Here is a 72,089-nt window from a genome sequence, read left to right on the forward strand (position 1 = left end):
TGACCTGGATGTTGGGGTAGAAGGGTGGGTTGGCAAATTTGCAGACAACACAAAGGTTGGTGGTGTTGTGGATAGTGTAGAGGATTGTTGAAGATTGCAGAGAGACATTGATAAGATGCAGAAGTGGGCTGAAAAGTGGCAGATGGAGTTCATCACAGAGAAATGTGAGGTGGTACACTTCGGACGGACAAACTCCAAAGCAAAGTAAATGGCGGGATACTTGGAAGTGTGGAGGAGCAGAGGGATCTGGGGGTACATGTCCACAGATCCCTGAAAGTTGCCCCACAGGTAGATAGGGTAGTTAAGAAAGCTTATTGTGTGTTAGCTTTCATAAGTCGAGGGATAGAGTTTAAGAGTCATGGGGTAATGATGCAGCTCTATAAAACTCTGGTTAGGCCACACTTGGAGTACTCTGTCTATTTCTGGTCACCTCACTATAGGATGGATATGGAAGCATTGCAAAGGGCACAGAGGAGATTTACCAGGATGCTGCCTGGGTTTAGACAGTATGCATTATGATCAGAGATTAAGGGATCTAGAGCTTTACTCTCTGGAGAGAAGGAGGATGAGAGGAGACATAATAGAGGTATACAAGATATTAAGAGGAGTAGATAGAGTGCAGCCAGCACCTCTTCCCCAGGGCACCACCGCTCAATACAAGAGGACATAGCTTTAAGTTAAGGGGTGGGAAGTTCAAGGGGGATATTAGAGGAAGGTTTTTTACTCAGAGAGTGGTTGGTGTGTGGAATGCACTGCCTGAGTCAGTGGTGGAGGCAGATACACTAGTGAAATTTAAGAGACTACTGGACAGGTATATGGAGGAATTTAAGGTGGAGGGGTTATATGGGAGGCAGGGTTTATGGGTTGGCACAACATTGTGGGCCAAAGGGCCTGTACTGTGCTGTACTATTCTATGTTCTAAATGGCAGGATTATCTTTTTTTTCACACACCAACCACTCTGAGTAAAAAACCTTCCTCTAATATAAGGCATCCAGTGAGAATACAAACATCATTGGCGGAAAATATTTGGGGTAACCTGGCCCAATGGTCTTATCCATCCTATTATTTTTAAAAAGTTCCAACACTGCCTCTTTCTTTATTCTCAACATGTTCCAGCACATCACCTTGCTCTATGCTGACCTCACATTTATCAAAGTCCCTCTCACTGGTGAGTACTGAAGCAAAGTATTAATTAAAGACCTCCCTTACTTTCTCCAACTCCAGGCATGTTTCCCCTTTTATCATGACTGGTTCTACCATTACACTAGTCATCCTGCTGTTTTTCGCAGATGTGTAGAATGTCTTGAGGTTTTCCAAATCCTACTCTCCAAAGCTGCTGCCTATCCCCTAGCTCTCCTGTCCCTTCTTAAGCTTCTTCCTGGCTACATTATAACTCTCAAGAACCCTGTCTGATCTTTACTTCCTAAACCTTAAATGTGCTTCCTTTTTCCTCTTGACTAAATGTTCCATCTCTCTTCTCAACCATTCTTTCTACCACTCTATCCCTACGTCAACAGGACAAATCTATCCAATGATAGTCAACGCTTTCATTTCTCCTTTTAAATGCATGACCATACACTTCCCAACACTGTATTCTATTTGCCACTTCTTTGACCATTTTCTGAATCTGTCTAAGTCCTTCTGTAGCCTCTCTTCTTTCTCAAACTACTTGCCCTTCCACCTATATTCATATCATCTGAAACTTTTGCAACAAAACCATCAATTCTATCATCCAATTCACTGACATATAACGTAAAAAAAAATCAGTCCCAACTCAGATCATTGTGGTACATTACTTTCATCAGTAGCCAACCAGAAAAGGCTCCCTTATTCCCATTCTTTATCTCCTGCCAATCAGCCACTGCTTTATCCATGCTGGAATCTTTCCTGTAATACCATGGGCTCATAGCTTGTTAAGCAGCCTCATGTGTGGCAACTTGTCAAAGGCCTTTTGAAAATCTAAAAACACAACATCATCAAATTTTTCTTTGTCTGTTCTGCATGTCATTTCTTTAGAGAATCCCAACAGATTTTTCAGGCAAGTACCCCGAAACCTCATTCTTAACAATCAACTCCAACTTCTTCCCAGTTACTGAGGTCAGACTAACCGCCCTATAATTTCCTTCCTTCTGTCTCTCTCTCCTGTTGAAGAGTGGAGAGACATTTGAAATTTTCTAGTCTTCCAGAACAAGTCCAGAATCGAATGATTCTTGAAAGATTGTTACTAATGCCTCCACAATCTCTGCAGCTATCACTTTCAGAACCCTGGCTTGTTCACCATCTGGTCCACGTGACTTATCTACCTTCACACTTTCAGTTTCCCAAAATCCTTCTCCCTAGTAATGGTAACTTCACACACTTCATGAACCTTGACACCTGGAAGTTCCACCATACTTCTAGTATCTTCCACAGTGATGGCAGATCCAAAATACTTAATACAGTTGTCCACCATTCCCTTGCCCTCTCCCCATTAGTACCTCTCCAGCATCATTTTCCAGCGGTCCAATATAAACTCTTGCCTTTCTTTTACACTTTTGGTATCCTCTTTAATATTATTGGCTAGCTTACTTTGTATTCCTTCTTTACCGTCTTAATGATTTTTGTCTTGCCTTCTGTTGGTTTTTAAAAGCTTCCCAATCCGCGAACTTCCCACTAATTTTTGCTCAATTATATGCCTTCTCTTTGGCTTTTATATTGGCTTTGACTTCTCTTGTTAGCCACGGTTGTATAACTTGCCTGTAGAATACCTCTTCTCCTTTGGGGTGTATATATCCTGCGTATTCCAAATTACTTCCAGAAATTCCAGCTATTGCTGCTCTGCCGTCCTCTCTGCCAGTGCTCTTTTCCGATCAATACTGGCCAATGACTCTCTTAAGCCTCTGTAATTCCCTTGATATTACAGTAATATTGATACATCTGACTTTAGCTTTTCCTTCTCGAAATTCAGGGTGAATTCGATCATATCATGATTATTTGCCACTAAGGGTTCTTTTACCTTAAGCTCTGTAATCAGTTCTAGTTCATTGCACAACACCCAATCCAGAATAGCTGATCCCCTAGTGAGCTAAACCATAAACTGCTCTAAAAAAGCCATCGTGTAGGCATTCTAGAAACTATCCCTCTTGGAATCCAACATCAACCTGATTTTCCCAACCTACCTCCGTATTGAAATCCCCCATGACTATTGTAACATTGCCTTTTGTCATGCATTTTCTATCTCCCATTGTAACTTACAGACCACTTCCTCACTAATGTTTTATGGGTGACAACCGCGAAAAGAGTGGTGACGACTGGAGAGTCAGTGACAGCCCGGAGAGACGACAACCAGGGCAGAACAGGCTGGCAACCCAATCTGCGTCCTCTGAGAGGAGGACCCCCACAAAAGCCACACAGAATCTAAGGAAAAGATACCCCCAGGGGTGCCCGAGAGGGGGGGAGGATGAGCACCCCAGTCGGATGGACACAACGACATCAGACCCAGGCAATGAACAAACAACAATGAGGAAGCAGTGTGCATGCGGTAAAATCTGCAAGAACGATCGCGGCTTGAAGATCCACCAAGCGAGGATGAAGTGTCTGGCAGGAGCAGGAGCAGCACAACGCGCAGGTGTCCAACCTGGTGAGACGAAGGAGGGCCCAGGCCCAGAGTCACCCCATAGTGCCCGGAACCTTCAAGTGTTGCAAACTAATACCTCTAACATGAAGTCTAACAGGAGGCGGATCAAATGGCCTGCAGCTAACATGATTTCACTGTGGAAGCAGTTTGATGACGATGTTAACCAAATTCTGGAGGCAACGGCGAAGGGAGGGGTTGATAGGAAGCTGCAAGCCATGACAACAATTATTGTCAGTATCGCAGCTGAACGGTTCGGAGAAGAGGAGAAGGAAGGCTGCAAAACATCTTACTCGAAGAACCGAAGAGCATTGAGGATCCACAACATCAGGCAGGAGATGAAAGCGCTGAAGTCCCAATACAAGGAGGCAGGAGAAGAGGAGCGCATTGGCTTGGCCCAGCTGATGTGCATACTACGAAAGAAGATCAGGGTCCTCCGCCGGGCAGAGTGGCATCGGAGGTGGCGTCGTGAAAGGGCTCGAAAACGTGCTGCTTTTATCGCCAACCCCTTCAAGTTCACCAAGGAGTTGCTGGGGGAGAAGCGCAGTGGGAAACTGGTCTGTTCGCAGGAAGACATAGACCAACATCTGAAGAAGACATATAATGATCCTGAAAGAGAGCAGGAGTTGGGAGAGTGCGACATCCTAATAGACCCACCTGAACCGAATGTGCAGTTCGACATGTCAGAGCTGCAACTAAAGGAAGTCAGAGAGGTCGTCCACAAAGCAAGGGCAAGCTCAGCTCCAGGACCAAGCAACACCTTGTACAAAGTGTACAAGAACTGCCCCAAACTCCTGCTGCGTCTGTGGAAGATCCTGAGAATCTTCTGGAGAAGGGGGAAGATCCCAGAACAGTGGAGAGTGGCTGAAGGGGTGTGGATCCTGAAGGAGGAAAATGCCACCCAGATAGATCAGTTTCGCATCATCTCCCTGCTGTGTGTCGAGGCGAAGATCTTCTTCAGTGCCGTTTCTAACCGGCTGTGTACCTACCTAGCAAAGAACACCTATATTGATACATCAGTCCAGAAGGGTGACATTTCAGGGATGCCAGGCTGTCTGGAGCACATCGGTGTGGTGACACAGCTCATCAGGGAGGCCAGAGAGAACCAGGGCAACCTGTCAGTGTTGTGGCTCGACCTGGCAAATGCATATGGCTCCATTCGGCACAAGCTGGTGCAGCTCACACTGACCAAACATCACGTCCCCAGCAGAGTCAGAGACCTCATCGCTGATTATTACAGCAACTTCAGGATGAGGGTCTCTTCAGGAGCAATTACATCAACCTGGCACAAGGTGGAGATCGGCAGCAACACAGGGTGCGCTATCTCAGTGACACTGTTCTCCCTAGCCATGAACATGCTCACTAAGTCTGCTGAGCCAGAGTGCAGAGGGCCCAGAATGAATTCCACTCAACAGCAACCACCTATCAGGGCATTCATGGATGACCTCACAGTCACCACAGAATCAGTCCCAGGCTGCCGGAGGATTCTGCAAGGGCTCGAAAAGCTGGTGGAGTGGGCCCGGATGCGTTTCAAACCTGCCAAATCAAGATCGATGGTGCTGAGGAAAGGGAAGGTGGAGAACAAGTTCTGGTTCAGCATCACAGGCACAGCCATCCCAACCATCACAGAAAAGCCAGTCAAGAGCTTAGGCAAAGTTTTTGACAGCTCTTTAAGGGACACAACATCCATTCAGGCAACCTGCACCGAGTTGGAGGGCTGGCTGAAATCTGTGGACAAGTCTGGCCTACCTGGGAAGTTTAAAGCCTGGGTGTATCAGCATGGCATTCTTCCCAGAATCCTGTGGCCCCTCCTCGTCTATGCAGTTCCGATCTCGACAGTCGAAACCTTAGAGAGGAGGGTTAGCAACCACCTCAGGAGATGGCTGGGGCTGCCAAAGAGCCTGAGCAGCATCGCACTCTATGGACACCACAACAAACTGCAACTGCCCTTCAAATCCTTGGAGGAAGAATTCAAGGTAACAAGAGCCAGAGAAGTGCTACAGTATAGGGACTCAAGTGACCCGTAGGTGGCTAGAACAGGGATCCAAGTAAGTACTGGCAGGAAGTGGAGGGCAGAGGAAGCTGTTCAGGAGGCAGAGGCGAGGCTGCGTCACAGGAGGCTGGTGGGAGTGGTCACACAAGGCCGAGCTGGGCTAGGATCCTTTCCAACTCCCCAAATGGACACCAGAGGGAAGGAAAGGCGTCGTCTAGTTCAGGAGGAGGTGAGAGCAGTAGTGGAGGAGATGAGAGCCTGCAAGGCAGTGGGAATGAAGCAACAGGGAGCTTGGACAAGATGGGAGAATGCGGTTGCGAGGAAAGTGACCTGGGTTGATCTTTGGAAAGCCGAACCACACCGCATCCAATTTCTCATCCAGGCAGTATACGATGTGCTTCCAAGCCCATCAAACCTGCACACATGGGGCAAGGCAGAGTCATCTGTGTGCCCACTGTGCTCCAAGTGAAGAACCCTGGAGCACATCCTCAGCGGCTGCGCAAGGGCACTTGGTGAGGGACGGTACAGGTGGAGGCATGATCAGGTCCTGAAGACCATCGCTGAAGCCGTCAGCGCAGGAGTTGAGTGGGCGAAGCGGTCCCGACCCTCCAAGCAGACCATTGCCTTTGTCAGAGCTGGGGAGCAGCCAATACCTGCCAAAAGAACATCTGCAGGCATTCTGACCTCTGCAAGGGACTGGCAGCTGTTGGTGGACCTCGAAGGACAGCTGAAGTTCCCCAACCATATCGCAGCCACCACCCTGTGACCAGACATTGTCCTAGTGTCTGAGTCTACTAAGCAAGTGGTGCTGCTGGAGCTGACAGTCCCATGGGAAGATAGCTTGGAGGAGGCCTTTGAAAGGAAGCTCTCCAAGTACGCGGGACTGGTCAGCAACTGTCAGCAGGCTGGATGGAGAGCGAGGTGTCTCCCAGTGGAGGCTGGTTGTAGGGGATTCATAGCCCGTTCTTCAGTTAGAGCCTTCAGCATTTTGGGCTTCAAGGGAGAGAGGAAGAGGAGAGCCATCTGAAGTACCACCGATGCGGCAGAGAGGGCCTCAAGATGGCTGTGGCTCAAAAGAGGGGAGCCATGGAGTCATAAGTAGCTAGCCATCTGGACACAAGCTGGGGTCTGATCAGCCCCGGGTGGGTCACCTGGAGGAGGTTGCATGATGTTGAAAGACCCGAAACACCTGATGATTCCAGAAGATGTGTCCAGAAGCATCAATAGATGTATGTACATAGCTCCCTTCAGGGTTTTTTTTTACCCTTGCAGTTCTTTCACTGTATCCATAATGATTCAACACCTTCCAACCCTATGTCACTTCTCTCTAATGATTTGATTTCATTTTTTACCATCAGAGCAATGATACTCCTTTCTGCCTGTCCTTTCAATACAATATGTATCCTTGGACATTAAGCTCCCTGCTATAATCTTCATTCAGCAATGATTCAGTGATGGCTATAACATCATACATGCCAATCTGTAACTGTGCTGCAAGTTCATCTACCTCATTCCATAAACTGCATGCATTGAAATATAACACCTTCAGTTCTGTCTTCACCCTTTTTGATTTTGTCCACCTTTTATCGTGCAATTCACCCTGTTGACTGCAATGTTGGCCTATTATCAGTCCCTCCTTGCTACGAGTCTCATTGCCTCTGTTTCTAAATCAGCTATCTCATCTTCAACACTATCACTCCGGTTCCCATCCCCCTGTCAAATTAATTTAAACAGACCCGAGCAACTCTAGCCAAGCAGCCTGCAAGGATATCGGATCCACTCTGATTGAAGTGTAACCCGTTCCATTTGTACAGGCTGTACATTCCCTAGAAGAGATCCCAATGATCCATAAATCTGAACCCCTGACTCTGCACCTGTTCCTCAGCTGAGTATTCACCTGTCAAATCACGCTGCTGTTACCCTCACCTGCATGTGGCACAGGCAGAGATTACTACCCTGGAGATCCTGTCTCTCAACTTTCTACCAAGCTCCTCTTCAGGACCTCCTCGCCTTGTCTACCTATGTCATTGAGGCCAATATAGTCATAGTCATAGTCATACTTTATTGATCCCGGGGGAAATTGGTTTTCGTTACAGTTGCACCATAAATAATTAAATAGTAATAAAACCATAAATAATTAAATAGTAATATGTAAATTATGCCAGGAAATAAGTCCAGGGTCAGCCTATTGGCCAAGCTGTACCAATACCTATAGCTTCTTACCCTTGCCCTTGAGAATGCCATGGACCAGCTCCGAGACATCACTGATCCTGGCATCAGGGAGGCAACATACCATCTGAGTGTCTCTATTGCACCCACAAAACCACATATCTGTTCCTCTGACTATGGAATCTCCTATCAATTCTTCACTCCTTTCCACCTCTCTGCTCTTTTGAGCCACAGCACCAGACTTAGTGCCAGTGGCCTCCCCTTGGTAGCTCGCCCCTTCAATAGTATCTAAAATTGTATGATTATTATTGAGCGGAACACCCACAGGTGTACTCTGCACTGGCTGTGTTTTTCCCCTTCTCCTTCTGACTTGCATACTGGCTTGTGTATCATGTAGATAGCTGGGACACAACATCCACTGTCAACCTTGACTGACGGGTTGACTATTTTCTAAATGGAGAGCAAATGCAAAAATCTGAGGTGCAAGGGGACTTGGGAGTCCTTGTGCAGGATTCCATAAAAGTTAATTTACAGATTGAGTCTGTGATGTGGAAGGCAAATGCGATGTTTGCATTCATTTCAAGAGGATAGAAGGTAAATTCAAGGATATAATGTTGTGACTTTACAAAGCACTGGTGAGTCCTCACTATTGTGAGCAGTTATCTTAGATAGGATGTGCTGGAGAGGGTTCAAAGGAGGTCCACAAAAAAGACTCCAGGATTGAATGGCCTGTCATATGAAGGGCGTTTGATTGCTCTGGGCCTATATTCACTAGAATACAGAAGAATGAAACCTGTCAAATGTTAAAGGCCTTGATAGAGTGGATATGGAGGTGATAGGAGAGTCCAAGACCAGAGAGTCTCAGAATAGAGGAGTGTCCATTTAGAATGGAGATGAGGAATTTCTTTTGCCAGAGACTGGTGAATCTGTGGAATTCATTGCCACAGGCAGCTGTGGAGGCCAAGTCCTTATGTATATTTAGTGCAGGGGATAGATTATTGACTGGTTAGGGCATGAAGGGATACAGGGAGAAGTCAGGAGACTGGATCTGAAAGGGAAAATGCATCAACTATGATGAAATGGTGGAGCAGACTCAATGGGCCAAATAGCTTACTTCTGCTCCTGTATCTTATGGTCTTAAATAGCAGGCTCCCCGTCTCCATGCATCTGCTTGACCAGAGTCTGATACAATTTGGCACCAGTGGCATCAAGGAGTTGCCAGACAGCACTGAACTCAATGTAGAGCCCTTGGGATTCTAGTTCTGGAATATTCTTAAGGGTTTATTCCCAAAGTCTAGTCTTTTTACAGTATAGAAATCCTAGTCAATAAGTAGAAAAGTAAAATCACCTACTGTAACAACCTTATGTTTCTTGCAACAGACTGCAATCTCTCTACAAATTTTTTCCTCTGAATTCCTTAGACTGTTGGGTAGTCTGTAATAGAGCCCTATTAATGTTGTCATATCTTTCTTATAATTCAGTTCCACCCAAAAAGCCTCACTGTACGAATTCTCCAGTCTGTCATGACTGAGCACTAATATGACATTCTCCCCGACTAATAATGCCACCCCGCCTCCTTTAATGCCTCCTGTTCTGTCGCATTTGAAACAATAGAACCCCAAAATATTGAGTTGCCTTTCCTGCCTTTCCTGCAAACAAGTCTCATTAATGGCTACAATATCTTAATTCCAGGAGTTGATCCATGCCCTGAGCTCATCCGCCTTTCCAATGACATTTCTTGCATTGAAGTATACGCAGCTCAGACATTAGTTGCTCTGTGCTCGACCTTTCTGATCCCTGACTTTGTCTGAGATGTTAACAATATCTGTCTCCACAACCTTTCCACTATCTGTTCTGGTATTCTGGTTCCCATCCTCCTGCAGTTCTAGTTTAACCCCTTCTCCTTCCCCATCTTGTTTTACGGCAGTTGGCACCCAGCTTAATGGTGCATTATTGCTTACTCCGGAGCAGAAGGTGGCAGTAGAGTTACATTCTAAATCCCTTCACCCAATATCTCACACACACACACACACACACACACACACACACACACACACACACACACACACACTCCTAAATTTTATCCTCCCATCTTTGGCCACCCTAGTACTTTATTCCTGCTTATCCATCATATCCTATAAAAAAAACCCTGTACCCCTTAAGAAAGCTAAAAATACCCTGACCTGTGCTACCTCACCCATGCTCAGCAACCCTTTTAATGTGAATTCCTGCACCCCCAATTCCCTTAGATTAATTCTCATCATCTCTCTCCGTATCCAATACTTCCTGCAATTCAGAACTACATGTTCTACTGACTCCTCTTCCTGACATTCCTCACACAATCATGTCTGGTGTTTCCCTATCATTTTCAATGTTTTGTTTAATGCACAGTGCCCCCAGCCTTAACCTAGTTCACACAGTTTCCTCTCTTCTGTATCCACTACCTACCCTAGTATCTGCAACACTCCTTTGTATTTGATATAAATGCCTCCCTTTCCCCTCCCTGTCCCATCTTTCTTGCCACAGTTGGTTGATTTTTTTTTTCCCCAGATTGCACACTTAACCTCTGCTTTACTGATACTAATGTGCATTTCTATATTTCCTTTCTTTAACACCCTCTTTGCCAACTCATCCACCCTCTCATTCCCCTTCACCCCGACATGTGCTGGAACCCATAGAAATTTTACCTGACCTCCCTGATTTGCAATTCTTGTGACTGACTGAAGCACCTCATAAAGTACTTGCTGACTGTTTGAGTGAAAAGACCTTAAACTTGCTAGAACCGAGGATGAATCTGAACATATCAACACTTTGACTTGTCTGGCTTTCTGCACCCATTGCAACGCAACCAACACCGCCAGCATCTCCACTGTAAACACCCCTAACTTATTAGATGTTCTTCTGCTGATTCCAATTTCTTTTGCTGGTATTACCACCCCAAACCCTGTCACTCCTGTTTCAGGTTCCTTCGCACCATCCGTATAAATGTGAGTATAATCACTATACTTTTCCATCACATGACAGTTAAATGCATTTACCAAATCTGTTTTATATCTTTCTTTCCTTTTTACCTCTAACAAATGCCAGTCTATGTCAGGCCATACAAGCTTCCATGGAGCTACAACTGGATAAACTACTGAAGGACTTATCCTCAGATCAAATACTCCACATTTTTTCACGATATCATTCCCTACCCGACTAAGGGTATCCCTCTGAAACCTCCCATTTTCTCAGCACTCCTGCAACACTCCTTCAGTAGGGTGAGAATCATTGTGCCCCTGCAAGTTAGCCCAGTAGTTTGCCATCAGTTGCATCCTTCTTAATTCCAAAGGCATTATTCCCATTTCTACCTGTAGGGCTGACACTGGTGACGTTTTAAAAGCCCCATTGCACACTCTCAAGGCCTGAGCCTGAATCACATCCAGTTTCTTTATAAGAGATCTAGCTGCTGATCCATATACTATATTTCCATAATCCAATACAGATCTTACTAAAGCCACATACATTCTCTTCAAAGCTGAACAACTTGCTCCCCATTCCCTACCAGTCAAACATCTCATCACATTTATTACTTTTTTACATTTCTCCTCAACTTTCCTGATATGGTCTGCCCATGTTAATCGTGAACCAAATATAACTCCCAGAAATTTAAATGATGCAACCCTTTCTAATTCAACCCCATACATCCTTAACTTCTTCCCTACCTCAACCCTTTTCCTGGTAAAAAATACAGCTTGAGTTTTGTCTACTGAAAATCTACATCCCCAATCATAACCCCACTCCACCACTTCATCAATTGCTTCTTGTAGTTTCCTGATTATATTGTCCATGTTCCTGCCTCTTTTCCACAAGGCCCCATCATCCGCAAACAGTGACCTACCTATATCCACTGGTACCTTTGTGAAGACATCATTGATCATAATGATGAAAAGTAACGGGCTAATCACACTACCTTGAGGTGTGCCATTTTTCACTATGTACTGTTTTGATAATTCTGATCCAATCCGAACTTGAATTTTTCTACCAAACAAAAAATCTTTAATCCAATTAAAAACTCTCCCACCAACCCCCATCTTGTGCAGTTTAATTAATAATCCTTCCTTCCACATCATATCATAGGCTTTTTCAATGTCAAAGAACACTGCCACTACTGACTCTCTATTTGCCTGGGCCTTCCTTATTTCAGTCTCTAACATAATCACTGAGTCCATGGAATTCCTTCCCTTTCTAAAACCACTCTGATAACTTGCCAGCATTCCCCTTTTCTCAAGCTCATATGATAACCTTTCTGTTATCATCCTTTCCATTATCTTACATATACTTGATGTTAATGCAATTGGTCTGTAGCTAGTGGGTTTTGACAGATCCTTGCCAGGCTTCCTTATTGGAATTATTACTGCTTCTTTCCATGCACTTGGTAATCTTCCTTCCTCCCACACTCTGTTATAAAAATGCAGCAACTTCAAGAGCGCTCCTTCTCCTAGATTTTTTAGCATCACAGAGCATATCAGATCTTTCCCTGGGGAGGTTGGTCTCGATCTCTTTATTGCTCTCACCATTTCTGCTAATGTAAATGGATCAACAATTATATCATCTGTTCCTTCCCTCCTGCTTAACACATCTGGGTGTTGGCTCATTATTCTTTCCCTTCTTCTTCTCCCTTCTTCAGACAAATTTTCTGAACTGTGTATCAGTACAAATGACTTGGCCATGACCTCCGCCTTATCCCTACTGGAGACTGCAGTTTCCTCCTCAGATATCATTACTGGATATTCCCATTCCCTTCTATCTCCTCCCATCCTCTTAATCATTCCCCATATCTCTCCCACAGGTGTTGTTCTTCCTACCTTGTCGCAAAAACTCCTCCAACTTGCCCTTTTAGCTTGACGTATAGTTCTTCTCACCACTGCCTGTGCTTTCTTATATTGAACCAAATGCTGCATATTATGGGTTCTTTTAACTAGCCTGAATGCTCTATTTCTGTTTTTTACAGCCTGAGAACATTCCTCTGTCCACCATGGTACCAGTTTTCTATTCATCCTATTTTTACTCCTAGGTATAGATCCTTCTGCTGCCATGATAATTGCTGAAGTCACCTGACTGTTTAATTCATCTACATTTCCAGAAATATCAATCTTTGTCAACCCTTCTTCACTCAACTTCTGGAACTTACCCCAATCAGCTTTTTCAAACACCCACTTTGGGGTTCCGCCACCTGGTCTTACTTCAACTCTTTCACCCACTGAACACAAAACTGGGTAGTGATCACTGCCTACTGTTGAAGCAGTCCAAACTCCCCAGTTACTAACGCCAGCCAAGGTATTAGACACTAACGTAATATCTAACACTGACTCAGTTCCTGTTGTTATATCTATCCTTGTGCCGCTACCATCATTCATACACACCAAATCCCTTTCTTCCATCAAATCTTCAATTACCTTTCCATTTGGATCTGTAATCTGATCCCCCCCCCATATTGTGCTATGAGCATTGAAATCTGCACACCGCACTACTTTATGTCTGTTTTGTCCTTGTATCTTTAGTAGGCTGTCCAAATCCAACCTTTTACATGGATTGTAGTAGTTAATTATAACCACTCCCTCCCCTCTCTCCCACACTTCCACCGCTATGTATTCCTGATCATCTCCTTTTTCCAGTACCCTATATGGTATACCTTGCTTGATTAACATAGCACAACCCCCTCCTCCACCTAGATTTCTATCTTTCCTTATCATTGTATACCCATATACCACAAAGTCTAAAGTTGGTTTTAACCAAGTTTCCTGAATACACACTAAATCTGGTTTTACAACCATTTCTTTAATAAAGTGCTTGAATTCCTGGCTATTGGCCAGTAAGCTCCTCGCATTCCATTGTAAAAGAATCACCATAATTAGTATTAACCAACACATGACACTTCCTGGCTTGACTGATTACTGAGGTTCTCCCTCACTTCCTCCCATGTCAGTCCTACTAACCCTAAATGGTTTACTGCTGCTTTTACCACCAGCTGAATTTTGTCACTTTTTGACTTTACCTCAGCCATACTATTAATCACTCCTGCAATGTTACTAGAGCCTTTTTGTCTACATAAATCCTGTCATTTGTTCTTTGTTGCATCTCTCGTATCCCTATTGCTCCCTGTTCATTAGGAGCATTATTCCGTTCTCTTGATATTCTTACAGCTTCTGCATAAGTGATCTTTCTTTTCACTCTTATTTCTTGAATTTTAGTCTCCCGTCTGACAACCTCACACCCACTATATGCAACATCATGAGCTCCTCCACAATTGCAGCATTTTGGTTGAACTCCTGTTCCGCACTTTCCATATTCATGATCACCCCCACATCTAGCACATCTCCTCTGCCTTTTACAGTTTTTAGCCACGTGTCCAAATCTTTGACAATTATAGCACCTCAGTGGCTTTGGCACATACACCCTTACTGGGTAACTCATGAAACCCAGGAACACCTTCCTTGGCACTCTTTCTTCTTCAAATTCAATCAATACTGATTCACTTTCCTTTTTCACTCCCTCCTTTGTTGTTTTCAGTATTTGAACATTCACTACTTTCCCTCCTTTGATATTCCTCTTTATCTCCTCCATATTTATACTCATTGGTATCCCCGTGATCACTCCTTTACAACCACTGTTTTGTGCTCCCACCCTCCCAGTGTATTCCACCTTGCATTTTCCTATCTCTTTTAGCTTGAGTGCTTTCTCAAGTTGTTCCTCATTCACACATCTTACCAATAAGTTGCCATCATTAAGGACTTTTGCAAATACTATTTCCCCTACCTTATTTGTCAGAGTTGTTGTTAGCACAAATGGGTTAATTTTCTTCATATGTCCCTGAGCCTTCTCATTAAACCTAATTATGACAACACCTCCTCTCTGAGCTTGTTCATCTTCCTCACTTTCAGAGCTTTCTCCACTATCATTTCTTATTCTTTTATTCCCTTTGTCTTGGTTTTTATTCATCCGACCCCTCACTACCTCCTCATTCCCTTTATTTCTCCCTTCACAATAATCCACCTCTCCCCAGCTGCCTACCTCTGGTCCCAAGTCTCTATCCCTCTCCTTCTCCACTTTCTTTCCCTCAACCCCGCCTCTTATCTTGTCCGCCATTACCAAACCCACACAACCCCCTCCAGGCAATTTCCGTTCCTTCCCCACTCTCTTTCCCTCAACAGGTTCCAAACCACATTCACGCATCAAGCAAAACACAGTCAGCTTCCAGTCAAGCCAACTCAGCCGGCCTCCCTAGCCTCGATGTCTTCATCAATTGCTCCTTGCAGTTTCCTGATTATATGCTCCATGTTCCTGGCTTTTTCCCTCAAGGCTAGCTTAACCCCACCCACCCACAGTTGGGAGCATTTAGTAGGTAGTGGGAGGTTATCTCCATGACCTTCCCTGGCGATAACAACCTTAAGGAGCCATCAATGATGCAAGTGCTGCCTAAACAACCTCCACATTTTCATGGTGTATTTCCATGAGAACATCTGTTCCCAATTTACACTCCCTAGTTCCTGCTTAATTGCATTATAATTAGCCACTTCCTCAATTAAAAACTTTGCTATACTATCTGCTTCTATCCTAGTCCAAGGCTGTAGGTCAAGGAGTTGTGATTGCTCTCTCTGAGAACATTGGTGTGTAGCTGAGCACATTAACACTACACCAGGTAAGGATGGCTGATGCCCTACCTGTGGTACAGTAGTGAGCCAAATATATTTATAAAGTAATCCACAAGTGGATTAGCTATAGCTGCTGGCTATAGCTAAAATCAAATCAATCTAAATTTGCAGTTATTATTTTAAAGGTGCTATAATAATTGTGATTAAATGATTTTGAACAGATTGAGAATTTTTACTGAACTAAACTGAATCACTGGTGTGAAGTGGTGTATATCTACACGTCACTGAGTCTGTCTATAATTTTGCTCTGGCATGTATCCCTGGTGTCAAAAGAGTATTATGTTGAATTCCTAATATCAGCTGATCACTTGTGTTTAGAATATCGATCAAACAACACTACATCACAACACTGGCCCTTCATCCACAACGTTTTGCCGATATTTTAATCTACTCCAAGATTATTATAGCCCTTCCCTCCTCCATAGCCCTGCATTTTTCTATCACTTGCTTTTGGATGGTGTCTTTAATGCACAGAAGCATACATTATTAGCAATGGCTCCTTCTCTCTTCATTTGAAGCAAGCTTGTTGGTCTACAGTGAATACTAGTCACTTCAGTAAGCCTGCTGTGATAGTAGCACTGTTCTCCACTCAAAGACACAACTTGAATTCTCTAGTACTCTCTTCCCTTTGTCATGCCCTTCATATATCTTATCTGCTTCTGTCATTTAGATCTTCTATTTAGTATTATCGGTGTTAGCTGCATCCTACCTCAAGCTGACATTCTCTTTTTTTTCCATCAATTTTAAAAATAAACCGACTAGAAGAAGATTATTACACAGAGTCAGTTACCAAAGGCTCCACCAATATTGATATGTTTAGTCTAGTTTTTTTTCTCATCGAATCTTAACCACTTTATAAGGCAAGTGGCAGATGGAATGCAGCATAAAAAGGAGGGGAAAAGCATACGAAAGACTGGGATAGACAAATATCATTGGAGCAAGAAATAGCATGAGTTAGAATAAACTAAAAGCAAGAACAAGAAAGCGTAAGATAGGTTTAGAGCGTTTGCAAACATGTAAAAAGTATTAAATAAGACTGTGTGGACAATTAATCATATGTGGTTATGATCATGAGGTAGCAATGGAGACCTGGCCAAAATAAAATTGGAGATTGTGTTATTTTCATTCAAACAAAAGCAAACCCTGTCTTTAATTGCCCTTAAGAAGTGTGATGAGCTACCTTCTTAAATTGCTGCAGTATTTCTGGGGAAAGTACCCTTACTATTCCTCTGGGTAGGAAGTTCCAGGACTGTGAATATAAATCTTCATCCACCCTTTCTAAAAAAATTTTTGAGTTATAATGTGATATAATGTAAGAGGGGGAGAGAGAAGGGGAGAGGACTCATTCTAGAGATGTAGGTCCATACAACTCATTCCCTCTTCATTTAGTAAACCAAATCTGTGTGGTAAATTTATATTGCATTCCATCTTTAGCAAGTACATGCTTTATTTAGGTAACATGATCAAGATGACATGCAATGGCCCATATAATTTCCCCAAATGATTCTAAGGATGATGGATTTGGCTGGTCTGAGGGCTATTTTCTTTTTGCAACAGAGGGAATTGTGAGGGGATCTGATAGTAGTATTTTAAATCATGAAGGTAAGCTTCTCCCATTGATAGAGCGGTCAAGAATCAGAGGGCACAGAATGAAAGTGATTATCAAAAGCTTCATAAAGAAAAAAATATTTTTCATTAAGTGCTTTCATCGATTAGGACCTAGAATGTACTGTTGAGGTGATATGGGATTAGGACTGTTCCAGCTCCTTGTTCCTGATCTCCTCAGCAGTACATTCTGGGTCCAAGAGGTAAAAGTATTGTATGCCCACGAGGAGGGGGAAAGCAGGTGGGGCTAGTGAGATTGCTTTTGCACAGAGTTGGCCTAGACTTGATGCTAATGATATGGATGGCATTGTGGCCTAGTTTGCGGATGATACAAAAATAGGTGGGGGGCAGGTACCGTCATATTGAGGCATCAGATATGTTGCAGAAGGACTTGGAAAGAAGGAGAATGGGCAAAGAAATAGCAGACGGAATGCCATGCACTTTGGTAGAAGGAATAAAGAAGTAGACTATTTTCTAAATGAGGAACGAGTGCAGATTTTGGAGGTGCAAAGGGATTTGGGACTCCTAGTGCAGGATCCCTACGAGTTAACTTGCAGTCTGAGTCAGCAGCGTTCAGTCTGAGAGGACTGGAATATAAAAGGAAGGATGTAATGCTTGAAACTTTATAAAGCATTGGTCAGACCACATTTGAAGTATTGGGAGCATTTTTATCCCCATAACTAAGATGTGATCTTCTGAGATTGGAGAGGGTGCGGAGGAGTTTTACAAGAATCAAAGTGTTAACATATGTGGGGCATTTGATTGCCCTGGGTCCCGTACTCACTTGAAGCTAGAAGGTGCAGTGTTATCTGATTGAAGCCTACCTAATACAGATAATTCTAGAAAGAGTGGAAATGGAGAGGATGTTCCCAATAGTGGAGGAGTCTAGGGCCAGAGGGCACAGCCTCCGAATATTTAGAACAGAGATGAAAATGAATTTCTTTAGGCAGAGGATGGTGAATCTGTGGAATTCATCATCACAGACATCCATGGACATCGTGTCTATGGGTAGATTTAAAGCAGAGGATGATAGTTTCCTGATTAGTAAGGGTGTCAAAGTTTACAGGAGAATAAGATTGACAGGGAATATAAATTGGCCATAACTGAATGGTGGAACAAACTTAATTGTCCAAATGGTCTAATTATACTCCCATGACTTATGGTGTTATGAAGGCCTGTATGGCTTTGTTTCATGTTATAGCTTTCTGTAATCTTCCTTCGACTCCATCCATGCATTGGTAATATATTTACTGCTTGAGGCAGAGTTTTGAATCTCCAGACAATATTTCAGCTGCCACTGATCTGCTTTGTGTACTTGAAGGCCTTGTAGAAATGAAGCATTGAGTACTTCTCATTACGGTTAAATTTATCTTACATTTGAGATATGGACTCACAATGAAAGGGTATTAATTATTACCAGCAATTTTAGTTTACAATCAACAAGCTTGTACCAAGTTAACATCTCTGCTGTTTCAATTATCCTTTTTAATTTTCAGATCTACCTCTGGTTATGAATGTGAGTTGAATAACAACACTTTTCTAAGGAGTTTTCATCAGACCATGCTGAAATCATTTCACATGAGGCTATTGTTAGCTCAAAACCCAATCATCCTTTTCAGGTGAGATGAAAAGCAAAATCATTTCAAAATTTTTCAGAACTAAGATAGGCAAAAACGTTATCAATAAATTCCATTTCAGTTAGATAGGAAAGACAACCCTTTTTATCATCTTCAATGCTGAAATCAAGTAGATTTGTGCACATATAAGTAGATGTCAGTCTTCCTCTGAAAATTTTTTATCCTGGATTGATCTATTTTTCGCAAATAGTATCATGAAAACTGCATGTGTAAACCATGTGTATATTTTGGTGGTTGAAGTCATGAGGATGATAAGTAGTTGGTAGGCATTTACTTGTGAATTGATTTACATTTTAATCAAGTTCATGGCAAAGCTTACATTCTATCATAAAACAGAATAAAGGCAGTGTAAGCTGCTCATCTCGGACATACAGCAGAGCGAAAGGAAACTGTTCCTTTTAGATCTCTCTGTTTCCAGCATCATCCAGTCTACCTGAAACAGCTGCAAGAGAATTAATCTTAGGGTAGTATATTGTGATGCATACTGTATGTACTTCCATGATAAATCTACTTTGAATTTGATATTCGAACTTTGGATGTGAAACAGTCTGTAAAATGAGTGCACAAGGTTTGGGTGATACTGGTAAGTTTTGGGGAATATGAATGTGGGTGAGGAATGGGTTGAGCTGTAAATCATAAACACAAGAAATTCTGTAGATGCTGGAAATCTTGCACAATGGACACCAAATGCTGGAGAAACTCAGCAAGTTAGGCAACTTCTTTGTAGTGGAAGAAAATGTTCAGTGTTTCAAGCCAAAACCCTTCATCAGGACCCATTGAAGGGTGTTGGCCAAAAATGCTGTCTGTTTTTCCCCCTTCGTAGATGCTGGCTGACTTGTTGACTTCCTCCAGCATTTTCTTTGTGTCGGTGTGGGTTAAACTGTAATGCTGACAGGATGGCTGTCTGAAGCTATAGAATTGTTGTGATGTGAACAAAGTCACTGGAGAGACACTAAAGCTAATGATATATAAGTATTTTATTCAGCAAAAACAAGCATTCTGAGATACTCTTGGAAGAAGAGGCCTGCTTGACCCAATATTGTGTGATGTTTTTAAATGCTAAAGATCAAAGGTGACAGCAGGGCAATTCTACAGTTACAATGCATCTACAGTGCTTCAAACACCTTCTTTGCACCCACACTCCAGGCATTCAAAATAAATGTTTATTCCCACTGACTCTGGGCATCATTCATGCATATGGAGGCTTCTGCAGGTGGTCAAATGGAAGGCCATTGTTCAGAGCTGCATTTTAAATTCAATCTACAATCCACATTGAGGTCTGAAGATTGGCGGCTGTTAAAATTAGTATTTGCTATATGGTGTAACTCTAGAATGTGTCTGAACAGTACAGTGCATTGTATCTACTGGCCCTGGTCACTGGCTTCATGGGACCACCAGAGAAAATGAGTTGATTCATGATATTATACAGACTGATCTGAACGCAGTTGCATTATTTTACCAGTAAACAAAGTGACTTAAGATGATTATTCTTCTCTACGGACTGCCACAGAACACTATGCTGCCTCAAAGGGAAGATTTCAGATGCACAGTTGGAAACCTTCTTAATTATCACACTACAATCCATGATACAAGACCACATACAGAACAATTCTGAACTGCTTGATATTTCTGCAGGAGTAACAATCAAGGAGAAATTTGAAGTAGCATGTCATTTGTCTTCAATCAGAGATTAGCTACATAAATACATTCTCACAGACCATTGCGGGTATCCTGAGGAAGAGAGAAACTTGGGGTTTCTATTCCTAGCTTATTAAATTTCATGCCCAGACCAGAAGTATTTAAGATCTCAGTCCTCAGACAGTAACTTCTGCCTTGCAAACCACTTCAATTTACAGGAGTTGCTAGAGCACTGCTGTTATATTAGGAATAAATTATAAATGAAAATTAAATAATTTAAGGATGAAACTTGATCTTCCTTTTGGCCAGCATTAGTAAGCTATTAAGGTGTTAAGAATTTTATCATTAATAGGTCTGTTGAAATAATGCACGTTAGAAATATGTATTGCAATTGTCAACATCAGGTCCATTTAAGTATTAAGTATTAGTTTAAGGGGAGTTTTAATAACTTAGGAGTTTTGTACACTGTCTAAAAAAACTGATGGAATCAATGGCCATTTCCAACTTGTTTTGTTTTTTATTAAACATAGCAGCAATTAGATTTCCTTTCAATGTATTCAGCAGAAATCTGGCTTTCACATTTTATGGATATTGCTTTTTATCAACAAAAGAATAAATATTACAAAGCAAGAAATAGTGTGCTGTGGTGCAGTTATCAATGCTCCTGATCTGATGCTGAAAGCATCAGTTAGTTTCAATACAAATATGGAGAAGGATAGGTCTGGACCCATGGTTAAGATTTTTGATTGGAGAAAGGCTAACTTTGAGAAGATATGAAAGGATTTAGAAGGAGTGGATTGGGACAATTTGTTTTATGGGAAGGATGTAATAGAGAAATGGAGGTCATTTAAAGGTGAAATTTTGAGGGTACAGTATCATTATGTTCCTGTTAGGTTGAAAGGAAAGGTTAAAAGTCTGAGAGTGCCATGGTTTTCAAGGGATATTGGAAACTTGGTTCAGAATAAGAGGTATCTACAATAAATATGGGCAGCATGGAGTAAATGAGGTGCTCGAGGAATATAAAGAATGTAAAAGAATCTTAAGAAAGAAATTAGAAAAGCTGAAAGGAGATATGAGGTTGCTTTGGCATGTAAGGTGAAAATAAACCCAAAGGGTTTCTACAGTTATATTAATAGCAAAAGGATAGTGAGGGATAAAATTGGTCCCTTAGAGATCAGAGTGGACAGCTATGTCTGGAGCCAAAAGAGATGGGGGAGATTCTGAACAATTTCTTTTCTTTGGTATTCACTAAGGAGAAGAATATTGAATTGTGTAAGATAAGGGAAACAGGTAGGGAAATTATGGAAACTATGATGATTAAAGAAGAGGAAGTACCGGTGCTTTTAAGGAATATAAAAGTGGATAAGTCACCGGGTCCTGACAGGATATTCCCTAGGACCTTGAGGGAAGTTAGTGTGGAATTAGCAGGGGCTCTGACAGAAATATTTCAAATGTCATTAGGAACGGGGATGGTGCCAGAGGATTGGCATATTGCTCATGTTATTCCATTGTTTAAAAAGGGTTCTAAGAGTAAACCTAGCCGTTATCAGCCTGTAAATTTGATGTCAGTGGTGGGTAAATTGATGGAAAGTATTCTTAGAGATGGTATATATAATTATCTGGATAGACAGGGTTTGATCAGGAACAGTCAACATGGACTTGTACGTGGAAGGTCATGTTTGACAAATCTTATTGAATTTTTTGAAGAGGTTACTAGGAAAGTTGACAAGGGTAAAGCAGTGGATGTTGTCTGTATGGACTTCAGTAAGGCCTTTGACAAGGTTCTACATGGAAGGTTAGTTAGGAAGGTTCAATTTTTAGGTATTAATATTGAAGTAGTAAAATGGATTCAGCAGTGGCTGGATGGGAGACGCCAGAGAGTAGTGTTTGTCAGTTTGGAGGTCGGTGACTAGTGGTGTGTCTCAGGGATCTGTACTGGGTCCATTGTTGTTTGTCATATACATTAATGATCTGGATGATGGGGTGGTAAATTGGATGAGTAAGTATGCAGATGATACTAAGATAGGTGGAGTTGTGGATAATGAAGTAGGTTTTCAAAGCTTGCAGAGAGATATAGGCCAGTTAGAAGAGTGGGCTGAAAGATGGCAGATGGAGTTTAATGCTGATAAGTGTGAGGTGCTACATTTTGGTAGGACTAATCAAAATAGGACATACATGGTAAATGGTAGGGCATTGAAGAATGCAGTAGAACAGAGGGATCTAGGAATAATAGTGCATAGTTCCCTGAAGTTGGAATATCATGTGGATAGGGTGGTGAAGAAAGCTTTTGGTATGCTGGCCTTTATAAATCAGAGCATTGAGTATAGGAGTTGGGATGTAATGTTGAAATTGTACAAGACATTGGTAAGGCCAAATTTGGAGTATTGTGTACAGTTCTGGTCTCCGAATTATAGAAAAGATGTCAACAAAATTGAGAGAGTACAGAGAAGATTTACTAGAATGTTACCTGGGTTTCATCACCCAAGTTACAGAGAAAGGTTGAACAAGTTGGGTCTTTATTCTTTGGAGCGTAGAAGGTTGACGGGGGCTTGATAGAGGTATTTAAAATTATGAGCGGAATAGATAGAGTTGACGTGTATAGGCTTTTTCCATTGAGAGTGGGGGAGATTCAAACAAGAGGACATGAGTTGAGAGTTGAAGGGCAAAAGTTTAGGGGTAACATGAGGGGGAACTTCTTTACTCAAAGAGTGGTAGCTGTGTGGAATGAGCTTCCAGCAGAAGTAGTTGAGGCAGGTTCGATATTGTCATTTAAAGTAAAATTGGACAGCTATATGGACAGGAAAGGAATGCAGGGTTATGGGCTGAGTGCAGGTCGGTGGGACTAGGTGAGAGTAAGAGATCAGCATGGACTAGAAGGGCTGAGATGGCCTGTTTCCATGCTGTAATTGTTATATGGTTATATGGAAAGCTACCTTTCTCTTCTTCTATTTTGTGATATAGTTCATTAGATTCATCTCACCTGTTTTGGAGGAAGTTATTACCTAATTCACTTTGCGCAAATGTGACTTTTCTTTTTTAAGATTACCTATATTATGTTCCATTGAAATTAATTAGCGTGCCAATTTTTCAAGTGCTTTAGGTTTCTTGTAGCACTGTAACAGCAGAAATGAAGACATCCTTTCCTATGTTTGTCTCCTTTGAACTGGGTTTCAACAACCTACCCAAGGAATTTTCTGCAGCTTCCTTAAGTCAGAAGCAATTCTTGTATGTGCACCAGTAATGGAGAGCTTTCCATCAAACAATATTCCTTAAGTTTAGCGTGAGTTTTACCATGGTATTGACTATCAAATAATTAGTTAATTAAGCATACTTACAGCTTTTATTTATTGTTGCAAGAGACAAATACGAGTTCAACATCAATACATTTCAATTTACTGCAGTGTATAATTTCAATAACAACAAATATTTTGGAATATTCTGGCATCACAGATGACACGGCTCAGCTTTAACTTGGAGATGTACATACAGTCAGACAAAACATTTCTTGAATCTTAGCTAATTTCAATTAACAGACAAATACACAATTGCATTATGACTAGACTAATACTTATATAATTATTAACATAAAATACTTTTTACATAATTAGTGCACCTATTGCAAAATAATTGTACAAAGCTCTTTGAAAATGTTTAGCTATGAAAATAAGTTCCTCAATGGAAATTACTAGAAACATTTATACAACATTCAAAATTAATCTCAAAAAAGTATAATGTGATTATAGATATGACCATCTGCAGAGAATGATTAAATGGTGATTTGAATGACCAAAGCCTGAAATTACATTTTGAATTATTTATAAGTGTTTAATATGCTCAAATTTCATTTCCTATATCTGATATTTTTAAGGTCTGTGAACCAATTATATACAGGAAATACTGATTATGAAATAGCAAAAAGATGAAGTTGATATGGAATTGTTTACAGAGACTGATATTAAACCCTGTAAGTGTATTCACTGCACATAAAGATATGCTCTAAACATTAAAATAATATTTTTATACTCAGAAATCATCTATTCCACTTTACAAATGTGTTTATAAGTAGAAACTGGCAAAAATGAATATTGGACTATTATATTGGAATGTGGTTCATGCTGCAAGCATTAAAGTTGCATCTTTTGTAAACAATCACAAATAAAGGTAAAGTGCAAACTTACACTATTATATGGTTCTTTGAGTACCTCATGCCCTGCAATAAAAAGTTTTATTACAATTGAATAAATATAATTTATGTTTCATATAAATAATTTTACAATATTTTATTTTCTGTTATGCTTTAGGTATTTTAACTTGGGTCATAAGCATCCAAAAATATTAAATTTCCAAGTCTTTTTTTAAAGTTAATTCATCTGTAACTGTAATAACTTTTTAATGTTATATTTATAAAGCCAGACATTGCTCTTAATTACTTGTTCCCATACGATGAAATGATCAGTATATTTCAGTAGCATGCAATAAATTTTATATATATGTATACACACTACATCTGACAATTAAATGAAATATTTATCGTCCAAAGATTTGCTTAAAGTTATTAGTGGAGAATCTGACTTGTCTGAAAATTTGAAATTTGAACTAATATGCCTGTTTATATTTTTGTTAATTTTTCGTATCAATTAGTGCAATTTTTCAATGTCTGAAATTCATCTTTTTATTAGTTGTTTTCTTTTAAGAACCAGTTCTTAATTTATTTGAGCTAGAATTGCAGCAGTAGTATTTATTTCAAAGGCCTATAGTTTGGATCATCTCCATATTTGATTATTTTGTTCTTCTGATGGCCAACAGCTGAAATTGCCCCCATTTCTAGTCATGCAGCATTTTCATTGCCATCTGTGTTCTTACATGAGAGTGCAATGCCCTTTGTGATACTTCTCATTCCATTTGATGTCTTAAGTTCCGATTTAAGAGCAGAGGGAAAGCAAAATTCTTTGAAACATCTTTTGAAATTTTCATCCAGAAAGGCATAAAGGACGGGATTGAGGCTGCTATTGGCATAGCCAAGGGCAACACAAAAATGCCAGCTTGGCATAATAGTTAAAATTTCACGATTACACACAGCTTGCACTAACACTAGAACATGGACTGGAGTCCAACAGATAATGAAGACGGCAACAACCACCAAGACCATTCTTGTGATTCTGCGCAGGTTCCTGTCCTTCTCCTTTGATCCGGAAAGCACGCGCACTCTTCTCAACCGCCTGAGCATTAATGTATAGCAAATAGTTATGACAACAACTGGGATGACAAAAGAGAAGAAAAACACAGCAATCTCAATTATAGGCTTCCAGTAACTGTGGGGCTGAGGATGAACCAAAAGGCATTCAATTTCTGAAAGAAAAGGAACAAGTAAAACGTATTAACATTTGAATATTATCACATCTATTGCAGTAAGCTTGCAAGTGTTTTGCAGTAAGCTTGCATGTTGGCAGGGGTGCAATGGTAGCATAGTGGCTGGTGCGACGCTGTCACAGCTTGGGATGTTGGAGTTCGAAGTCAAATTCCAGCAGCAAGTGTAAGAAGTTGTGCGTTCTCCCCAGGAGCACGTGGGTTTTCTCCGGATGTTCCGTTTTCCTCCCACAGTTCAAAGGCATTCTGGTTAGTATGTTAATTGGTCATTGTAAATTGTCCTGTGCTAAGGCTAGGGTTAAATAGTGGGTTGCTGGGTGGTGTGGTTCATTGTTCTTTGCTTTACCTCTAAATAAAATTTAAAATAAATGTTGAATTATTATTTGATACACTAAGAGATTAAATATGAAGGGACAAGTTCAAGCATAATCAGGCCTAATTAGGTGAGAGTTAACTCAAACAGAAAATGAATATTTTATTCAGTCTCCATTCTAAAGTCACACTGTTTACGTTATGTCTAATTTATCCCATTTCTGTACTTGTTGTGGAAACTGTCATTATAAATGTGTCATGCTGTGACTGTACTCTCAGGCCATTCACTAAGCAAGTTTGTTCAGTGATCAACCAAATTATGTCGAGCAGAAGACTCTAGGTTCTCAATTAAAATTTTTGCCTTAAGCTATCTGACCCTAGTAAGGGTGATAGCTAAGAGGTGCTAGCAGGCACAAATCACACAAATGCTACAGAATAAGTCCATGCTAATTTTGTGCAAGATAAATTCATTTATCACACATTCCCAGCTTTATTCCATAACTCTGCAATATTTTTTCATTCATTTTTTAAAAAATTCTTTTTTTCTTTGAGTCCAGTGTTTGAAACTGCCTCCACTACTCACACTCTCCCAACATTGTACTCACAATGCCAATCAAATTAGAAAAAGGAATATTACTCAGAGATTGTGTGTTTAATTAAGACCATAAGATATAGGAGCAGAAGCAGGCCATTTGGCCCATCGATTCTGCTCCGCCATTCAATCATGGGCTGATCCAATTCTTCCAGTCATCCCCACTCCCCTGCTTTCACCTCATACCCTTTGATGCCTTGGCTAATCAAGAACTTTTTATCTCTGCCTTGAATACACCCAATGACTTGGCCTCCACAGCCGCTCATGGCAACAAATTCCACAAACTTGTCACCCTCTAACTAAAGTAATTTCTCCACATCTCAGTTCTAAACGGACGTCCTTCAATCCTGAAGTTGTGCCCCCTTGTCCTAGAATCCCCTACCATGGGAAATAACTTTGCCATATATAACCTGTTCAGGCATTTTAACATTCAGAATGTTTCTATGAGATTCCTCCTCATTCTCCTGAACTCCAGAGAATACAACCCAAGAGCTGCCAAAATTCCTCATGCATTAACCCTTTCATTCCTGGAATCATTCTCGTGAATCTTCTCTGAACCCTCTCCGATGCCACTATATCCCTCCTAAAATAAAGGAGCCCAAAACTGCACACAATACTTCAAGTGTGGTCTCATCAGTGCCTTATAGAGCCTCAACATCACATCCCTGCTCTTATATTCTACACCTCTAGAAATGAATGCCAACATTGCTTTCCCCATCTTCACAACCGACTCAACCTGGAGGTTAACCTTTAGGATATCCTGCACAAGGACTCCCAAGTCCCTTTGCATCTCTGCATTTTGAATTCTCTCCCCATAAATAATAGTCTGCCTGTTTATTTCTTCCACCAAAGTGCATGACCATACACATTCCGATATTGTATTTCATTTGCCACTTCTTTGCCCATTCCCCTAAACTATCTAATTGGCTCTTACCTTGCTAAGCAGCCTCATCACCTTGTCAAAGGCCTTCTGAAAATCCAAGTACATCACGTCTACAGCATCTCCTTTGTCGACCCTGCTTGTAATTTCCTCAAAGAATTGCAGTAGGTTTGTCAGGCAGGATTTTCCTCTCAGGAAACCATATTGGCTTTGGCCTATCTTGTCATGTGCCTCCAGGTACTCTGCAATCTCATCCCTAACAATCGATTCCGACAACTTCCCAACCATTGATGTCAGGCTAATAGGTCTATAGTTTCCTTTCTGCTGCCTCCCACCCTTCTTAAATAGCAGAGTAACATTTGTAATTTTCCAGTCATCCGGTACAATGCTAAAATTTTCGATTCTTGAAAGATCATTGTTAATGCCTCCGCAATCCCTCCAGCTACTTCCTTCAGAACCCGAGGGTGCATTCCGTCAGGTCCAGGAGATTTATCCACCCTCGAACCATTAAGCTTCCTGAGCACCTTCTCAGTCGTAATTTTCACTGCACAAACTTCACTATTGGAATGGCTGCCATTGCTGAAAATATTTACCTACAGGAAAACATAATCATCCTGGGCTATGATTTATGGCAAATATATTGTTCATACACAATATAGATAATTGTAAATACTGTATATAATGTCAGCAAAGTTGTGATGCTAAAAGAAATCTCCGTCAAGCTCCCTGTGTACTAAACATCCTTAGACCAAAAATACCCCAGATTAGATACATATTAGGTCTATGCATGATGCTCTGGATTTCCAGCATCTACTGAATCTTGTATTTACATATTAAATCTGTTTACTGCACTTTTCCAATTAGCTCTTCAACCTCTAGACTGCATCCATATCTGAATCAATGTGATATTTTCACTCCCTGACCAGCTAATGGAGCAATCTTCATATTTACTATTTACTTATTTAGGGACAAATCCTCCCAGCCCAACAAGCCACACTGCCCAGCAACCCACCTATTTAACCCTGGCCTGATCACAGGACATTTTACAATGACCAATTAACCTTCTAAACAATGTCCTTGGACTCTGGGAAGAAACTGGAGGACCTGGAGGGTTCTTCCACACAAGGGAAGAAAATACAAACTTTCTGGCTGAGGGTGCCAGATTTGAACTCTGAACTCTGATGCCCTGAGCTGCAATAATGTCATGCTAACCGTTTCGTTACCTTGGTGCCCTATCCCTAATAATTTTTCCTGGGTGCTTTTCTCCTCACATTCCATCAATTGAACCACTCTACTAACCCAATCATCATTAAATTGTGGGAGGACAACTGGAGCACCTGGATTGACCACTATGGTCACAGGGAGTAGATGGAAACACCATATGAACAGCAACAAAGGTCATGGTTGAACCCAGATCATTGGAACTTACAAGCAGTAACACTCTGTAGATCATCAGTAATGTTAGTAAAGGTATACTTTTTTTTAATATTACATACATCTCGGTGTACGGTGATATTTTGCTGTGACTTACCCTTATTTTCGGTGTCAGCTGATCCCATGATCATTGCTGGTATTCCAATTACAGAAGCAAATACCCAGATGCACACATTGACAACCTTGGCATTGAAGGGTGTTCGCATATCTAATGCTTTAACAGGGTGACAGACAGCAATATACCGATCGACACTCATCACTGTCAGAGTTAGGATACTGGTGAACATGTTGTAGTAGTCAATTGAGATTGCTAATTTACAGACAATATTTCCAAAAGGCCAGAATCCCAGGAGTGCATCAGTTGCTTGGAAAGGTAATGTTATTAATTCTAAAGCATCTGCAAGTGCAAGATTGAATATATATATATTTGTTGCTGTCTTCATCTTGGTATATCTGTAAGAAATGAACCTTATGAAAGTTGGAGTTTTACTTGGAACTTAACCAGCATAATTGAACATATGATCAGATTTATACATCACATTTATTAAAGATATTGAAACTTTGCTGTCATAAATACACAATCCATTCTGCAATTTTTACCTTACAAATGAGATATTAATCCAGCAGAGAGTACTGATGGCACAATGACAAAATCATACAACTTCCACCTCAATAATTTACAGAAAATTGCCACCTAATTATGTTTTGTTTGTTGTGAAATGACTATTACAGAAGCAATTGTTCTGGTACTATATTTTGTTGAAAGGCTGGTCCATTGCTTGACTTCTTACATCTAGTACAATGCATTCCAGTGAACAACAATGTAATAATTGCACAGATGAATCACTCCATGGCACAAACAAGAATGATTGTATCTACTTGCAAATGAATTGATAGTTCTTTGGGTGGAAAAAACTATCTTCTTTCTTACTAAGTTAAAATCAAAAATATGTCACTGCAGGAAGTGGTTATTCATTCAATTACTCCTGAACCAATGCAACTCTTCTAAAGGAGCAATTTCATTCCTTTGTTTTCTCAAACCCTTTTTTCCAAATATTTTCACATTAAATTTCTATAATTTATATTATGACTACAGGTTTCTATTGCTCCATACATTTTCTATGTTACGAGAATTTCTTCTGGATTTCCTCTTCACTCTTCCATTGAGAATCCCAGGCATAAGGACTTGAAGGGTAATGTGGACAAGATGTCACAGTGGTTCCAGGATGCCAATAGAGTTCTGATAGGTTGAAAATTATATCTAGAAATTCAGTGCCTTTAAAATTGGTTGACAGCAAGTGAAACATCCAAATTCAGCAGTCTTCAGTGAAATGCCGAGATGCAACACTGAGCGTCATAGGAAGTCATTCCCGCCTGTGGCCATCAAACTTTACAACTCCTCCCTTGGAGGGTCAGACACCCTGAGCCAATAGGCTGGTCCTGGACTTATTTCCTGGCATAATTTACATATTACTATTTAATTATTTATGATTTTATATAGCTATATTTATACTCTATTCTTGGTTGGGGCAACTGTAATGAAAATCATTTTCCCTTGGGATCAATAAAGTATGACTATAAACACCAAACAGCATGATGGGCATCATAAAACTTGCAGCGCCTTAGAATTAAAAAAACAAGCTATAATAGTTTACCTTATTGCTAAAGCTTTTCCTCCCATCACATAAAATGAAATCTTGTTTGAAACTTTTATTACACAAAAAATGCATCAATAGAACAGCAAAACAGCTCACATTACAGTACTATTGCCATTAACATCCGAATGGTAATGGAACAACATATTTTAGTTTATGAACACTTAAGCTGCAGAAAATACCATCACATGAAGCTGAAGTTGACACATGACTAATTTTGATGAAAATGATCTACAAATGTATAAATGCTGATCTCATAGCAGTATTATGAAACCCACTTGCTATGATTGATGATTGTTTTTCTATAAAATTGTTTGTACCATACCTATTAATGTCAGGATTAACCTGAAGTAAAGAGTACATAAGTGATTTAAATAAAATAAATTCAGTCAGTTTTCAACCGTACACACAATGCTGTATTGTACAAACAAATTGCCCTTGAACATTGGGAAATGTATGGCCAGCAGCATCTATGGAAAGGTTTAAACATTCCACGTTTTAGGCTGAGACTCTTCATTAGGAGTCCTGATAAAGGATCTTGGCCTGAAACATTGACTGTTTACTCCTTTCCATTGATGCTGCCTGACCTGCTGAGTTCCTCCAGCATTTTGTGTGCGCGCTTTGGATTTCCAGCATCTGTGGATTTTCTCATGTCAGTGATAGGGAAATGCTTCATAGGGGGGGCAGCGTGGTAATGTAGTGGTTCGTACAATGCTTTATAGTATCAGCAACCCAGGGTTCAATTCCCGTCACTGCCTTTAAGGAGTTTGTACGTTCTCCCCGTGACCACATGGATTTCCTCTGGGTGCTCCCGTTACCTCCCACAGTCCAAAGATATACTGACTGGTAGGTTAATTGGTTATTGTAAATTGTTTTGTGATTATGCTGGGATTAAATCAGGGGATTGTTGGGCAAGTGGCACAGCCTGAAGGTGGCGCACGGCCACTTCAGTAATGATATCTGTTATCTGTCAAGTCGGGGACCGTGCACAATTCTGATTTGATGGAGACAGACGTGATTAGATTAGATTATGAGGACACGCAGTCCTCTTTTATTGTCATTTAGTAATGCATGCATTAAGAAATGATACAATATTGCTCCGGTGTGATATCACAAAACACAGGACAGACCAAGACTGAAAAAACTAACAAAACCACATAATTATAACATATAGTTACAACAGTGCAACAATACCATAACTTGATGAAGGAACAGTCCATGGCACATTAAAAGAGTTCAAAGTTTCTCAAAAGTCCCACATCTCACACAGACAGGAGAAAGAAGAAAACTCTCCCCGCCATGCCCAACCACAGTCCAACACTGAGTCGTCCAAAAACTTTGAGCCTCTGATCAGCCCTCCGACACTGAGTTCCGAGCACCATCTCTATCTGAACGATTTGACCTCAGTCTCGGTTGCCAGCAGCAGGCAGAGCTGGGGATTTTGAGGCCTTCCCTCCGGAAGATTCTCGATCGCGCAGTAACAACGGCAGTGAACCGGCGTTTCAGAAATTTCTCCAGATGTTCCTCTGTGCTTCTCACGTCTATCTCCATCAAATCAGAATTGTCCACGGCCCCTATTTAACGGATATGATATCATTTTCACTGGAGAGCACGGAGGACCATTTGGAAAACTTCTGAAATGCCCGCTTTGCTGCTGCCGCTACTGTGTGGTAACCGGAATCTCCGGAGCTGAAGGCCCCGAAATCCTCCGCTTTGCATGTTTCAGTGGCCGGGGAGAGGTCGAAGGTGCTCGGCAGATGATGGCACTCGGGAGGCTGTATCAGAGGGGCTGGTCGGAAGCTCGAAGTTTTCGGATGGATGGACTCAGGGTCGGCTATGGTCGGCTGCTTCCAAGGTATCGGCAAGTTGACGGTGCCTAGAGGTTTATGGCAGGGAGTTTCTCCCTTTTGCTGCCTGCTATCGGGGACTCAGGAGTCGATCGACTCGGGACTTTGAGACTTTTTTTTTACTGTGCCCATGGTCTGTTCTTCATCAAATTATGGTATTGCTTTGCACTGCTGTAACTATAAGTTATAATTACGTGGTTCTGTCAGTGTTAGTCTTTGGTTTGTCCTGTTTCCTGTGATATCACTCCGGAGAAACATTGTATCATTTCTTAATGCATGCATGCATTTCTAAGTGTCAATAAAAGAGGTCTGAGTGTTCTCATAATCTAAAAAGGAGGTCCCATTCTTGGTTGGTTTTCATCTCAATAATAAAATGAATATTCTGTGAGCATGATTAAAGGAAGACCTTGAGAAATTTGTTAAATGACACAGAAATAATGAAATTGATTTCAGTGCTACATTGTCATGCCAGAAGGTGTTTGTCAAACACACATCTTAGGTTCTTAACAATGAAAATAATTGTAGTTTTTTTACATGTAATTAATTACATTTGCAACCTGTTTAAATGGTTTGCAATCAGTAATTAATTGCTCATCTACATGATTCCAGGAATCATGGTTGACTCCGGGAAGAAACTACTGCTGGGCTGAGAAAAAGTTTCAAGGCTGTGATCAATGCTTCCTTGAAATCAAGAGCTAATACATTATACCCTTTTATACTGTTAAAATGACAAAAGAGACAATTGTAAGGTATTGTTAAAAATAAATGAGTTATCTGGCAAGAAGATATAGAGTGGCCAACTCTATCTCCCACTACCATTCCATATTATCTGTCTATTCACCAGAATCAGAATCAGGTTTATTATCACTGGCATGTGATGTGAAATTTGTTAATTTAGCAGCAGCAATTTAATACAATACATAATCTAGCAGGAAGGGAAAAATAATAATAAAGAAAACAAAGCATAATAATAAAGTAACAAGTAAATCAATTATGTATATTGAATAGATTAAAAAAATATGCAAACAGAAATACGGTATATTTAAAAAAAAGTGAGGTAGTGTCCAAAGCTTCAACGTCTATTTAGGAATCAGATGGCAGAGGGGAAGAAGCTGTTCCTGGGCCGGCTGGTGGCGCAACGACATCGGCGCCAGACCTGGGAGCAGAGGTTCCTGGGTTCGAAACCAGTCAGGCCCACTCCTGAGTACACTTTCCATCCGTGCCGGGTTGAGTGTTGAGATCGCAACTCGACCTCGTAAACTAAAGGGAAAATACTGCGAAAATGTCTGTGTGAGGAGTGGTGCGCCACACAGTCTCTCTTGCTCCGCGCCTTGTAAAAAGCCATGGAAAAGACATTATCACGGACACACGCACAGACTCATGCACACACGCAGGCACACGCCAAATAAAAAAGAAGTTTTTCCTGAATCACTGAGTGTATGCCTTCAGGCTTCTGTATCTCCTACCTGATGGTAGCAGGGAGAAAAGGGCATGCCTTGGGTACCGGAGGTCCTTAATAATTTACGCCACCTTTCTGAGACACCACTCCCTGAAGATGTCCTGGGTACTTTGTAGGATAGTGCCCAAGATGGAGCTGACTAGATTTACAACCTTCTACGGCTTCTTTCGGTCCTGTGCAGTAGCCCCTCCATACCAGACAGTGATGCAGCCTGTCAGAATGCTCTCCACAGTACAGCCATAGAAGTTTTTGAGTGTACTTGTTGAAATGCCAAATCTCTTCAAACTGTCTTCAAAAAAGTATAGCTGCTGTTTTGCCTTCTTTATAACTACATCAATATGTTGGGACCAGGTTAGATCCTCAGAGATCTTGACACCCAGGAACTTGAAGTTGCTCACTCTCTCCACCTCTGATCCCTCTGAGGATTGGTATGTGTTCCTTCGTTTCACCCTTCCTGAAGTCCACAATCAGCTCTTTCGTCTTACTGACATTGAGTGCCAGGTTGTTGCTGCGGCACCATTCCACTAGTTGACACATCTCACCCCTGTATGCCCTCTTGTCACCACCTGAGATTCTACCAACAATGGTTGTATCGTCAGCAAATTTATAGATGGTATTTGAGCTATGCCTAGCCACACAGTCATGTGTATATAGAGAATAGAGCAGTGGGCTAAGCACACACCCCTGAGGTGCGCCAGTGTTGATCATCAGCGAGGAGAATATGTTATCACCAATCCGCACAGACTGCGGTCTTCCAGTTAGGAAGTCGAGGATTCAGTTGCAGAGGCCCAGGTCTGCAACTTCTTAATCAGGATTGTGGGAATGATGGTATTAAAAGCTGAGCTACAGTCGATTGACAGCATCCTGACGCAGGTGTTTGTGTTGTCTAGGTGGTCTAAAGCCATGTGGAGAGCCATTGAGATTGCATCTGCCATTGACCTATTGTGGCGATAGTCAAATTGTAATGGGTCCAGGTCCTTGCTGAGGCAGGAGTTCAGTCTAGATGTAACCAACCTCTCAAAGCATTTCATCACTGTAGATGTGAGTACTACTAGGCGATAGTCATTAAGGCAGCCCACATTATTCTTCTTGGGCTCTGGTATAATTGTTGCCTTTTTGAAGCAAGTGGGAACTTCTGCCCGTAGCAGTGAGGGGTTGAAAATGTCCATAAGCATGCCCTTTCCCCCATGACCCCTCCAAATGAGGGTAGAGTCTGCCCATTACAAGTTTATCATGTGGAATTATTATGGGACCTAATGGTCTTCTGATTCCGTTCTAAACAAGTAGCTCCAATGTTTTTAGTTGAGATTGATACTTATCCCTATTTCTTGGAATAGTTTTATTTGACTGTAAATTATCCTTGTACACAATGTAACTTTAAATTATTTGATAGTCGAGACCCTTCGTCAGGACTAACTGAAGGAAGAGTGAGTAAGGGATTTGAAACTTGGAGGGGGAGGGGGAGATCCAAAATGATAGGCGAAGACAGGAGGGGGAGGGATGGAGCCAAGAGCTGGACAGGTGATTGGCAAAAGGGATACGAGAGGATCATGGGACAGGAGGTCCGGGAAGAAAGACAAGGAGTTGGGGAGGAGGGGACCCAGAGGATGGGCAAGGGGTATATTCAGAGGGACAGGGAGAAAAAGGAGAGTGAGAGAAAGAATGTGTGTATAAAAATAAGTAACAGATGGGGTACGAGGGGGAGGTGGGGCATTAGCGGAAGTTAGAGAAGTCAACACCTTATATAGCTAGAGGAACAACACCTTATATTCCGTCTGGGTAGCCTCCAACCTAATGGCATGAACTACGCAACTCCCTTGTCCATTCGTTCCCCCCCATCCCTCCCCACTGATCTCCCTCCTGGCACTTATCCGTGTAAGCGGAACAAGTGCTACACATGCCCTTATACTTCCTCCCTTACCACCATTCAGGGCCCCAAACAGTCCTTCCAGGTGAGGCAACACTTCACCTGTGAGTTGGCTGGGGTGATATACTGCGTCCGGTGCTCCCGATGTGGCCTTTTATATATTGGCGAGACCCGCCGCAGACTGGGAGACCGCTTTGCTGAACATCTACGCTCTGTCCGCCAGAGAAAGCAGGATCTCCCAGTGGCCACACATTTTAATTCCACATCCCATTCCCATTCTGACATGTCTATCCACGGCCTCCTCTACTGTAAAGATGAAGCCACACTCAGGTTGGAGGAACAACACCTTATATTCTGTCTGGGTAGCCTCCAACCTGATGGCATGAACATCGACTTCTTTAACTTCCGCTAATGCCCCACCTCCCCCTCGTACCCCATCTGTTACTTATTTTTATACACACATTCTTTCTCTCACTCTCCTTTTTCTCCCTCTGTCCCTCTGAATATACCTCTTGCCCATCCTCTGGGTCCCCCCCCCCACCTCCTTGTCTTTCTTCCTGGACCTCCTGTCCCATGATCCTCTCATATCCCTTTTGCCAATCACCTGTACAGCTCTTGGCTCCATCCCTCCCCCTCCTGTCTTCTCCTATCATTTTGGATCTCCCCCTCCCCCTCCAACTTTCAAATCCCTTACTCACTCTTCCTTCAGTTAGTCCTGACGAAGGGTCTCGGCCTGAAACGTCGACTGCACCTCTTCCTAGAGATGCTGCCTGGCCTGCTGCGTTCACCAGCAACTTTTATGTGTGTTGCTTGAATTTCCAGCATCTGCAGAATTCCTGTTGTTTAAATTATTTGAAGTTGTTTTCCATATACTTTGTTAACTGTAAGAACCAAAAATCATTGACTGTAAGAACCAAATACTAAGTCATCTGCCTTGTTTGCAAAGTTAGTTTTCCTAATACTTCTCAATATATTTACAGTTAATGAATATTCTATGGTAAAAATCTTATTTCTATTCACAGTATCATTATCTTTTACCAAACAGCATTACCTCTTGAAGGCTCAGGACTCAAACATGTGTGGTCCAAACAATTAACTACACTCCTATCATCTGAAACTTTCAATGCAGTACCATGCTTTCTAAATGTAGAAAAATGATCAGTTTCCTGGATTTGTCTCAGGAGGTCTTGTCAGTCCAAGAGAAAATTTAAGTGTTCTCATCAATTTGCATGTAATTTATCAATACAAAGTCTCATACCTCAGTGTTCGGATTTGGAACTGCATGTCATCGAAACAAATTCCCATGCATACAAAAGACAAATCTTGCAAAAGAAACAGGTATGAAATATACCAGAAGTTGAATGAAAGCTGCTTATAATTGTACAATAGACTACTGTGACTCCTAAGACAGGTACAGAGATTTATTTATTGCTTGGACATCAATAACCACTGCTTCAAAACTCAACCATCTGACATTTTTCCATTTTAGGCCTGCCATGATAAGAGTGGAGATCGGAGTAGATCCACATCACTGTGTTCTCTCAAATGTGCCTCTGTCAAGTTAGAACTGTTGCTGCGAATACTCATATCACCAGTTAACCCTGCACAGCTTTACCAGCTGGGTGTTTGCAGTTTACCAAGCAACCGGATCAATACATCAGAAAGAATATTTTCATTCTAATTGCTGTCATGAATTTAGCAAGAAGCAAATCATATGCTGTAAACAAAATTCCCAATTATAACATTGTTCTGTCACTTAACAATAATGACATTTGAAAGTGATGAAGTTAAATATTTATTTTCCTGACCACAATCCACTGTTCTGCTAGGTATTTAAATATTACAGTAACAAATCAGTCCATAGGAAGAGATCTATAAAAGAAAAAATGAGTTTTATTTCACCGATTGAAATCACAGGTCAATTACATAATTAACATTATGCCTTAAATGTAGCTAATTTCTTCAGTTCTATTACCCTAGAGCAGATCCATATCATGAGTTGATAATGACGGAAGATCACCTTCTTTAAGAAGAATTTATGGGTTAAAATGATTCAAAATGTGATCCCAGAATTCACAAAGAAGCAGTCAAATACTCAAGGCACATTACTGTCACATTGTTTGAATTTTCAAACATTATATATTCCATCCTGCCACTCTATCCACAGCCTTGATTAATTGCAAAATATATGCAAGCTCTGAGGGTGATCTTTAAAGCTGATTTTGGGCTATGAAGAAGGTGGAAGTCTTCTTCATAGTCCAGAATCACTTTTAAAGAACATCCTCAGAGTTTGTGTATGTTTGGCGATTAATTTCTTCTTGTCACAAAGCTTGCAATGAAAATAGTTAACAGATGCAAGCCTTCATTTTCAGTCAAGTATCAAACAATGTCAGGTGCATAAAATGAGCTGAAACCACAGAGTTGGCTATATTTCAAATATACTGCATAAAATAATATGTTTAACAAAGGACATTAAAAATATTAAATGACAGGAATCACCTAGATGTACATATTGCTTATTAAAATTCTTCTAAGACTACAATGTACCCAATTTCATAGTATTTCCTATTTTTATGACGTAGCATTTATGACTACTGAGAGTTATTGTCTATGATGTTGGGGGCAGTTCTAATGTTGTTTATAAATCATGAGATTTTATGCTTGTTTCTTTCTTATAGGAAAATCACAAATGACCATGTAACAAATAAACTTGTATTTTCACTGTACATTGCAAACTCAGGATAACAGCATTCGCAAGCAACACTAACATGTATCAGCATGTCAACCACAACAGTAGTTGTAATTATCAGTAAATAAATAAATATACAGCCTCTCCAGGACAGAAACGTTTTAAAATGTAAATAGGAAATCTTCATCTGTGGCAGATAAGAAACAATCAAATCATACAGGTTCTAGGCAGCAATTATAGGCCATAGGAAGATAAAGCAATTTCCTTTTAGACCAGCTTTAAATTTATAGGTTTAATTACAAATGAGAGCCAAAGTCAAGCCAGGTATGTGTATTACTGAGGCTATAATTAGTACATCGTAAAAGTTAGATTCTCTGTTTACAGACATCCCATCCTGCAAAAACTCATTTCAGGGAGGTAGTACCATCAATTTACAGGAGACTCACGGAACTTCCGGGAGAGGTGGGATGTCTGCATTAGAATAGCTCCTTAGCAGCTAGCCAGCTAGTTTAAATAACGTTAGCTATGCTAATGAACGAATGACGCCTGTTAAACTCACCTCAGCATGTCCTTTACAGTCTTAAGACCATAAGACAAAGGAGCAGAAGTAGGCCATTAGGCCCATCGAGTCTGCTCCGCCATTTTATCATGAGCTGATCCATTTTATCCTATTTAGTCCCACTGCCCTGCCTTCTCACCATAACCTTTGATGCCCTGGCTACTCAAATACCTATCAATCTCTGCCTTAAAGACACCCAATGACTTGGTCTCCACTGCTGCCCGTGGCAACAAATTCCATAGATTTACCACCCTCTGACTAAAAAATTTTTTTCGCATTTCTGTTCTGAAAGGGCGTCCTTCAATCCTGAAGTCATGCCCTCTCGTACTAGACTCCCCCATCATGGGAAACAACTTTGCCACATCCACTCTGTCCATGCCTTTTAACATTCGAAATGTTTCTATGAGGTCTCCCCTCACCATGGGCAATAGAAAAGTCACTGTTGCAAACAGCACAGCGAGCAACACTGTCATTAATTTTGACCCCTGTTAGGCAGGGGTACACTTTAGTGTAGTCTGGGGTGACGTACGTTTTATTTATTTTTTTGGAACACTCTGCCATGGCTCGCGCTCGCTCTCTCTCTCTCGCACACTCTTGCTCTCTCTCGCGCACACTCTCTCTCTCGTGGTCACGCTCGCTCTCTCTCTCGTGGTCACGCTCTCTCTCTCTCTCTCTCTCTCTCGCAGTCGCGCTCGCTCTCTTGCGGTCGCGCTGTCATGCTTGCTCTCGCTCTCTCTCACGCTCTCTCTCTCATGGTCGATCTCACGGTCGCTCTCTCTCATGCTCTCTCTCGCGCTCGCTCTCTCCAACGATCTCAAAAAAATTGATTTCCGGGACATTGTATATAATTTGCGGGCATCAGGGAGCCACTATTAATATGCGGGAGACTCCCGGAACTTCCGGGAGAGGTGGGATGTCTGTGTTTATCAAGTCATAGAGTCACAGCATTATACTGTACTAAAGCAGGCCTGTCAGCCAAAATCCTCCACACTGATCCAGTTGTTTACTTGAGCTAGTCCCAACTGGCCTAAATGCCTCTAAACCTTTCCTCTAACCTGATTTAAATGTTTTTAATATTTATTAGTCCATGCAGTTACAGCAATTTTTTATTCCCAGCATTGCTGATAAATCTGTGCAAGGCCAAATTATAATTTATATTTTATTATATCAACAGCTTAAAAGAGATAATTAAAAAAAGCAGATGCTAGAATTGTAAATGCTTGAAACATTTGCCTGGCAGCATTCTGTGGAAGGAGAAACAAGAGTTAACATTTCATGATCAATGACCCTTATTATTTGCTGTGTGTTTCTGGCACCTTTTGTTTCTACCGAGGTCTGAAGCTCCGTTGTCCTGGATGTGTATAACTGCTTCTCCCCAATTCCAACCAACCCACTTCTGCACAGACAGTACAGTTGCAGCAGATAGCCACTGGATACTTCATTTTACAAGACAGTGGTGTAATCTCCATGAGAATGTTCCATAAGTGAATTTTGGATTCACAGATAATTAATGAAGTTTTTTTTTTGCAGTAACAATTTCAACTGATGAATACTCAATGTGAAATATAATATCTGCATCATACCTTACAGCAATTATTATGCTTTAGTTTAATTACCAAAGTCATACCATTTAAAAATGACACCATACTGTTATTGAACACTAATTGCCTCATACACATGAAGTATTAAGTCAGGGCAATGATAATTGGAATTAAATTGTTGTTTATGGTTTTATTTTGGTTTCTAAATATTTGTCTTTGATTAAGTTCATCTGTTTTGTTGATATAACATACTCATTTTGTGCTTCTTTACCTTTATGTATGAACTCCAGTTTAATTATTGTCATTAATCTGACCATAGATGTATAGTCTGTGAGGTACATTTGAATTTCCATGCTAAAGCTCTGTGGCCACTTACCCTAGGATTCAGAACAACATGATACAGAAGGGAAATAAAACTTACAAGAAAAACATTGAGGAAGCTGATGGAAAATTAAAATGAGCCACAAATGGATAAGACTTCAGATTGCCAGAATATGAAAGTAGCTTGTAGATTACAAAGACTGCATCAATGTTCAAATTATAGGTTAAAACTTAATGTCAGTATTTCACATTCTTGTGCACAAATATCTTAGTCAAATAGTGAAAGGCCTGGATAGACCGAATGTGGAGAAGGAGTTTCCATGAGCAGAAATGTCTAGGATCCAAGGGACAGCTTCAGAGTAAAGAGACATCTGTTTATGATAGGGGTGAAAAGAAGTTTCTTCAGCTAGAAGGTGGTGAATCTGTGGAACTTGTTTCCAAAGAGGGTAGTGGAGGCCAAATCATTGCGTGTATTCTAGGCAGAGATTGATATATACTTGATTAGTAAAGTAGTTAAGGCTTACAGGGAGAAGGTGAGAGAATGAAGTTGAAAACAACAATGAATCAATATTGAATTGTGGAGCAGACACAGTGGGCCAAATGGATCGTAACTTATGGTCTTAACTTCACAGCAACAAGTAGCAGTAATTAAACAAAAAAAAGCCAAATTATTAATGGTTATGTGAAACTAATTAGCATGCCTGACCCAAAAATTAATAAATTGCTGGAGCAGTGTTAATGACCAGGATTTTTTCTAATTACACAGAAAATCACCAGTATCTAAGACCTGACTTGTCAGGACTATAGCTTGAATATGGATGCATCACACTTTGACACTAAGCTTTGCTATCAGTTTTCCAACTATGCTCCTTTGCTGGACTCTGAATTTGCTGAGATTTTGTAGCACTTACATTACAGAATCTGCAGCAAGGTTCACATGAAACCAGTTTTTGAATGGAGATGGTTAGGCTACAGAGAAATAAAAATATAAATGACTAGAAATGCTCAGTTGGTCAAGCAGCATCTGTGGAAGAAAGAGTTAATGTTTCAGACTGATAATCTTCAGCCAAAATAAGGAAAAGTTAACAATTAATACATTTTAAGTGGCAGAAAAAAGGGGTAAGGGGAACAGATTAAAAGACAAAGGTCTGTGATAATGTGGAGACTACGGTACACTGAATGATGTTTGTGGAGCCAACTGTAAGAAGGTGGTCACGTTATGTCTGCAGGAGGTGTGAATAAGAAGAGAGGAATTAAAATGAAATAGTGAGACAAAGATAAAAGTGCTGGGAATGCAGAAATCAAGGCTGAAATAGCTCATGATCTGAATTTGGTGATTTCATCATCATGCCAGAAGGCTGCAATGTCGCAATTAGAAGAAGAGGAGTAGCTCTTTGAGTTTCTATTGAGTTGTGTGAAAGGGTAAAACCAAAGAGGATGGTTTTGGAGCAAGACAAAATATTAAACAGGTCATTAGAAGCTTAGAGTCTTGCTTGTAGAGGAAACTGAGGGGTCCTCCAAAGCAATCAGCCATTCTTGGTTTCTTCAGTGTAGAGAAACCACACTATCAGCACCTCATAGAAAACTAGATTTGAAACAATGCAAGAAGACTGCTGTTTTAATGAAAATGTGGGTAATATTCAAAGGTCAGACAGTATTTGAAGAAAAGCTAACATTGCAAATCATTGACTTCATATATAGATCTAGTAAAATAGAAGAGAAAGAGATAAAAGGCAGATTAAACAGAATAGAATACAGCAAGTCATTCTGTATTAAAACTTTTTGTGCCCAGTTTAATGTTTTCCGTAACCTGGAAGTGTTTCGTAGCGTGATCATTTTACTTTCCTCTATGATTCATTTCAAAGTAATTTGCAATCTTTCTAATAGCTTATTTCACTTTAATAGGTTTTGAATCCTTCTGGATTATTGAGAAGCTTTGACAGATGATAACCATTGAGGAGTGCCTTTGTAGTCAACATTTCTCAGAGGTGTTACGTGGGACGGCATATTTTGGTATATGCTCATGACTAAGTTACATTGCTGGTGAACTCGGGGCCTCACCACATAATTCTATGATATTCTTAGCAAGTGGGGCTGTTGATGGAGAAAAAAGAAAGTTCTGGGAAAGGGACATTTGGATGGTATATGTAAATGGTGGGTCCCATCTGGAATATATAGTTCACAATTTACATTGATTAACTTTCATGAGCCTTTCATAATGAATCTTCCCTGATCCAAATACCCATAATTGTGTTAACTGAGAATTTACTGACTTTTTAAATATTAATTGCATTTTTGAGCATCAGAAACATTTTGCTTTGGTAAATTTGTCAAAGTAAATTTTCACCTTTGCTGTAGGCAGTGCCCGTACAGAATCCAGAGAAGAAAAATTGGAAACACAATTTATAAAACACATGTTAAAAACCCCAGCGAAGTATGTGTATACTTAAGTGAGGATTTGATTTAATCTCAAGCAATTACAATTTTGCTGTTTTATTTGCTCTTTAGTATCTTGAATAGCAGGAAATAATAAAACAATGAAGATTGCTCATTTCCCAGATGGTTTCAAATGCAATGAATTGAGTTCAATTTGGCTACACTGCAGTGTTAAATGGGTGTTATAGAATTCCTGTCAATGTTATCTATTCATCCGAACAATACCCCATTGATGTTTAAAAAAAAGTTATTTTCATGAAGTGTTTTTGTTAGGATCTCAGGATAAAGGGCAAAAGAACTCTTTATGTAATGATGTTCTTCACATCTTAATCATCTGGTCACACCAAGGTGCAATCAATAAATGGTCATGGAAAATACTTAGCTAAATGATAAATAGATCCTCCCCCATTTCTTTGCCTCCTACATGTCATGGTTTTGCAATTTTAGACATGACATTGGCAAATGATAACATTCAATTTCTTTATAGACCAGCATTGATTTGGGAAGATAGTCCTTTCACACTTTGCCATATTCTCTAATCTTTAATCTAAATACGACTTTGCTGTACATCAGCAGCAAGAGCTACAGCTCTCTAAATTCACTCTTGTTAATATTCAGTTCAAAAAGATGGATCCAAAAGCCTGTTTCCTTGCTTTATGGGGTAGTGCTAAAAGTGCATCAGACAGCACATAGCAGTTTTGGATGCAGATATTTTAGTAAAAGATTAATTTTATTATTTGTGAGAAAAAAGGGTGGCATTACAGGATTATGAAGCAGTAGGATCATTGTCTAGAATTTAGTCAGATTTCCATTTCCATCCTATGAATAGTTTGCCACCAGCCAATAAAGCAGGAGTTCTGACAAATTCTATTATCTGGATGTAAAATGTTCCACAGGACTACTCTCCTCATGTTCTAAATAGTTTACCTTTCCTTACCTATCCCACAAAAAATAATAATCTAGTTGTTCGTCTCATTAACTCTTTATAAAACTTTGCCAGAAATAAGATACATCTAACTATGCATCTTTAAGCATAATCCAATTCAAAACATCTTTGGGTATCTTTAAAAGGTATTGAAAGGAGCCACAATTTCTTTATTTCATGCATATCGCCTTATCCATATTTTAAATTGTTTCATAAGTGCAACGATGCAACACAGTAACAGCAGCAGCAAGCTGCTGTTTAAAGACTAATAAATGCTTCTTTAGCAGCTTATTAAGAAGTCAGGAACATTTTTTGTATGTGTGATCTGACTGCCACATCACTTGTTTGTGCACTATAACTGTCTGTGCACACGGCAACGCAGGTGCAAGCAAATATGTACAACCTTCAACAAACCAAAGGTCGGCTTACATCCATAGAAATTTGCTGTGGTGTGGTAGCATGGCATGCAATAAGAAAAATTAGCATTCAACAATTATAAAGAATAGTGTATTATAAAAATAACATTGGACATTAATGTATTGATATGGAATAAAATGTACATGAATACCAGCATGTACAGTATTTACAATGCAACCAGAAATATAAAATATAAAGAATTGATGTGCCTTTGTGACAGGCTATGGGAAAGTATCTCTGTGAATGGGGAGAGGGGCAGGGAACAGCCTTCATAAAGACATTTTTTAGACTGCCTCTGAAAGAGGAGAGATAATCTCTTTGAAAGGGACACATTTCTCTGAAGGAGAGAACAGACAAATTATGGAAAAGAAAGCAGAACATGTTATAAGAGACATATATTTCTGATTGAGAGGGAGAAAGGCAAGACACAGATATCCGTGAAGAAAGGAGGTGAATGTATCACTGATGAGATGATGTCTGCTAATGGGGAAGAGTTACAGGTCAAGTACAGTGGTAGGAATGTTCTGCTTTATGTGGATTAAAGCCAGTAAAATTCATTTTCCAAGCTTTCAGAATTGAACTATTTCACCTGGGAAATAGCAGGTAAATTTCAAATTTGACGTTTAAGCATAATCAAATTGGAATCTCTAGAGAGCTATCTGTCCCAAAACCAGATGGTGCTCTTATTTGCTTCAAGGAATTGTTGACATTTACAGTGCCTTGAAAAAGTATTCAGCCCCAGCCCTTTGTTCACATAAATGAGTATCACTTCTATGGATTCTGATAAATTTAACTGAGAATTTTTATTTGTGAATCATGTGCTCCTCCCCCCCCCCCCACAGTAGAGCCCAAAAAACATGGAAAATTGTAAAGGATGAAAAAACTAAAATTTCAAAAACTGAAATGTCAGCTTTTCAAAAGTATTCATCCCCCTTAGTTGAACCACCTCACAGCTATAAGTCCCTATTTGCTTTGCACAATGCAGTGAAGTAAGATTTGCAGAATCCTCCTTGCAAAATTGCTCAAACTGTGCCAGGTTAGTTGGGGAGCAGACCTGGACAGAAGTGTTGCGGTCTTGCCAGAGATGTTCGATTGGGTTAAGGCCAGGACTCTGGCTAGACTCAATGTCTTTATTTGAAGCCACTCCATAGTTGCTCTGGCAGTGTGCTTAGGGCTGTTGTCCTGCTGAAAGACAAACTTTCTCCTCAGTTTAAGCTTTCTGGCAGAGTCTAGCAGGTTTTTATCCAGCATCTCTCTGTATTTAGCAGCATTCACCTTTCCGTCAATCCTGACCAGGTTTCCAGTCCTTGCTGCTAACAAGCATCCCCATAGCACGATGCTACCTCCACCTTACTTTACAATAGGGGTGGTGTTACATAGCTGAGGCACAGTAACGCCACATGCACTGTTGAGGCCAGAAAATTCCACTTTAGTCCCACCCACCACAAGATCTGCTTCCACATTTTCTAAGAGATGCTTTGCAATGTCTTCACGGACAATGATAGGCTTTTTTTTTCCAGTCAGGGTTTTTTTCCTTGCCACTCTTTCATAAATACCCTTTTTGTGCAAGGCCTTAGAGATTGTGGAGCCATGCACTTCATCTCCAGTTGCAGCACTGACTTCTGCAGCTCACTCAGAGTGACTGTTGGCGTTACAGTAGCCTCTCTTATAAGTGTCATTCTTCTCCAGCGACTAAGCTTAGAGGGGCAGCATGACCCAAGCAGTGTGGCTGTAGTATCATATTTTTTCCACTTTTTCATGATGGATTTCACTGGGCTCTGAGTTATATTCAGTGCCTCTGAGATGGTCTCATACCCTTCCCCAGATTGGTGCTTCTCTAATATCATTTCCCTGACTTGCCTTTTGCCTTCATTTTGATGAAAATCTACCATACTGTTGGACCTTGCAGAGAGGGGGTATTTAATCTTATGGATTCATTGAAGATAATCGCTCCTCCAATTTTCTACATTAACAAATTTGGTGAGTTGGTAAAATAATACAATATATTGCACCTGAGGAAAGTTATCAGAGTAATTACTAAGGGGGTGATTTTTTTCAGCCTCACAATTTTGGTTTTTAATTTTTAGTAAATTGTTGACAGACTTTGGAATTTTTCATTTGATTTGACATGATGCACAATATTTTGTACATTAGCTTAAAATCCTACTTCAATATAATTTAAATTTAGAAAAAGCGACAGTAAAATGTGAAAATAGTTGTGGGGTCTGAACACCTTTTCAAGGCACTGTACCAAATTGCATTGAGAGTGGATAAGTCAGGAGAGAGAATCTGCAATTGACACAGTGTCAATGTTTCCCATCTACTGACAAACGAGCCAAAAGATTCCACAACGTGGTTTCTTTGTTATTTTATTATAATGGATTTTAAATGTAAAAATATTGAATTTATCCTTTAAAATAAATGAGAACATATCTACTTGATGTTTAAAGAGACGAAGCAACTAAGTTGTTAAAGAATTAAAAGGCAATTTACTATAATGTTTTGAATAAAGACAAAAGTAATCAGTTACCTTACCAAAGAATTGTACAGAGCAAAAAAATCGAAGAGAATACATCAGCAACGAGTGGAACATACATCTCTTTCTGATGATCACACCAAACTAAATGAATATACAAGAGTCAGGATATATCATTGGGGGAGGGGATGGATTTGTGGATGGTGAGCGGGAGAGATAAGAATTGTAGTAAATTAGAGCCAGTAATATTCATGAATCTATTACTGTTGATTAATCTATTATTTTTAATGTGTTTGCTAACTTCATCATACGGTGTAACTAATCTGAAAACTGGTTACATTTGATTTAACGCATATAACCAGTCGCGGTGAAACTGGTTCCCAATTTGAAGTGAATCAATTTCGACCTGAGTCCAAAATGCCATATTTCACTGTTACACCGATTTAATCCAACACACATTGATAAAATATTGTAAAAAGGAGATCGTTGCATTAGGAACTAATCTGGATATGAATGTATTTTACATTTTACAGATGGAGTGAAAACAATGGAAAAAGTCATTTATTTCCTGCATACCCATCCCAGAATAAACCTAAACATTCCAAGCAGGCAATTTTCCATCCCCTTTCTCCGTAAGAAGAGTCGGTTAACACTATAAAACATACAATACCTACATAAAATAGATTGTAATCTGACGTTCCGAAAGAACAGAAATACTAAATAAAAACCGGGTTGCAACGTCAATTTACATAATCTCAGAGGAATTGAGCACTCCCGTTATTTGTAAATCCTTATCAATTTATTCCGCAATGTAAGTTTATTATATACCTATCTGAATGAAAAATAAAACAGCTATTATTTGTGAAACATTTGAATTCAGTATTTTACCGTACTTTACATTGCAATATGAAGGATATATGAATTTAGACCCGAGTCCTATCCCTATGAGGGCGCTCTAAGGCAGCACACTCACGCACACAAAAAAACTGAGTTTCCCGTCTATATAAACGTTTTTAAAACTGTTTGAAATAAACTCATGTAAAACATGAAAAATAAAATGCTTACCTGACAATAACGTACATTACCAGACAGTTGCCCACCAGCCCCACTATGCAAATAAATAGATAGATCACCATGGTGGCAATTTTAGTCGTGGTTGACCAGTCTATTATGAGGTCGGTGACATTGTCAGACCAGCGATCAAGAAGAATCGTGTAATTTTCATCGAAAGAGTCATTAAGATATTTTAACTGATTAAAACTCCCCAAAGCGCAGACCGTGTCAAAATCCATTGTGCCTCTTGACCTGCAGTAAGGCAACATAAGAAACACAATGTATCTTTTCAAGTGGAAATACACTTCTGCTGTATACTTGCATATAAAAACTAATTTTAAATAACGAACAGATTATTACAACTAAATACAAAATTACGTTTCAAGCACTGTACCCGTGGCAGAGAAGGACTTCAGAAAGCTTAATGAATTTCAAAGTGCAGCTTGATAGCACATTGATTTTCCTCCATTCGTTGTTCCGCCCAGTACAGAATGATGGATCTGAAATCCTCCACAAGTTAGGTATTTTGAAATCTTTAGACACATTCTTCTCTTTGGATGGTGCTGAGAAGGTTCCCAGTTTTAACGATGTGGCCCCTCACAGTCGTCAAAGTTCCAATCTGCTACTGGTGAGCAGCGTATAGCTTCAGGTTGACTGACTTACGTGCCCGCCCACTTTACTTTTTTTTAAATTCCAGCGTCTTGCCTTCACTTCCGAACTGTCTACTGGCACTCTGCACTCAAATAGTAAGTTTTATTCTGCAACTGGTTCCCATCCAGAAAGTGTAAATGCCAATACCAATACCTTTGCAAAAAAAAATCTTACTACAATTTCACAAAATAACCTCAGGATGTAGTGTGTAAAGCTCGCAGCAGAGGTCGCTCGGAGCACCAATCCTTTCTAGATCTCACGCAAACGAATACTAAACCCAGCTCTTCTGAACGAGCTGAGAAATTGGATTTCGCTGCGCCCTATTCGTGCGCAAATCAGACATAAAAGCATTTCAAATATCCTTTAATGAGATCAATGCACAGAACACACATTGCTGCTATTCCCTGCGTAAAATAGAGCATGAAGTTGTGACCTATCACCGATGAACAACGAGCAGATGGCACTACTTTATTCATGAGTGAAAGGGGCATGGATACCCTTCACTGCACACCTTCCGAGTTCACTGCAGACTCCTGAAATGCTTTCTAAGGACCTCAGTGTCATTTGACACTGGAGATTTTTGTTTAGTATGTGGCTGCTGAGGAACTCATTCAACCGGAGCTCTGATGGTAACGTCCCCGGTTGCAAACTATCTATTGGTGCATTTCAATGGTGAGTAAGTCAAGCGGTTTAAACTCGGATTTACAGAGAATTTACTGTCTAAATACACCACATTCTGCTTAGACCTCTCCGATAAACAATGTCAGGGCGAGGATTTTCTAAAGCTGTAACACAAGCCTGTGATAGTCTAGGAGAAGATATCCAGATGTGTTTCTATGCTCGTCCTGCTTTCTTTATCAAAATCAAGGTGAGTATCCTAACCATGAGATTCCTTGCTCCAAGTGACCAAGACAATCCCCTCCCATTTCTCACTGAATTTCTACTTATGCATCTTCTGGACACTGGATATCCAGAAGGCTGATTTCATCCCAGATGATATATTATAATTCCACATATCCTCCTTGGCAGGTCCACCTGTGCTGGCTATTACATATTACAAATCTTCATACTGAATTGGCTTGTTCTGCAATCTGTGTTTCCAGATGAGTTAAAGGAATGTTGAGCTCCACACAAAATTCTTTTTCCTCATATTGGCTTCTGTGTGAATTTAAACTTGGTTTCAAATCCTTGTCTTTTTGGATCTCTTTGCAACATAAATGGCAGTAAGTTGAGTTTATTACCAGATATAGAAGTAGTAGATGTATGCACTAGTGTAATGCAAAACTTACTTCTAGCATCATCACGGGATTATGATGTCTACAACTGGGATGATAATGCACCTTAAAATGAATTGATTATATTGGCATTCAGTAGGTAGAGAGATGCATTAAGGCCTAAGATTTCAACACAATCAAATCCACAATCATTCAAGAATGAGAAGTTTCTCATGAAAGTACAGTCAAGGTTTCTTTGACTGTTTCAAGGGGTACAACTGTTGGTGATCAGTAGTGGAGGTATAGTTTCATCCAGCTCTCAACAAATTGATGTGGTTAATGTACATGTCTGTTAAACCATCAATGACCACTAAAACGCATGTTGGCTAGTGAAATAGAGAGAGGAGAGAAAGACGAGAGAGAGGGAAGGGGAGAGAGAGAGAGATGAGGGAGTTTTACTGTTAGTGTTTTTGAATCACAAACGAATTCAACAATGAAACACAAATTTAGTTAGCTAAGGAATAATAAATAGGTTGTTGAAGATAGTTCTCAACTTGTGTTAACTAATTTCAAAAACATTTAAACAGATTAAATTTAATTTTTGATAGAGTATATAAATTATTAAGAGTTATTGAGTTTAACTAACATTCATTTATTGTAAAACTTTAAAAGTGATTCATAATTACAATTACTTTTAAATGAACATTTTGCTCTGTTTTGTTAAATAAGCCTTCCTTATTTTATGTGCTACATAAGTGAGTTTCCTGCTGTAAGAGTAATTAAATTGATTTCACATTCCCTCGAGCACAGCCATCAAGATTAACTAGCTGCCATAGTAATACACTTTTTGAGTTATTTCTGATAGAATAATCACTGAAGGCTGAAGATTTCATACAGAAACAAAAGACTTGTTAAACCACAAAGGAATATTCAGATGTTTGTCCCTCTGCAACATGGGATAAATATATGTATATATTGCTCCAAAAAGATGTTGAATCAAATCAGTGGTTAGTTGGTGACTGTTACTTACAAGAACAGTAGTTAACTCATCACATTATTATAAGAAAATAAGAACATAAAAATAAGTTGAAGTTGGCTAGTCACTCGTACCTGTTCAGACATTCTATCAAATCGTGGCTGAATATCAGCACAACATCTCTTCCATGTGCCCTACAAAATTTCCTTAATGTCATACAGTACTATACAGTAGGTTCTTCATTGCTATTGCTCTGAATGGTGCTAGGACCTGCCTTGGATTCAATTTTCTGCAAAATGCTTTTGGTTAAAATAATTACTCCTGCAAGATAATAATCATTAGACGATGTAGGAGCTCAATGGTTAAGCAGCATCTATGAAAGGAAATCGACAATCGATATTTTGGCTTGCTGTCCAGATGAAGGGTCTTGGCCTGATATGTCGCCTGTCTTCAGATACCTCCTGACCTGCAGAGTTCCTCCAGCTCATGTGTTCCTGCATATTCCAGTATCTGCAGCTTCCTGATGTCCTTTGATAATCTCTGTTGTTTCTGTAGCTACTGGGAGAAAATATATAAGCAACACACATAAAAGTTGCTGCCTGGCCTGCTGTGTTCACCAGCAACTTTTATGTGTGTTGCTTGAAATTCCAGCACCTGCAGATTTCCTCGTGTTTGCAGGAGGAAACGTATGCCAGGTCTCAAGGTGAGCTGAGAGCGTTGACAATCCAATCTTGTACAAGGCTCCTCCTCAGTGGCTGCTAAATGTCTAAGATGTAGAAATTTCTAGATGTGTTCTGAAATGTTATGACTCAGAAATAAGGGACTGACTAGGGTCATATTTGATCTTAGCCCTAATGTCTCTCAAGTGCATTAATCTATTGGCCTTCACTATCCAGGTTCACATTAGCAAGAATCAAAAGAGATTTTGAATTTGTAGAAATAAATTCACTACTGAAGTTGATAGTAGACTGGTGTGCTTGGTAGTCAGACAGAAAGATTTACATACTTTGAAGAATATAGAAGAATTATTAATCGGATGATATTTAAAATACAAAGCTGTACATATTTGGGTTATATTCCAGTGGGATTGGGAAGGAAGGTTAAGGGCTGACCTGACTGAAGCTTGTAACATCATTGAGATAATTAAAATACACAAGATTCAGAACAATATGGAACTGCTGTTCACTGGAGAACTAGATGTAAATACAGTTGTAATACTCAAAAGATAGATTAAAACATGTTTGAGCATTTATGATGTAAGGAAGTGGGAGATGTTGAAATTAATGAAGGAGGGCTGTCGAGTAGCAGTGAATCACACTGATGGTTCCTTTGGTGTAGGTGTAATATCTGTATCAGACTTCCCATCCCAACTTTTCATCTCCCATCCTCTGTTGCTGTTTCCTCTCTTCCCTCTTGCAAATGCACAATACAGCCATGGGCTGGCATTGAAGTGGGGGTTGGGAGAGACTGCACCATATAGGCTGGTTTGGGCATGACCCAGCAATTTGTAGGACAAGTCTGACAGTTTAAATAGTCTGTACTTGTTGTTAAGATTGATCATCTTGGGAATGCACAAGAGAATGTCTCATTATAAATTATCTTAGAAGAAGTGTAAATGTCTAAAAAAGAAGAAAAGAAAATTAAGTCTGTTAAATTTCTTCCTGGTGGCAGAATGCAGAACACTCATATTTTTGCATTATGATCTTGCATTATTAAGTCTTTCTTCCTGAAATTATCTGCAGATATGTGCAAATCTAATTTCTTTCCCTTGGATAAGATAGTAAATCGAGTCCCTGCTTTCCTTTCAGAAGGCAAGTGATTTCTTAGCACTCTACAAAAAAATAGCATATTTCTCCCTGTCTTGCCAATGATTTTACATTAGCTAATGTCGATAAGAGAGAAAGAAAAAGTGGTTGCAGTGAGCAATTCTAACAAACCAATGCTGCTGCTGGCAACTCCCATGGATTATTATTTTTGTGTGATGAGCCTTCAAATAACTCCAGTTAATGATGTTCCAAAACTAGAAGTGTATTCGATCCTTTATTAGCACATAACAAAACTAACAATCTTGAAATGACGTAACTTATGAAACAAAGACTAGCAATATTAAACATATTTAACTGGAGATAATGAAAGTTAGGTAATTTCAAATGCAATTAAATGAAGTTAAGTGTAATTAAGTGATTAACAAAAAAAAGACATCCAGCTCCAAACTGCCAAGAACAAAGCATGAATATGTAACTCATTTCCTTTGCTCTTACCACACCATCACTCATGTGACTAGTTACAATAATACACATAATAAGCACGCAACACAGAATATAATTCAGATAGAAGACAGTTGCATGGTTCCTACAGTGGTCAAAAATATTCCATATTACTGAAGTGATTTGGGTTAACATTGCGAAAGAAGTTGTACATAAATGCAAGACTTCAAGTTATCTTTCAATGGAGTGAAAATACGAGATAGCAGCTACTGTATTTTTCAATGCTATTGCTATGGAACCATGTTGCTTCTTTTTGCATTTGTATAACCTTATCAGTCTCTGCCAACATGTTTAGTGAATACAGGTCAGAGACTGCACCACAGTCGTGTGCTGAATATACTGTACATAAGCAATACTGCCCATGGACAAAAATCTACTTCTAAAATGCAGCTTCAGAACATGGCTTTCTGAGGAGCAGGTGGATCACAAAGTTTCTCAAAACCTATTGGATACAATAACCATGGATAGCTTAATTTTGTGAGTAGCCGCTGTAATTTCAGCAGAAGTCAGAGAATCTGAGGTTTCCACTGATGTACAATACTGAGTTAGGATCTCCAATGAAATTTCACAATGACTGTGTTCAAAATATGATGCTTCTTGTTAGTTTATGTCAGCTTGTATGGCTTCTTTATATGAATTCTGAAAACATTTGAAGTGTTTTTTTTTGTTGTAACCATGCATTTTCCATTCAGTTTTCTTTATTCTTATCAGTTCTTCACTTCAACCTTGTGGTAAACCATGTATATATGTTGTAACTCGGTTACCTGTCTGGACACACCCATCTGCTGACTGCCCCTGTGGCTCCTCCCACAGAATCCTGTATAAAGGTGTTCGCCTTGCCCCTCCCCCTCAGTCCGGGGGCAGACACTCACTGTGGAGGTCGTATTGTACAGCGAATAAAAGCCTTTCAGTATTTTTACCAAACCTCAGTCTTTTGGAGTAATTGAAGGTGCTTCAATTTTATTCGCTGTACATTTTAAAACATGGAACAGGCCCTGAGACCAGAAAAATTAGACCTCCATCCGCTAATGCCTGACGCTGGAAACGCTTTCGAACTCTGGCTGGTCTGCTTCGAAGCGTATCTAGAGGAGATTAAAGCGACCGACCCCGTAGCGAAGCGCAGAGTTCTACTCTCCAGGGTCAGTCCACGGGTTTATTCGCTGATCAGAGACCAGCCGAACTACGACGGCACGATGAACGCACTCAAAAGACAATACCTGCAGCCGATAAACAGTGTCTATGCTCGGCATCGCTTAGCGACATGGCAACAACGGTCCGGGGAATCGAGTGCTGAGTTTGTCCGGGCCCTACAGACACTCGTGCGGGTCTGCAATTGCCAGGAGCTGACGGCGGCAGCATGCAGAACTCCTAGTGAGAGACGCCTTCGTTACGGGGACCAGGTCAGTGTACGTGCGCTAGCGGCTGCTGGAAAAAGCCGATCTTACCCGAAGTTCGGCAATCAAGCTGGCTGATACGCTGGAGGCCACTCTGCGTAACTTCGAGGCTCTCCAGGCATGCGATCCCCCGATGGCCTCGTGGGTGCCGCAGACTCCGCAACCTGCCGGCGAATCGACCTCGGCTGCCACCAGTTGTGAGTCCGCGAAGTGCTACTTCTGCGGACTGGAGAAGCACCCCCGGAAACGCTGCCCGGCCTGACAGGCTACCTGCTCCAGCTGCAGAAAGAAGGGCCACTTCGCCAAGGTCTGTAAATCAAAACCACGAGCGGGATCGAGCAGCGCCGCGTGCAAGATGTGGGGGTCGCCATCTTCCCTGCACACTGCCACCACGTGCGAGACATGGAGGCCGCCATCTTCCCTGCACACTGCCACCACGTGCGAGACGTGGGGGTCGCCATCTTGCCTGCCGCCATCTTCCCTGCACGCCACCACCACGTGCGTGACATGGGGGCGGCCATCTTGGTCGGCGCCACCTCCCACCGCCTACGACCAACGGGTGCTCACGGGGCACCCCACCATGCCAGACCAAGACAGCGACCCCACCTTGGCTTCCGTGACCCTCGACCAAAGCGCTCCCCACCAGCTCGCAAGGTCAATGATGGACATCCTGGTGGAGGGGCACAGGACAAGCTGCCTGTTTGACACAGGCACCACGGAGAGTTTTATCCACCCGGCCACGGTACAGCATTGTGGACTCATGATATGGCCGGTAAGTCACAGGGTCACCATGGCCTCCAGGTCGCATACAACAGACATCCGGGGGGGTTGCGTAGCGACACTAGTGGTGCAGGGTACAGACTATCAGGACTTTACGTTACTGGTCTTGCCTAAACTGTGTGCCCCTGTGCTGTTGGGGTTGGACTTCCAGAGCCACCTGAAAAGCGTGACAATGAAGTATGATGGGCTCCTCCCGCCAATTACTGTCATAAATCCCCTGTTTTGTAGAGATATGTCACGTACCCCGCTACTGACCACACACACACACACACCGACCCGCACATCCCACCCAACATCATGCCAACTGCCACACTACCGACACCACTTGCGGCCTCTCCACCCTCAGGATCCCTCCCCCACCGCTGTTCGCCAACCTGACCCCCGACTGTAAACCTGTTGCAACTAAAAGCAGGAGGTACAGCGCGGGGGACAGAGCTTTCATTAAGTCGGAGGTGCAGCGGCTGCTCAGGGAGGGGGTCATTGAGGCAAGCACAAGTCCTTGGAGGGCCCAGGTGGTGGTTGTTCAGAACGTGGAGAAGAATAGGATGGTGGTGGACTATAGCCAGACCATCAATAGGTTCACGCAGCTCGACGCGTGCCCTCTACCCTGCATCGCGGATATGGTCAATCAGATAGCACAGTACAAGGTGTACTCGACCATAGACCTAAAATCCGCTTACCATCAGCTCCCCATCCGCCGGGAGGACCGCCCTTACACTGCCTTGGAGGCAGACGGCAGGCTTTATCAATTCTTGCGCGTCCCCTTTGGTGTCACGAATGGTGTATCTGTCTTCCAGAGGGCAATGGACCGGATGGTGGACCAGTGCCAACTGAAGGCCACATTCCCATATCTGGATAACATCACCATCTGCGGTCACGACCAGCAGGATCACAACAACAACCTCCAAAAATTTCTCCAAGCGGCCAGATCTTTCAACCTCACCTATAACAAGGACAAGTGTGTATTTGGGACCACCCGACTTGCTATCCTTGGGTGTGTCGTGGAGGATGGAGTCATTGGCCCTGACCCCGACCGTATGCGCCCCTTGTTGGAACTCCCTCTTCCCAACACCCTCAGAGCCCTCAAAAGGTTCCTGGGCTTCTTTCCATATTACGCCCAATGGGTCTCTAACTATGCAGACAAGGCCCACCCCCGGTCAAGTCCACCACATTCCCCCTCTCTGCCAAGGCCCACGCGGCCTTCAACCGCATAAAAGGGGACATTGCCAAAGCAGCAATGCATGCGGTGGATGAGGCCATTCCTTTCCAAGTAGAGAGTGACGCCTCCGACTTTGCGCTGGCTGCTACCCTCAACCAGGCAGGAAGACCAGTGGCGTTCTTCTCCCGTACCCTTCAAGGCCCTGAAATTCGGCACTCTGCGGTAGAGAAAGAGGCCCAGGCCATAGTGGAAGCTATAAGGCACTGGAGGCACTATCTTGCCGGCAAAAGGTTCACCCTGCTAACTGACCAGCGCTCAGTCACATTCATGTTTAATAATCAGCAGCGGAGCAAAATCAAAAATGATAAAATTCTGAGGGGTAGAATCGAACTCTCCACCTACAACTATGACATCATGTACAGGCCTGGGAAGCTCAACGAGCCCTCCGATGCCCTATCCTGGGGAACATGCGCCAGCGCACAGATCGACCAGCTATACGCCCTACATGTAGACCTTTGCCACCCGGGAGTCACCCAGCTTTTCCGCTCCGTGAAAGCCCGGAACCTGCCTTACTCCCTTGAGGAGATCAGGATGATGACCAGGGACTACCAAGTCTGCGCAGAGTGCAAACCGCACTTCTACCGACCCGAAAAGGCACCACTCATCAAGGCCACCCACCCCTTTGAGCAACTGAGTGTTGACTTTAAGGGCCCCCTTCCCTCCATCGACCGCAATGTGTACTTTCTTAACATAATTGATGAGTACTCGCGGTTCCCCTTCGCCATCCCCTGCCCCGACACCACTACCACGTCAGTTATAAACGCCCTGCGCAAGCTCTTCACTCTGTTCAGATACCCATGCTATATCCACAGTGACAGAGGGTCCTCGTTTATGAGTGACGAGCTGCGCCAATATCTACTGACTAGGGGAATTGCAACCAGTAGGACCACGAGCTATAATCCCTGGGGGAATGGACAGGTAGAGAAGGAGAATGGCACAGTGTGGAAAGCCACACTCTTAGCCCTCAGGTCAAAGGGACTGCCGGTCTCCCGCTGGCAGGAGGTCCTTCCCGAGGCACTCCACTCCATCCGCTCCCTGTTATGCACGGCCACCAATGCCACCCCTCATGAGCGGCTCTTTTCTTTTCCCAGAAAATCGACCACTGGAACCACCCTACCATCTTGGCTGACGTCCCCGGGGCCAGTGCTGCTCCGGAAACATGCGAGGAGCAATAAATACTCCCCGATGGTCGAGAGGGTTCACTTACTTCATGCGAACCCCCAGTATGCCTACGTGGTTTTACCTGATGGGCGGGAGGACACGGTCTCCATCCGCGACCTGGCGCCCGCAGGAGCTCCGGGCCCCTACCCTGAACCCTCCGTGGTGACTATTGACCCTGTACCCACCAATGTATGTACCTATGGGACACCGTGCACCCCAAACCCTATACGGACACCACACGACACTCCCATACCGGGCGCGACGCACACACACAAGGGATTACCGCTGCCTAACGTGCTGGCACCTGAAGTCAGGCCAGAGCCAGCACAACTGCCATCGCCGGTGCAATCACCGCCGGTGCTACGTAGATCACAGCGATGGACTCGACCGCCTGATAGACTTAACCTGTAAATATACTTGTAAGTATTGTCAGTCACCTCACCCCGCGGGACTCTTTTTTAAAAAAAGGAGGGGTGAATGTGGTAAACCATGTATATATGTTGTAAACAACAGGAATTCTGCAGATGCTGGAAATTCAAGCAACACACATCAAAGTTGCTGGTGAACGCAGCAGGCCAGGCAGCATCTGTAGGAAGAGGTGCAGTCGACGTTTCAGGCCGAGACCCTTCGTCAGGACTAACTGAAGGAAGAGTGAGTAAGGGATTTGAAAGTTGGAGGGGGAGGGGGAGATCCAAAATGATAGGAGAAGACAGGAGGGGGAGGGATAGAGCCAAGAGCTGGACAGGTGATAGGCAAAAGGGATACGAGAGGATCATGGGACAGGAGGTCCGGGAAGAAAGACGGGGGGGCGGGGGACCCAGAGGATGGGCAAGAGGTATATTCAGAGGGACAGAGGGAGAAAAAGGAGAGTGAGAGAAAGAATGTGTGCATAAAAATAAGTAACAGATGGGGTACGAGGGGGAGGTGGGGCCTTAGTGGAAGTTAGAGAAGTCGATGTTCATGCCATCAGGTTGGAGGCTACCCAGACGGAATATAAGGTGTTGTTCCTCCAACCTGAGTGTGGCTTCATCTTTACAGTAGAGGAGGCCGTGGATAGACATGTCAGAATGGGAATGGGATGTGGAATTAAAATGTGTGGCCACTGGGAGATCCTGCTTTCTCTGGCGGACAGAGCGTAGATGTTCAGCAAAGCGGTCTCCCAGTCTGCGTCGGGTCTCGCCAATATATAAAAGGCCACATCGGGAGCACCGGACGCAGTATATCACCCCAGTCGACTCACAGGTGAAGTGTTGCTTCACCTGGAAGGACTGTTTGGGGCCCTGAATGGTGGTAAGGGAGGAAGTGTAAGGGCATGTCTAGCACTTGTTCCAGTTACATGGATAAGTGCCAGGAGGGAGATCAGTGGGGAGGGATGGGGGGGACGAATGGACAAGGGAGTTGTGTAGGGAGCGATCCCTGTGGAATGCAGAGAGACGGGGGGAGGGAAAGATGTGCTTAGTGATGGGATCCTGTTGGAGGTGGCGGAAGTTACAGAGAATAATATGTTGGACCCGGAGGCTGGTGGGGTGGTAGGTGAGGACCAGGGGAACCCTATTCCTAGTGGGGTGGCGGGAGGATGGAGTGAGGGCAGATGTACGTGAAATGGAGGAGATGCGTTTAAGAGCAGAATTGATAGTGGAGGAAGGGAAGCCCCTTTCTTTAAAAAAGGAAGACATCTCCCTCGTCCTAGAATGAAAAGCCTCATCCTGAGAGCAGATGCGGCGGAGACAGAGGAATTGCGAGAAGGGGATGGCGTTTTTGCAAGAGACAGGGTGAGAAGAGGAATAGTCCAGATAGCTGTGAGAGTCAGTAGGCTTATAGTAGACATCAGTGGATAAGCTGTCTCCAGAGACAGAGACAGAAAGATCTAGAAAGGGGAGGGATGTGTCGGAAATGGACCAGGTAAACTTGAGGGCAGGGTGAAAGTTGGAGGTAAAGTTAATAAAGTCAACGAGTTCTGCATGCGTGCAGGAAGCAGCGCCAATGCAGTCATCGATGTAGCGAAGGAAAAGTGGGGGACAGATACCAGAATAGGCACGGAACATAGATTGTTCCACAAACCCAACAAAAAGGCAGGCATAGCTAGGACCCATACGGGTGCCCATAGCTACACCTTTAGTTTGGAGGAAGTGGAAGGAGCCAAAGGAGAAATTATTAAGAGTAAGGACTAATTCCGCTAGACAGAGCAGAGTGGTGGTAGAGGGGAACTGATTAGGTCTGGAATCCAAAAAGAAGCGTAGAGCTTTGAGACCTTCCTGATGGGGGATGGAAGTATATAAGGACTGGACATCCATGGTGAAAATAAAGCGGTGTGGGCCAGGGAACTTAAAATCATTGAAAAGTTTAAGAGTGTGAGAAGTGTCACGAACATAGGTCAGAGGGGATTGAACAAGGGGTGATAAAACCGTGTCGGGGTATGCAGAACTGAGTTCGGTGGGGCAGGAGCAAGCTGAGACAATAGGTCAGCCAGGACAGGCAGGTTTGTGGATCTTGGGTAGGAGGTAGAAACGGGAAGTGTGGGATGTGGGAACTATAAGGTTGGTAGCAGTGGATGGGAGATCCCCTGAGCGGATAAAGTCGGTGATGGTGTGGGAGACAATGGCCTGGTGCTCCTTAGTGGGGTCACGATCGAGGGGTAAATAAGAGGAGGTATCCGCGAGTTGTCGCTGTGCCTCGGCAAGGTAGAGGTCAGTACGCCAGACTACAACAACACCCCCTTATCGGCGGGTTTAATAATAAGGTTAGGATTATATATGTTGTAACTCGGTTACCTGTCTGGACACACCCCTCTGCTGACTGCCCCTGTGGCTCCTCCCACAGAATCCTGTATAAAGGTGTTCGTCTTGCCCCTCCCCCTCAGTCCGGGGGCAGACACTCACTGTGGAGGTCGTATTGTACAGCGAATAAAAGCCTTTCAGTATTTTTACCAAACCTCAGTCTTTTGGAGTAATTGAAGGTGCTTCAACCCTGCAGCATCACCTCGAGTAACACATGTCATTCGTAGGCACACTCTGGGCAGTGAATGTGCTCGGGTTACTTAACTGTGCAGGTGACACAGATTATTGAATCTCTCTGTGATTTTGCTTTCACTAGTTCAGTCGCAATTGCAACATGCCAACTGCACAGCTGTTGAAAGTAAGTAGATTATTACAGACATATTATCACATCTATGGGTTCCTTATCTGTGTGACTTGGCTACCAATTGAACCGTTAAGTAAACCTTAGCAAGGCACACAAAATGCTGGAGGAATGCAGCAGGTCAGGCAACATCTTTGGAGGGGAATGAGCTGGTGATATTTTGGGCCGAAACCCTTCATCAGGAATGGAAAGGAAGGGAAGAAGCCAGAATTAAAAAGGGAGGAGGGGAAGAAAATATTAGATTAATATTTGAACTTCTTAAAGTGAGGAAGTACTAGAATAAAAACTACAGCATAGAATGTGCAGAAAGTGTAGAAATTCCATCTTCCAGTGCAAGTGTGGCAGGATATTATGGCATAAATGAGATTCCACATTGTTGATCGATGTCATAAATTCCTCAGACTTTTTTGCTTTTGATATACTTAGTTGTCGAAACAATAAAAAATTATGATCATAGCTCTTTCTCCCCTATTCAGGTCAACAATAATCACAATTTTCTTGGACTTAGGTTAGCTTGTTCTCTATAGATGAGTCCTTAATTTAATATAATCAGATTAATATTTTCCTCCTGTCTCAAAGCCTAAGGATATAAACTTTAAAAGATTCAAAAAATAGAAAATGGTATAATATTCAGAGTTCAGCAGTATTTGTGGAGCAACATGTTGTTTTACTTTGATGAAAAGTTATTTTCCTGAAGTGCTAATGTACTTTCTTTCTCCACACTGGGTGACCAAATTTCTGAACATTTGTCATGTTTTCTGCTTTTATTTCAAATTTCCAGTTGCAAGCTTATTCTGCTTTTGTAAACATTGAAATATTTTAGAGATACATGATTGATAGTTTGGATTAAAAATACAATGTCTTCCAATTCTATCATTCCCAGAACAATTGATTGAATAGAACATCTTGGCAGATGGGAATAGCAGCACTGCAAATTAGTCTTTAGCAATGGTTTTTCAGTCCCCATGAGCTTACAGTTAATACAGAAAATACTGCAACTCTTGCACTCTCGAGAAATGACAGTTCTCTAAGCAAACTGCTTTTATTCAGCTTGGTAGTCAGCCTTGTTTTATGAAGTCAATAGAATGATAATTGTTTTCAATTTAACCAGCTAATTATTAAACAAAATGTTACTAGTGTGTTTAAAAATAAAGACAACAGTTGTACATTCTGTCATTCATAAATGAAGAAATTTAATTTGTGCTCTAAAAGCTTTTTGTGTGGCGCAAAGGTACAATTAATAAAGTAGCTGTCTCACAGTGTCAGTGAAGTGAATTCAATCCGGACCTCGGGTGCTCCCTGTTTGAAGTTTGTACTTTCTCCCTCTGACCATATGGGTTTCCTCTGGGTGCATCAGGTTGGTAAGTAGCCCTTACCTTGTGAGTGGTAGAATCTGGGAGGAGTTTGGGGAATAGTAAACAGGGGCTAAGGCAGAATTAGTGTAACTGGGTCGGAGTTGGTCGGTGCAGATTCGGTGGGCCAATGACCTGTTTGCATGCCACATCTCTCTATGATACTAAGCAGACCTACACATGGATTTAAGAGGCATATTAACTGTTGTAGATTGGAGTGTTAACTACATGGATTGAAGTGCAAGTAAGCTCTGTGAAGGTGTCATGGTATTCTTTCCATTTCTTAGTATTCTGCATTCAAAATACCACCAATTAATATTCTAACAGTTAGTCTACTGCAACCTTTAGCAACTATCATTTTGAGCATGTTTGATATTTCAATGAAAAGTGGAGATTTAATGCAATATTTTATGTTTTTATTCTGGTTATAGTTAATGAATATTGAGAAGCACAAACACGTTCCCAAAATTTCATTGGTTATATATACTTCACACTGTCCGTGACTAAATATGTAATTAATGTCTATTTAATCGGTATGTTTAATTAGCATCAAATTATTGTTGATAAACTTTAGGACATATGTTAAGCTATAATTAGACTACTTTTAACCTCTTGCAGCTTTTCAACCACCCAGTGCTGAATTCCATTTGAGATGTTCGCCTTTTTGGATCAAACTCATGGTTAAGCACTAAGCAATCAACGGATCAAGCAGCATCTGTGAGAGGAAAGGAAGTGTTGGTGTTTTGGGTCGAAGCTCTGCGTCAAAAGATTGTGTTCAATAAAGGAAAAAACATAACATTTTTTTCTAGCAGGGAACATGGCCCATGGGAGCTTGGAAATAAATGGGCAGAATTTTTTAATTCAACTTCATTAAATGTGTATCTGAGCTGCTTGGACTCATGGAAAAGAGTTCTCTTGTCTGCTGAGAAAACAAAGTAACCCATGTTGTCATAGCATATCTGACAACTAATGAATTATTTTGCATGTGTATTTACATTTAGTATGCATGCAAATATGACTGTCAGTATGCACATAGAAAGTTAGAAAAATAAATACGATAGATGCATGTCTGGCTAATTTGGCAGTATTGGTTGAGAGAGAACTGAGAAATCTCTAATCAAAATAATGTCATGGCACCACTGCAATGCTGAGAAGCAACTATATTATAACGGTCACAAGTCTAGCCTACTTACATTTGGGAATAATGTGCCTGACAGGCAAATCTTCATAGTGTTCTACTTATGAAATTGAACATGTTAGTCTGATTAAAGAGTGATATTTATTGTAATTTTACACTTCATAATAAAATTTGCAGTGATGAAGATACTATTGAACTGACACTATTAAGTGAAGTTGCTGCCAAAACACTCCTGTTTTCCTCGGTGTGGCTCATTTTTTAATTATTTGGAGGAAAGGATATTCCTCAAAACCATATTGCAAATATAAAATTACTGGTGTACAATATCTTTTGAAATATCAATACAGAATGACATCATAATTTTGTGCACTTTTCCTAATTATTAGCATAATGACAAACATCAACTCTTCTTCCTTAAGAGAGCAAAATGGATAATTTTTCAATAGCAAAAGGAAACCTAATTGGATAGAACATAGAACATTACAGCACAGTACGGGCCTTTCAACCCACAATGTTGTGCTGATTCTTTAACCTACTCCAAGGTCAATACCTTTCCCTCCAACATAGCCCTCCATTTTTCTTTAATCATCCATGTTTCCATGTTCCAGAAATTTATATGGATTTTTATTGGAGCTTGTTTTTAATTATATAATTTTTATTGGATTCAATCAATTATGTATAAGAGGTGAAGGCATACAGGAAAGATAAAGCAACATTCTGATTTACTATAACACCAGGGCCGAATTCAAACATGCATCACACTGAGAATATTACCCTGCAATCAAATATCATTTTCTCAAAGTGATAAATTTTTCTATAAGAAGCATTGCAAGAAAACTGACAACTTAAATAAAATTTTGCAGGTATGTCAGCTTTTCAAAGATGTTAAACTTGTTACGTAGCCTGAGTTATTTCACAGGATGTTTTAAGCTTAGAGGTAACTTCTTCTAAAAAGCAGTGATGGCTTATGAATAAACAGTTAAAAAGTGCCAGGATTTCCTTGGAAACAGCATTCCAGTAGGGTAGTTAAAATGGAGAGAAGCATCCAGCTTAGTGAAAATGGGACATATGATTATCATATTTTAAAACAAGCATTCATGTTCAGTGAGACATATATTTGCTGTCTTCCACATGACTTAAATTAGTCTATTCACACTAGGTATGAAGTAAAAAAAATAAGAATGCTGCATTTTTCTCAGCTAATAAAATGGGATTCTTATTTTCAAACTACCCCCAATTTTGGGTGGTGAGTGTCAGGGATTATTGAGGAGTATTGGAATTATGTGAATATATCAGATATTAAATCAAACAAGAACCAGTCTTCAGTTCTTAATGTAAATTGCAAGAAGGAATCAGATTGAAGTTAAATGGATATCTTTCTAAACTAACAGTACTGACTGTGGAACACAGGCATTGTAATCACGTTCAAGGAATAAGAATCAAAATCAGGTTTAATATCACTTGCAAGATTTCAGATCAGTCTGATTGTCATTTAGTACATCAAACATAGTCAAAGGCATAATTGATCTATTTTGTGTACTCAGAGTCTGCTCCCACAGCAATAATCCTAGGTATCAGGATTGTTTTCTGTCCTCAGAAGCTTTAAAACCATCTGTGTGAGGTAATTTTGTCCCAGAAAAGGCACTTGAACCTGAAGAGGTGTCTTATCAATTACAACGTGCTTCCACTATAAATAATATACTTGAAAAGAAACATTTGTTAGACACAAATATTGAAGGAAACAATGTCACTGCAACTATAGGAATTGTATTCAATTAACTGCTATAACTCTAATCTTGAGGGAATAAGAATATGATGTACATTGAGTTTGGGTGACTTTACCAAGAAGGTCTTAAAGAAGAATCTAGCAACAGGGTCTATTTGACATGATGAGTTAAAGCCTTCCATATCCAACAGCTTCTCTAGTTTCTCCAGTGACTTGTTCCCCATGCTTATTTCCATAATGAATGCCTAAGCTGTATTCAGGAAAACCAGATCTATATTCAGTTTAATCGATAGACCTCTGCCATCTGGCACCGAGAACACATTTGTTTGTTGTGTGTTTAATATTTCAGTGATATTTGAGTAATGTTGTAAATAGATTGTTTGATTAAGCTTTCTTGTTCATTTAAATAATTCATTATGAGTTCTATGTAAAAGTACGTGAATGGTATACATCACAAATCCATCATCAGTCCACCTTGTCATACATGCATGTCTCACTTAAAGTTTAAAAAAAAACAAATTTAATTACTTATTTCCCAGCATCAAGTTTTCATTTCAATTAGTTTTATGTTGTGCAGTTACAAAACGTAACAGTGGTGACAAGGAAGTTTTAAGTGAACCTGAGACAACTACCTATCTGTTGAACACAGCAAGATGTTTGAGTTTTTAAAAAAAGCACAGGAAGAAACGGCTGAGCTAAAAAAAAATTGCAGCACTTTTTTTCTCTTTGCAAGAGGGGAAAGAAATTCGAATTTAATAAAGGTTGATAAGGTAGTTGCAATTAAGTTGTAGTCAAGAATGAAACTGAGCGTGAACGAAATTGCAGCATCTAACCAGAAACCAGCCTGGTCGAACAAATTGTGTTACCATGGTGACAGGGGCACACACACTGTATACCATACCCAGGCAGATTTAAGGGTGAAACCTACAGAAAATTCAACAAAGTAAGACACATACAATGAGCATGTCAGGCAGACAAAAATAAATGACTGTACAGAGAAGAGAAAAAGATAAAAAGTCAAGTTAAAGTTTCACAAAGGGCACTAATTTGCATGCTTTTGATGAAAAACCTGATAATGATGCGAGTGATACAGGAATAAGTAGCCTTGAGTTTTACAGTGTGAAAATTAACAATAGGCAAGAAACACACATAAAAATTGCTGGTGAACGCAGCAGTCCAGGCAGCATCTCTAGGAAGAGGTACAGTCGACATTTAGGGCTGAGACACTTTGTCAGGACTAACTAAAAGAAGAGATAGTAAGAGATTTGAAAGTGGGAGGGGGAGGGGAGATCCGAAATGATAGGAGAAGACAGGAGGGGGAGGGATGGAGCCAAGAGCTGGACAGTTGATTGGCAAAAGGGATATGAGAGCATAATGTGACGGGAGGCCTAGGGAGAAAGAAAGGGGAGGGAGGAAGCCCAGAGGATGGGCAAGGAGTGTAGTGAGAGGGACAGAGGGAGAAAAAATAGAGAAAAAAATTAATAATAAATAAATAAATAACGAATGGGGTACGAAGGGGAGGTGGGGCATTAACGGAAGTTAGAGAAGTCGATGTTCATGCCATCATGGTTGTAGGCTACCCAGACGGAATATAAGGTGTTGTTCCTCCGACCGGAGTGTGGCTTCATCTTTACAGTAGAGGAGGCCGTGGATAGACATTTCAGAATGGGAATGGGATGTGGAATTAAAATGTGTGGCCACTGGGAGATCTTGCTTTCTCTGGCAGACAGAGCGTAAATGTTCAGCAAAACGGTCTCCCAGCCTGTCTCGGGTCTCGCCAATACATAGAATGCTGCATCGGGAGCACCGGACGCAGTATATCACCCCAGCTGACTCACAGGTGAAGTGTCACCTCACCTGGAAGGACTGTCTGAATGGTGGTGAGGGAGGAAGTGTAAGGGCATGTGTAGCACTTGTTCCGCTTACAAGGATAAGTGCCGGGAGGGAGATCGGTGGGAAGGGATGGGGGGGACAAATGGACAAGGGAGTCTTGTAGGGAGTGATCCCTGTGGAAAGCAGAGAGAGGGGGGAAGGGAAAGATGTGCTTAGTGGTGGGATCCTGTTGGAGGTGGGGTAAGTTACGGAGAATTGTATGTTGGACCCGCAGGTAGGTGGGTCGGAGGGCATTGAGACCTTCCTGGTGGGGGATGGAAGTATATAGGGACTGGACATCAATGGTGAAAGTAAAGCGGTGGGGGCCAGGGAACTTAAAATCTTCGGAAAAATTCAGAGCGTGAGAAGTGTCACGAACATAGGTAGGAAGGGATTGAACAAGGGGGGATAAAACAGTGTCGAGGTATGCAGAAATAAGTTCGATGGGGCAGGAGCAAGCCGAGACAATGGGTCTACTTGGACAGGCAGGTTTGTGGATCTTGGGTAGGAGGTAGAAATGGGAAGTGTGGGGTGTGGGAACTATAAGGTTGGTAGCTGAGCGGATAAAGTTGGTGATGGTGTGGGAGACAATGCCCTGGTGCTCCTTAGTGGGATCATGGTCGAGGGGTAAATATGAGGAGGTATCTGCGAGTTGTCGCTTTGCCTCGGCAGGGTAGAGGTCAGTACGCCAGACTACAACAGCACGCCCCCTTATTGGCGGGTTTTATAGTAAGGTTAGGATTAGTGCGGAGGGAGTGGAGAGCAGAGCATTCGGAAGGAGTGAGGTTGGAATGGGAACAAAGTGTGGTGAAGTTGAAATGGTTGATGTCCCTGTTGGTAGTTAGCAATAAAGAAATCCAGAGCAGGTAGAAGACCAGAGCGGAGTGTCCACGAAGAGGAGGAGGGTTGAAGGCAGGAGAAGGGGTCATTGGTGGGGGTGGGAGAGTCCTTGCCGAAGAAGTAAGCTCAAAGACAGAGCCAGTGGAAGAGGAGTTCAGCGTCATAGACAAGCAATATGGCTTATACCAGAAGTGAACAGCAAATTAATTAAAATGGATTTTTGTCACTGGTTAAGTTATATCAGTGATTCTACAAAATGAGTTTGAGAGGCGTTTCAATGATACTAACCAGAAGCCTGCAGATAATCAACTAAGAACTTATATCAGAGAAAAGATAACTCCTGTGGGAATGACATCCATAACAGTGAAATTCAACAATCAACAAGCCACGTTGTGTTTTTATGTGGCAAAAAATGGGAAGACCACATTGTAGGGGCATGATTGGCTGCAGCATTTCAACTTGGTTGGAGACCTACCCACCATTTGCATGCCACATTCCCTGCAATAGAACGAATGAAGAAAGGTGCTGGATGATGCCACAAGTGTCTCCATGCTGAACACCATGAACCATTGCCCAACAGAAGACAAACAAGTGTTGGTGTCAACCTCGGTGCCTCTTCTTAGAAAGTATATTGGACCAAGGAAGGACCATACTGTGCAGAGGAATTATGAAAGTGACAAAGGCAGTGATCCGACTGTGACAGTTTTTGTAGGCAGCATATCTGAGAAAACGTCTGATGTGCTTATCAGAAGTTTTCTTGTGAAATATGGCTTGGTGTTAAGTGGAAAGAGAGTTCAAGGAGCTTCAGGAAAGTTGCAACCATTTGGCATTTGTGAGTATAACGAACTAGAATCTACTCTGCATGCATTAAGGTTATTGCATGAATTTCAAGTGGGAGCTAAAAAACTGCTTGTAAAAGTTAATGCAAAGACCAAAACCCAGATGAATGAATGGAAGGCCAAAAAGAAAGGAGTCAATAGGGAAAAGAAAACAGAGGATTTGTGGATGATGTTGTTGATGAGGAAACCAAAGGAGGGTCAGATCGTAAAGGGAGCAATAGAAAGATTAATAAGAGAGTACTCCAGTGAATTAAATGCACCTTCCCAAGATGAAGATGCACAAACTAGAAGAAAAAGGAAGAAGAAGAGTATCTGGAGCAGACAGAACCACTTCCTGCTGTCTCAGAGTCAACTCCTACGATCACCACAGAGGAGGTCCCTGAACCTGAGATTGTTTCACAGCCACAAGTCTCACCTGACAAGCAGACTGACCTCCCTTATCAGGAAAGATGTTATCTCACAAAAGTAAACCTCCACAAGGACTAAATCTTTGGGCCTGAATGGGAAATTAAAAAATATAGTATGCTGTGGATATCTGTTCAGTTGTGGTATTATATAGTATACTGTGTACATAGTTGAGATGCATTCCACATTGAGTTGGAGTTTATAGCTAAGCAAGGAGTGTTGTGTATTTAATACTGTAGTTCAGTAATATTTGAGTAACCTTGTATATATATTTGGTTAATCATTCTTGTTAGTTTAAATAATTCACTCTGGTTTTTATGTATAAATACATGAATTGCATACATCATCACGTTATCACATGATACGTGCGCACCTCACTTAAAATAAACATAAAATTAGACCCATATTTTGGACCCTTGTGTCTTCCTTTGATTTAGTTTAATCTCTTGAAGTTACAAAACATAACAGGCTCTGTTTCTTGGAGAGTACAATTACAAGATCAATTTCAAGAGGACAAGTAATCATGGACATGCTGATGGAGCATCTTGGAAAAGGAGAAGAAAAGTGTCCAGAGCTGTCAGAACCACTTCCTGCAGTCCCAGAGTCAACTCCTACTCCTGCCACAGAAGAGGCCCCAGAACCTGAGATTGTTTTACAACCATAAACCTCTCCTGCCAAGCAGAGTGAACACCTTGACAAGAAAGATTTTATCCCACAAGGGTAAGCAATCTTCCACAGCGATTAACTTTTACATCTGAATGGGATAATTTAGAATTGACTGTGCCGTGGATGCCTATATGGTTGTTGTATTGTAAGGTACACTGTCTATATAGTTTGAGATGCATTCTATATTGAGTTGGAGTTTATAGCTAAGCAGGGAGGAGTGTTGTGTATTTAACATTTTAGTAATATTTGTGTAATATTGTGAATACTGTATATTGTTTGCTTAAGCATTCCAGTTTATGTATATAATTCAATATGGGTTATGTGTAAAAGTAAGTGAATGACATATGTCATCACGCCAGCACATCATACGTGTACATCTTACTTAAAGTAATAATTTAATTGAATTGGATTGACTTTATTACTTACATCCTTCACAGACGTGAGGACTAAAAATCTTTACGTTACGTCGCCGTCTAAATATGCAATGTGCAATTTATAGTAGTTTGTTATAAATAGTATGTATAATAGGGCAGTCAATATAGCATAGAAATACAATTGTATCAGCGTGAATTAATCAGTCTGATGACCTGGTGGAAGAAGCTGTCCTAGAGCTTATTGGTCCTGGCTTTAATGCTGCAGTACCGTTTCCCGGATGGTAGCAGCTGGAACAGTTTGTGGCTGGGGTGACTCTGGTCCCAAATGATCCTTCGGGCCTTTTTTACACACCTGTCTCTGTAAATGTCCTGATTAGTAGGAAGTTCACATCCACAGATGCACTGGGCTGTCTGCACCACTCTCTACAGAGCCCTGCGATTGAGGGAAGTACAGTTCCCATACTAGGCAATGATGCAGCCAGTCAGGATGCTCTCAGTTGTGCCCTGTAGAAAGTCCTTAGATTTGGGGACACATACCAAACTTCTTCAACCGTCTGGGGTGAAAGAGGCGCCGTTGTGGTTTTTTTTACCACACAGCTGGTATACACAGACCACATGAGATCCTCAGTGATGTGGATGCCGAGGATCTTAAGCCTGTTCACCCTCTTAACCCCAGATCCATTGATGCCTATAGGGATTAGACTGTCTTCATTCCTCCTGTAACCCACAACCAGCGCCTTTGTTTTTGTGACATTGAGAGAGGGGTTGTTTTCTTGACACCGCTGTGTCGGAGAGATGAATTCTTCCCTGTAGGCTGCCTCGTTATTATTTGAGATAAGGCCAATCAACGTAGTATCATCTGCAAATTTAATTAGAGGATTCAAGCTGTAAGTGTTGACACAGTCATGGGTATACAGAGAGTAAAGGCAGGGGCTTAGGACACAGCCCTGGCGGGGGGGCTCCTGTGTTGAGGGTCAAAGGGGCAGAGGTGAGGGAGGTCACTCTTGCCATCTGCTGGCGATCTGACAGGAAGTCCAGAATCCAGCTGCACAAGGCAGGGTGAAGGTTGAGGTGTCTGAGCTTCTTGTCAAGTCTGGAGGGAATTATGGTGTTAAATGCTGAACTGTAGTCTGAGAACAGCATTGTCACATAAGCATTCTTCCTTTCCAGGTGTATAAGGACAGTGTGTAGAGCTGTAGCTATTGCATCATCTGTCGATCAGTTGTGTCAGTAGGCGAATTGTAGAGGGTCCAGTTTGGGTGGCAGCATGCTACAGATATAGTCCTTGAGCCACCTCGCAAAACATTTGCTTAATATTGAGGTGAGTGCAACAGGATGCCAGTCATTCAGGCATGTTACCTTGGTCTTTTTAGGTACAGGGACAATGGTGGATGCTTTGAAGCAGGAGGGCACTCTACACCATTTTTCACATATCCTCCTAATTGCCACCACGCTATTACCACCTGCTCCTCTCAATATTGCTCATTCCACTTGTACTTCTCTTTGAGTCACCTGCTCTCCTAACAACCCCACTTTTGCAAGAAGCTCCTGTTTGGAGTTAAAATGAAATATAATTTCAATTGGAAAAATGGCATTTAGCTTGTCTCTCTTGATCTTAGTCAGAAGCAGTACAGAATTCATCATGGTCTGTTGCATGCTATGCAATCTTTCCTTCTGAGGAGCCAGCCAATACCAGTGAAGACACAGTGCCTCTGAGTAATGCCGGGAGTTTAAAGAGCAGCAGAATTATGAATAACAGGAACCAAAAGAGGAGCTTCTGCAGCTTTATCAGTTGGCTAAGCAGCAGAGGAGAGCATTGTCTGCACAAGATTTAAAGGACGCATTGACAGAGCAGTTCTTTGTTTTATGACTCTGCAAAATCATTGTCCTGGAAGCA

General features: G+C 41.3%; 1 protein-coding gene across 2 annotated transcripts; it reads right to left on the reverse strand.

The window, feature by feature from the left end:
- Nucleotides 1-24,641: 24,641 nt before the first annotated feature.
- Nucleotides 24,642-48,785, reverse strand: oprl1 (opiate receptor-like 1). Of its 2 annotated transcripts, none has more exons than XM_072277093.1 (4): nt 48,575-48,785; nt 48,193-48,432; nt 29,033-29,388; nt 24,642-25,699 (listed from the first exon to the last, which is right to left on the reverse strand). In XM_072277093.1, the coding sequence occupies exons 2-4, from the start codon at nt 48,417-48,419 to the stop codon at nt 25,179-25,181; spliced, it is 1,104 nt and encodes a 367-aa protein (XP_072133194.1). In that variant the 5' UTR covers nt 48,420-48,432; nt 48,575-48,785; the 3' UTR covers nt 24,642-25,178. The 2 variants fall into 2 exon arrangements, with proteins under 2 accessions (XP_072133194.1, XP_072133202.1); XM_072277101.1 differs by having other exon boundaries at nt 48,559-48,785.
- Between the last annotated feature and the right edge of the window lie 23,304 nt (nt 48,786-72,089).

The sequence above is a fragment of the Mobula birostris genome, chromosome 2 (assembly GCF_030028105.1).
Source record: "Mobula birostris isolate sMobBir1 chromosome 2, sMobBir1.hap1, whole genome shotgun sequence".
NCBI classification, from domain to species: Eukaryota; Metazoa; Chordata; class Chondrichthyes; order Myliobatiformes; family Myliobatidae; genus Mobula; species Mobula birostris.

What these genes read in the sequence shown, in the direction of transcription:
- oprl1 (XM_072277093.1), bottom strand. Translation starts at nt 48,419, where the DNA reads ATGGATTTTGACACGGTCTGCGCTTTGGGGAGTTTTAATCAGTTAAAA. An exon ending in GTAATGTACGTTATTGTCAG is followed by an intron (nt 29,389 to 48,192) that starts GTAAGCATTTTA and finishes CATTTCTTACAG; the next exon opens with ATATACCAAGATGAAGACAG. An exon ending in AGCTGACACCGAAAATAAGG is followed by an intron (nt 25,700 to 29,032) that starts GTAAGTCACAGC and finishes CTTTTCTTTCAG; the next exon opens with AAATTGAATGCCTTTTGGTT.